Genomic DNA, 71,340 nt, shown 5'->3' on the forward strand with positions numbered 1-71,340 from the left:
ATTAGTTTCTTGCCTTTTTTGTGAGCAATCGTTTTTAAACATTCCGTTTTAAACAATTACCAGTCGTTTCCGGCTTAAGTAAATCAAAAGACAAAAATATAGCATTTTTATATAAAACAACATTTATAGAAACACGTGTAAGTAAAATAAATTCATACATACAAAAATTTACAAAGTTATAATGTACAATAATAATTACAATGACAAGTGGCCCCTAAATACACCAAGTGTTGGTGATAGTAACCTACTGTCTGTGAGGTAGAGATGTCAACTGGAATACTCGACAAAATAGGGTATCTACAAGCTACTACAGGCCTGAAATGTTTGGAAAGGAGGTGGGTGAGATTTTACAATCCCAATGAGTAAACAGGCATTATCATAAATATCTAAAGGCGAGTAACATAGAGGCAAGTTTAAACAACAAATTACAAACCATTTCATAAAGTTTTTAATTTATTCCTTAAACCATCAAATATTTGTAATTTACCAAAATAGTTGTTAAGGTTTATGACTTTTATTAAAACAAGGCTCAAGCCAAAACTAATCCTCGGGGATACCTTGACCGAGGCATCTAACCGAGTCCGCCAAGGTAGTTATGATATTTACATATGAAACACATTTTTATTTTTAAACAAGTCGTTCTTTGGCGTTAGCCGAGTTACACATTCACGTGGGGGTTCGGCGTGAAGTGAGTTCTAATACTATCTCGGGAGTTACCCTCATTGCCTCTACAATCGGAGTAATTATGTAACCGGATTTACCGTGTCCCTCTAATAGGCAGTCCACGGAAACCCGTCATTGTAGTGACTATACCCACCAATTTTAATAAAATTTCGACAGTATAACGTGACTTTTATTTATTTTTCCAACCTGCATAGTAAAAACAGCTTACATAAATTTTCAATGCAATTTATCAAATATAGCCACATATACTCATATTTCATAAGCCATTCATAGGAAAATATATATTTCAAAATAATTGGCAGCCTCCAATTACTCAATTTCATAATCAACACAATATATTTTTATTTGTCATATTTATTTCTAAAATATCAAAAATTCGGTTTTAATCTCGTTTTCATTTCATAAAATACATAAAGAGCATTTAAAAACAAACTCTAGATAATTTACAATAATAATAGGTTTACTCACCGTTTGTACAAACTAACTGCTTTTTAGATGCCCCGATCACTGTTCGTCGAGTATTACTTCCTTACCTTTACTGGAAGGCTATCCTCCAAAACACATTACAAAATTTACACAATTCACCACATTGATGCTAAATCACTATATAATTTACTTAAATCCTATACTAATGCATGGTATGAAATGCAATAGCCTAAAACGGCTTAAACGCGGTATTAACCTGTTTTTGGCACTTTACCTGTTAAATTGCTAACGCGCTCCATTTTAGCTCTAAATTGTCCCATTTTCTCCACAACATTTCTAACCATTAAATATCAGCCAATAACCTTCTAAAATCACCAAAATCAGCTCACTTTCCTCCTTGGAAAATTCAGTCAAAAAATGGGACATTTACTCGGTTAATTTTCTACTTTATTTTTCTATCACATTTAACCATTTTTCATCATTTTCTCTTCATTTCTCTTAGAATAAAAATCAATTCATCATCATTGTACATCATTGAAGATTCAGCCAAGGGTGGGTATTGTGAAAATTTCATGCTTTCTTGCCCAATTTGATTTCTACACACATTTAACTAACTAAAACTATCAATTTAACTAAAAATCAAAACCTAAAAAATTCAAAATCCTCCCCCTTGAATTTCATCCATCCCTTGATATCACTTTTTGATCTCTCTCCTCAAGCATGCTAAATGGAAACAAAGGTATAAAAAAGGTAAAAATCAAGCTAAAGTTGAAAAATCTTACCGTTAGACGCGTAAACAGACGAAAAACGTGATTTTCCCTTTGAATTTTCTAGTTTTCCTTTGTTTCTCTCTTTTCTTCCTTTCCTCTCTATTTTCTCTCTTGTTCTTTACTTATGGCCGGCCATTACTTAATATGGGGTTTAAATGGGCTGACTTTTTATTAAAATAATATTAAATCATTAAAAAGTGTCATGTGTCACTTTTCCATTGGCCCGTTTTTAAAATTTCATCCATTTGTTTCTAAATTTTCACCATACACTTGTCCCACATATCCATAGCTTAGATAAAATTCTTAGACTTATCCAAAGTCTTGGTGGAGTAATTTTTAAAATTTACACTCTTGCCCCCCGTAAAAGTGAAAAATTACATTTTTGCCCCAAAAACTGAAAAATTACCCATAGACATATTTTTCATCCCTTATACTCAAACCATTCTCAAATTTGTCAAATTTGATCTAAATTCTCTCAAAATCTCAAATTTTATCCTTGAGTGGTAAAATTACGATTTTGCCCCTACACTCCAAAAATCACCAGAATTAAACTTTTTCACTTCCTATCATTAAATTATATTCCAAATAGTTAATCTTGGTAAAAAATTTCACTCCATGATCAAATTATTATCTTAGGTGACAAAATGACGATTTTACCCCTGAACATCAAAATTTTAAATTTTCTCCAAATGAACCCTCGAACTCCGAACAATCATTTTTAATCATTCTTGAACTGTAAAATATTAAATTTCATCTTACAATTCCTATTTGAACTAGTTCGAGGTTAAATCAACTCAAGTGTACCGTTAGATATAATATCGGGTTTCGTCTATTCTTAGGACTTTCCTAGCATAATAACATGCTAATCAGTGCATGTATGTCATGACATGTGTTTATAGGGTCGGGTTTTACAACAAAGCCATGAGATCCTTCCTAAACATAAACAATAAAAGCATGAGTTAAAAGCTTGCAACAACAAATCATTCACAAATGCACAACAAAGCTAGATACCTCCCAAGGGATAACAAAATCTAAACAACATCAACAAAATCCCAGCAATCCAAAGACACCAACAGACAACTAAAAAAAAAAAAAGAAGAAAAGACAAAACAGAAATAAGAAAAAAACAAATCAAAGAGCAAAGAATCAACTGCAGGGAATAGCAATAAAGAGAATCAATTGTTGTAAACCTATAAAAAACCAACCGGACGACCCATTCCTTTCAAGACTCGCCAACAAAAGACCTTAACTTTAAGGGTGAGATTAGACCAAACCATATTCCAAAAACTCTGTTCACCTCTAGAAATACAAACATCCGATCTGCAGAAAGAATTAGTCGAGTAAAGACCACTAGAGCTCCTTTTCCATATGAATTTGTCTAGTAAATCCTTAATAAGGTAGAAATTCCCAATGACCGTCATCAAATTTTGCCTCTATTCTTTTTCCCAGTCAAATATCATTCTCCTTGAAAGAATATTCCACTACCAAGTATCACTAGTCATCAAAATCAACCAAGATACTGTTATTATTAGTAGACAAAGCAAAAGTACATCGAAGGCAACATTGAGAGGTAGATTCTCCACCCATTCATCATACCAAAAACTAATACTATCACCTTTTCCGAGAATCATACTAATGCTAGCTCTAACCTGATGCAGAATGTGACTAGTTGAAAAAGGGTGCTCACAATATTCTTCCAAATCATGGACATATTTATGATGACAAGACAAATTGGCGACAAATAGTTCAAATTCATATTATTTTTCTCAATAATAATTTTCCTCCAAGGGTTTACCTTATCTTCCCCAAAACACCATATTCATTTATTTAATAAGTTGTGTTTTTAATATGAATATCAAGAAGGCCTGAACCTTCGTTTTCCTTGTAGTTGCAAATCAAAGTCCAATCAACATAATGGATTTTCCTACCAAAGTTGGCTCCATTACATAAAAATCGTATTTGGATTTTATCGAGTTCTTCCTTGATTCTAGAAGGAATCTTAAACAGGGACATAAAATAAATCAAGAAACTATATAAAACAAAACTAATAAGAGTAACTTTACCACTAATTGAAAGGTGATTTGCTTTCCACCTAGCAAGGCACAATTCAAAATTTTCGACAATAGGTCTCCATGAGGCTCTAGACCCAAGTTTCATTCCGAGAGGCAATGGAAGATTGGTAGTAAGGAGAATGCCGGTCTTACAAGCAATCCTTTAAGCCCACCCCTCAAGAATATGGCTCTCAACACCAATACCATACAAATTACTTTTATTAAAGTTGGTTTTCAAACCTGAAATCAATCGAAAGCAATATAAAATTCTCTAAAAACAAAGCAAATTATCAAAATTTGGCTCACAAAATAACATAGTATTATCAGCGAAAAGAAGATGGGATACAACCAAACTTGTAAGAAGTGTTAGCTCTATAATAATAAGAAAAATATCCAAAAGGGGGGTGAATTGGATTTTTAAAATTCTTTTCAACAAATTTAAACTTTTTATGAAAACAACTTTGAAAACAAGTTTCACAAATTTGTTTTCACTTTAAAACATGCCAAAAGTAATTTAAGCAAAGTAATGACCAAACAAGTTGAAAATAAATTTTCAAACTCTTTAAGGCAAAATGCACTAATGTAAAATTTTCACAAGCTTCCAATCAAGTCAGGTTAAAAATAATTTTCATAAATTTGTTTTCCAATCAAGATGTATCAATAATAATTTGAAGAGTAAATTAAAGATAAACAAGTTAAGAGCAAATTTGATAAATTTTTAATGTAAATGCATAAATTCAAGAAGTGAAAAATAAAGAGAGAAGACACAATATTTTTATAAAGGTTCGGCTTTCTTGCCTATGTCCTCTCCCTTAGCTGACTAAGGAATTTCAAATCCACTATAAAAAATACTTTTTAAGGCTCAAGCATAACCTTTACAATACCTTTCAAGGATCAAGCACAACCTCTCAATACAATGCCTTTTATGGATCAAGCACAACATTTTCTCTCTTACAATTGAATAGTAAGGATACCTCTAGAAAGTGGGTTTTGCTAAGTAAGTACAATGTAGGAAGAGTGTGATGAAATAAAATGATTACAAAAGATGGGAATGAAGACACAAAGGAATTATAGCACAAAAAAGGTTAAAAGCTTGGTAGAAGAATATGAATTGCTTGCTCTAGCTTGGTTTCTCTCTTTTTTTTTCTTGTTTTTCTTCATATAATTTGATTTTTGATCAAATAATGTTTTTCTCCACTCTTCTAGCCTTGTAAATGTGTTGGAGAAGTGCTTTTTATTGTTAGAGAAGCTTTGGAGCTGTTGGAGAAGGTTTGGTGAAGAAAATAGCCGTTTTTCCTTTGATTTTTGTGTGTAACGGCTAGTTTTGGACCAAATGTATTGATACATTTTGGAATGTACTAATACATATGTATCAATACATTTTGAAATGTATCCATACATTTTGGGCAAAACCATTCTATTTTAAATGTATCGATACTTTTGACCAAAGTATCGATACTTGTAGCTTAAAATATAAAAAATTCTTCTTTTTGAACCCAATTTGTTGCCAAATACTTGGACATTTCAAAATCAAATGCAAGGGAGGTTTAAAACTAATTTAAACAAGTTTAAAGGCTATTCAAACAAGTTCAAAAATCATTAAAGCAATTTTCAAAACTCATTCAAATAATTTTGAAACTTTTCACATGGAAACATTTAAGCACTTCAAAACTTATTTTAAAAAGTTTAAAAACTATTCAAACAACTTTAAAAATTATTCAAATAAGTTCAAAGATCATTTAAGCAGTTTTGATTATTTTTCACATGGAAACACTTATGCACTTCAAAAGCAAATGTATGAGAATTCTTAACATTAATAAATTAAGTTCAAAAACATTTTCAAACAACTTCAAAAATCATTCAAACATGTTCAAGGATCACTCAAGAAAGTTCAAAGATCATTGAAGCAATTTTGATCACTTTTGTCATTTCAAAACTATAATAATTTTAAACTTGATAAAGCTAACAAAACCATTACTCCCAATTGCCAGTCCATGTCACAAGCCTAAAGAGACAGCCTTATTAATGATAGCACCTAAGGCTTCTACGACCATGTAATAAGAAGGGAGAGAGAAGATAGCCTTGACAAAGACTGTTTCGCATCTTGAATTACTGGGTGGAGTGCCATTAACAAAAATAGACACCGATGTTGAGGAGATGCAGGTTCTCATCCTCTTTTGCCATTTAAGACCAAACCTCATTTTGTCCATGACCAAGTTGAGGAAGCTAGTCAACACTATCAAAGGCCTTCTCGAAGTCAACCTTAAGAAACACACCAGCTCGTCCATTTTTCTTGACCTAATCAATAATCTTGTTCGCCACCAAAACACAGTTAAAAATTTATCTTCCTTTTGTAAAAGCAAACTGATTCTGCGTAATGACTCCACCAACAACATGTCTCAATCGCTTGATAAGAACCTTCTCAACCAATTTGCATAAGCTCCCCACATGACTTATAGGTCAAAAGTTGTTAAGCCCCTCCTAGTTAGGACGTTTTGGAATCAATGAAATAAAAATGGAATTGATCCTTATCATCAAAGCAATAAGAATAAAAAAAACTCATTCAAAAGAGCCAACACATCATTTTTTACCTTCCTCTACTGATTTTTAAAGAAACTTACATTGTAACCAGAGTTTTGTTCCTATAACAATTCTTTAGGACCTCCCAAATTTCCTATTCATCAAAAAAGTGTTTTCCATTCTTCTTTTTTGTTTTTCTAGTTTGATAGCATTTAATGAGACTTTGCTAAATTTGATATTTGATGCAATTATTAGAATAATCCAAAATATACTCCTTTCATATGGGTCCTAATTTATTGCTTTGGAACATGAGCATTTCCTTCCATTGCCGATGAGATTTATTCAAACAGTATCAAGAAATCAAAATTCTTTTATAAAAAGGAAAATCACAAACAAAACATAAAGAAATTGGGAAAAGGAAAATAAACTTAATTTGTAATAATAACCTGATCCATCAAAATAAGATGCAATTAAAATGTTGATACCTACAAAATAAAATGAGAAGAATGCACATTGATCAATAAGCCAAACATTTGAACCCTTCCCACAACAGCTAATTATAGTCTCAACGAAGAAAAGCAAAATCCAATTTACAGAATTTAACAATTAATTTTGACACAAAAATGGATAGATGAACAGATTTCAAGAAGAAGATTCATAATATATATATAAAAAAAAAACTAATTGAAAATAGTAAGACATAATATTTAAAAAAGTTCTTGAATTATTTAAAAAGATTTAAATAAATATTTTTTTAACATTTGATTCTTTAGTATTAGATTAATAATTTTTTAAATCTTACTTTGACTTTTTATATTGGGTTTAATCATTTTCTAAGTGTTATTTAAGATTTTTATATTCGAGTTAAATTTTTTATGGTAATAATAATAACAATAATATATATAAATAATATTATAATGTAAATTTATTTATAAAAGATATTGTTATAAATAATAATTTACTAATAATGCCAAAATGAATTGATGAAAAATATTATTTAAAAAAAACTCCAAAAAACTAGACAAAATGTCAAAAGTAAGTTCAAAACCAATCTATTAATTTTTAATGAAATTTAATTAAAATTATAATAAAAGATTTATCCAATTTTCCTTTTAGTAATCGTATTTATTAGTGAATTATTATTTACAATATCATCTTTTAATAAAACAAATTTAAATTATAATATTAATTTTTTTTGTAAAATCTATATTATTATTATGTGTGTGTACAAAATGTAAAAAACCCCAATAACATTTGAAAAAAAAAAGAATCAATATAAAAGATTAAAAGTAAAACTTAAAAAGCTAACAAAGTATAAAAAAAATCAAATTTAAAAAGAATATTTATCTGTTTTGATCAATAGAGACTAATTTGTTATGCAATCCAAATTTTAGGGACTAAAGATGCATTAAAATTAAATAAATATTTTCAACATTTTTGTACATGTCAGCTGACATGTTAGGTGTCATGTGCTGTCAATTAACAGTTAGGCTAACAAAAGGATTTTTCATTATGACATTAAAAATATAAGGATCGATAAGTGAGTTTTTAATCTGTAAAGATCAAAATGATATGCGACTTACACCTTAGGGTTCATGGATGTAATTTACTCTTAATTTCAACTTTCCGTATAGTATTTTTTCTTTAACATGCAATAAGGTAAAAAGAAAAAAAAAAAAAAAAGTCCATAAGCTTTTAATTGTCGCCATTAAGCCCACGATGTTGAGACTTTAACTAATACTAACCGCTGATTTATTCTAAATTAATTTGTTGGGCTGTCAACTTGGGAACACGGACAATAAATGTAATCCATTTGGAAAAGCAATGAAAAATACATATATATATAGCTAGGGAAGGAATCAATTCTTCAAGATCCCCCTCGCTTACAGACAAATATTTGAGTTTGTTGATTGTTATTCATTGGTTCATAACACAAACTCATTCTTAAAGTGTAGACAGATTGTCACAAGTCACAAGGTTATTGTGATTCATAATTGTTTTTTTAACTAGTTTTGTTGCTATGTATGTTTGGAGCTGTGGATTTAGATTTGGTTTACTATATGTATGTAAATCTATGTGTTTTGATTTAAAGAACCATGGTTAATGAAATTTGCAGATGATGAAATTTGTGCCAAGGGATATGACACAAATCTTACTTTTCCAAATCGAAACATTGTACATGCCAGATGAAAACATCACACAATGTCCACATTTCACATTTCCAAGTTGTATTCCCTAGGCAATGCAAATTGGAAAGATCATTGCAGAATGAACATGGATGGATACATAAGTGGGGTTGCAGTTAGCTAGGTAATAATTTTATAATGGGTGATGCGAATTTCATCCTCAGGTCTAGCTGGGGGATGAGTCTTATTCCTCGCTCTCAACTGCAGGTACTCCTTGTAGTGGAACCCTCTGTACTTGGGTGCTTCTCCAATGTCTTTAGTGAACTGTGGCAGTGGTTCAACCCATTTGTCTCCCTGCAAGTTATAGAAGAAGGCCAACGAGTAGCGGCTTCTCCCTTTAGGCCTCACCACTCTGTGAGTTGCGCTCTTGAATTTATTGTTGCTCAACACCTTTGCCAAAATGTTTCCAGGACCAAAAGAGTCAATCAACAATTACAAATTCATTTTTGGAATTATATGCCAGCTCTCAAGGTTGAAAATGGCAAGCCTAATCTTATACGGTAACTTGAATTGATCAAAAGCTGGAAAACTGAGAGGGAATAACATTGAAAAGGATAAGTAATGTTGTACCTGAATAACATCGCTTATGTTGACCACTAATGTGCCTTCTGTAGGGATTACAGGAATCCATTCCCCGTCCTGGCAAACTTGTAGACCACCAGCTTCGTCCTAGAACACGAAGCTGATGCAATTGGAATCTTCATGTTCTGCTAATCCATTGTTCTCAGTTTCAGTAGCTGGAAAGTAACGAAGTGCTACCATTAAATCCCAGCTTCTATCATTATTGAATTCTTTGAGGAAGTTGAGAGGGAGACCCAAGCACTGATTCACAATGCTCTCTCCTGTTTTGGTCAAGTTGGAGAAAACATCTTCCAAAACTTCCCTAGCGGAGACGAAGAAGCGAATGATTTAGCTATTTTTGTTAAATATTTCGTGAACAGGGTTGAAAGAAGGAAAATGTTTTGTTAAAAACATAACCAAGAATGAAAGAGCAAAGAGAAAAACATACTTGAATTCAGATGGGTTATCAGGGAAAACATTGAAGCTAGACCCCGGTGGAAGCATCAGTAGATACTCATTCTTGTCAGGCGAGTGTTGAGGGCGCGTGTTGTATCCTGCCGGAAGAGGTGCATCAGACGCTGAACTACTTTTGAGCTTCTCTTCAGCTGGGTACTCCAAGAAAATCCTGGAGAGCTCAAGCGCCCGTTGCAGCGACTCCATGGGCACGCCATGGTTCACAATTTGGAAGAAACCATGCTCGGAGCAAGCCTTGGAAATGACTTCCATGGCCTTCTTCTTGCCGTCCTCATCATCTTCTGTAAAGAAAGGCGAGAGATCTACAGTGGGAATGCGAGGATCAGCCATGCCAAGGTTTATTCCAACTAGCTTCAAGGTTCCCTTTTGAACCGAGGCCCTGTCATGTTTTTGTCATATTCTCCTTTACGTTCAATTTTGTTTTATTTTTATCATCAGTTTTTTTTTTTTTTTTTATTGTGTTTTGGAACTTCAATATAAAATATATTAAAATCAAAATGTTTATAAAATTAAAGAGAAAAACTTTCCAAAACCAAAAGAACAATAATGTAAGCATTCAAGTAAACTCCAATTCTTTGCCGACATGCTTGCAATAATTCACCACCGGCTTTGCCTTTTTGAAGCTGTACATTGGAGTGAGTGGACCAGATTCCTTTTTTCTTGAGCAAAATGATTGGAAGAGAGCTGATGAATGAAACAATAACAACTGACTATTTGTTGACAAGGCAGATGGGAGAAAGCATTGTTTGATTTGATAAATGGGGTCTGGAACATCCACTCTTAGGACCAATTTTACTTCCAAGTTCCCACCAATGATTCTGATACCTTACCTTCCTTTCGTTATACTCTTTCTGCTAAGCAGACGCGAGCGTGGAACCCTGAGAGAGAAGGGGAGGGGAGGATAGCATGTTTGTCCAACTCCCAGTATTTTTGCCCAACAAAATGGTAACCCCCAGCTACCCCTGATCATTCTAACAACCTTAATCGCGAACAACACTTGGATTATAGAAACAATCACTAAACAGGGCTGAATTCATAGAGATGTCAGCTCAATGCCAACAACTACAATCTATTCTGCATTTTACATACCACAATATAATTTAACTCTCTTCTAATTAACAGAGTTTTAACAAAAACTATAGATAAAAAAGACAGCATTCCAATATCATGTAGCAACTTCCATGTCACCGTCAGGGAGTAAACCAGAAAAACAAAAACACAGAAAAAGATCAAATTGGTAGAAGAGAGATAAGGCAAAAAGAAATGAGTCAGAGCTATGCTGACAATAATGCCAGTTGCTTATACAGCAGAGAAAGCTATCTTAAAGATGGTTATCCTCCCCATTACCTTACTTAGCAACCACTACGAGACAACTTTACACAAGTTCTTACCAAACCAAGGCAAGCAACTGATATAATTAAGGCCATAAGTGATTTTAGTTATCATCGTCACCATCATCATCATCCTCATCGTCTGGATCATCGTCATCATCAGAGTCATCGTCATCTTTTCCCTGTCAATGAACAAATATAAGAGAACAAGATACAGCAGAAACATATTTTGCCTGTAATTTAACAGAGTCCACCAACAAAATTCCATCTCTTAGGCAATGAGTATGGCTTAACAGTAAATGTACTATTCCACATAAGGGTGCTTGCTGCAAACTTCAAACAAAATTGATACCATCAGAAAGAAAGATGTCTAATTATGCAAGTACAAACAGATTCCATCTGACTTAAGAATGTGTGTATAAACAATGATATAAACAAATAATGCATCACCATGATGAGTGTAATGTTTGTGTCTGAAATTTTACCATCTTTAAAGAGAGTAGATACTTAACCAATTCGCATTTAACCATAATGTTGTTATGTCCAACAAGATTCAACAAATTTAAAAGCAGTTACTAATTCCAATAGAGCTATATCTAAACAGATACCTAGACGTAAGGCTCCCCTAGAATAAAGAGAAAATGCATCCGATGCTTTTTCAAATCACTGCAATTTTCATTATTACTATTTCAACCTCATTCCCCCACTTTCATAATATCATTAAATCAAGGACTTCACAGATCAACATACCAAACTATTAGTATCTTCATTCTGAAATATGAATCTTTAATTTGGTCCATGATCATTCATCTCTCGACTAAACTTTCTCTACAGGACATGCATTCCAAACAATTACCTTAAGCATCACAAATTATATTATGAGATACCCACCACCCGCAATCTCAAAGTACTTCATCCAATGTAAGATTACAACCATGCTGAACTGGGTGAAGAGTTCTAGTGCTAAACTGATGCAAGAGAATCTAAAAGGCATGCACGCATACAAGACAAAAACCACATATCCAATCCCACTGATTTACATCAGTAGGATAAGACGCTTGCCCAAATGTGTCTATGAGGCACTCTAAGTATTTTAAGACCAAACTGTAGAACAGTGTGTTAAGAAATAGAAACACAATCCAAGCTCCTCTTACAATCCTGTTTCAGAGGGATTCTCCAGGATTAATATGACAAATATTGGCATGCTAATATATTTACATGATGCCAATTGGTTACTTCTGCCACACTTAGTATCAACATTATAAGATTTTTATCAAAAGAAACCAGCACCTTCCAGCATCCACTACATAGTAAAGTAGTAAGAGCACTCGGGTTAATATACTGCTATTGTAAAGAAAAGAATCGTTATTTACAACTTCAAATAGATCGTCTTGTGTAATACAGCATCTACAAACACATCTAAGTAGCATATGCTTATTACAAGAACCAGATTTAACTATGAATAACAAAGCCACACAAGGCAAATGTAAGAAACGTATACAGCAAGTACTAACGAAAGTATCTTACACGTGTCACCATAATTGATAACCACCGCAGCAAAAGGAAATGAAAAGTTAAATCCTCATCAACATATACTTTGAAGTCAAAGGATTCATCCTTTTGAACCATTTGATAAACCCTTAAAACCCTAGTAATTACCATCCATCTATGTTCACAGTTTCGTTTTTACCATCCCTGGTAAAATAAATAAATTCACATTTGAAATGCAAGCAAAACTCCAGTAAATATACTTCTCCCAAACATCTTCCATCTCGAAATGACAATATGAAGTGAGGTCTAGCACAAAATTGGACAAAGTGCTCAACCTTTGGTGATAAGAATCACAAAGAACATTAAAATAACGACCACAAAACCTAAAGCCATGCATATTTTTTCTCCAAAGAAACACTTCTAGTAAAATGCACACAAAAAGAGAGTATTAAGTTTCTAAGAAAAACTAAAAAGATCCATGTACCTCTTCATCACCTTCTTCACCATCAAAATCCTCTTCGTCAGCCTCCTTCATCAAAGAAATTACCAATAACAATTAGCAAGGGAAGCAAAACATGATCTTAGGCAACAAGTATATAACAAAATCAGGAGAAAATTCCAGAAGAAAAATATATTACATTGTTAAAATAAGTGAGAGGATTGGGCCATAAATCCTCCTTGATAATCTCCGCTACCTGTAATGTTTAACATGTGAAAAATTAGATCAGCTTTGTTACTAAATGAGTAAATAACAGAATGAGAAAAAAAACATAAAACTCCAGATAGAATAATAAATGCACACAGAAATTACCTCATCATGAATCTCATCCATATCATCTTTCTGCTGAGCATCGGTAAACCAGGTAAAGAAGCTGCATTCATGGGTAAGAAATTTAGCAGAATATAGAGCTGATTTGCAGTGACAGAGTGAGAAATGAAGAATCAAATACAAGACACTAGCATGGATGGATGCAAACATTATGTAGTAGTTATAATGCAACTTATAACAAATTAAAAAAATATGCATACATATATACCATTTATATGCACACTATACAGTATTTGCCAAGAAATTGCAATAGATATGCTCTACTCGACCAGGGCTAAGGAATACATAATCTATGTTAAATGTTCATTTGTCTAGACCAAAAAGGACACTCAATCAAACAAGGTTTGGCTCAATAAAACAGAAGGAAAATGACTCGTACAAATATGAGATTCTTAAAAAAAGCTAGGCTAAAATACAAGAAGTGAATTTTTATGTTATTGCTGAAGTCCTGAACCTGAGTCATAATTGATTGCAGGTATGATAAACAAACCTTTCTTCGGCAAATTGTCGCTTGTTTCCTTTCTTCTCATGGTTAACTCCATTTGGCAAGCCCTTCACATTAACGGAAGTAATTAATTACTACATCCAAAGAAATATATAACAAGCAGATGATTAGACATCAAAAGAGGAGAAGCCCTCACCATGCCCTCTTTCCACTTGATTTGGGTGGCAGTAATTTTGGTTCCCTCATCAAGGAAGGTAAAGGTCTTCGTAAGCTTTGTATCTTCAAAATATGGATTGGGATTGAAGTTCTGAAAACATATAAAAGAAGTTAGTCAACAAATCATCAGGACAGAGTAAAGCATGAACTACTTTTTCTTCCACCAACATTTGAGCACAAGAAAAGAAAGTAAGAGCAATTTCAATTGCCTGAAGAATAGGTCAGAAAAGGAACATAGATGAACTTACAAATGTAATCGAGTATCCAGATTTCAGATCTTTAAAATCCTCCACTTCAAGCGAGCTAATATGCTTGAATATCTACCAAGCAATAATAATTGAAAAGAAGAAGATACAGATATAAGAAAGCAGTTAACTAAATTTATATAACAGGCAAACATCCATATACATCTTTCAAAAAAATTCAAACCAAAAATCGATTTTGCGAAGTAAAATAAGCACAGAATCAATTCCAGTTAGGGAAAGAAGGGAGTTAAACCTTCTGATCCTCTTCAGTCAAAAGTTCACCAAGAGCAGGATGACTCAAGAACTGCACGTGAAAAAATCACGTCAAATTAAAACTCTAAACATGGAGATGGCTTTAAAAAATCCCCTAAATTAATAAAAAAGAACAGAATCACTTACAGCTGTTAACCAGAAATCAGGAATCGATTTGATGATGTCATTCCGCTTATCATAGACGGGTTTGCGTATCTCATTGTACTTCTGCTCCACTTCCAAGACTTTCTCACTTGCCTCTTCATTGATCTACAACATACCGAAACAGAACAAATAAATTAAATACAGAAACACCACATGTAACGATTGACCACTTTACTGTTAAGCTCATAAGCAAACATATCCATAAATCACCTTCTCCACAATAGGACATAAAAACATAACAACCTGAAGCAAACCCACCCCCATCCCCACAAAAAAAAAAAAAAGTGTTGAAGGAAGCAAGGGGGACACTAAGACACACGGCAGAGAACAATTAAAGGACTCAAGCTTTCTAAACAAATTCAGATATATCCAACATATAAATAACAAACAAAGCCGATCAAGTACAGAATTTAACAATCACAGAAATAATATTGTTAATATTTATCTCATTGACCCACAATTGAATTCAAAACAAATTCAATAGTTAGGCACTTCAAACAACGTTCAATTAAGACTATCCCAGCAAAGCACAAGGAATTAAAAAAATTTAAAAATAATCCAAATTTTGCTAGCTTATATTCCTGAATTTTTCCCATAAACCCTAAACAAGCAAAAAAGAAAAAGCAGCATAGATATGCATGGATATATTATAAATATAAATATATATATATATAAGAAACTAAAATGTAAATTAAAAATGCACCTTTTCAAGCTCGTCTTGGATCTCTTGAAGCTTTTCGATGGAAAGGACGAGGTCTCCATCGATTTGTTCAGAGTTCTCTTCTTCTCCTTTCTCTGCTAGTTTCATCTTCTTTCCTTTGTCTGCCACCATTTTTCTTTCTTATACAAAGAAAAAAGGAAACCCTAACCCTTAAAACTTGCCTTTTCTCTCTCCTGTGCTCTCTTTCTCTCTGTTTTCTCTTCTCTCTAAAACCCTAGCATTTTCTCTCCTTTGATACCTACTAGAGAGAAAAGTGAGAGAGCGAGAGGACAAAATGCTAGGGTTTTGGGAGTTTATATCTGCTCTGCTGGGGATATTTTGGGGATATACAAATGGATCAATCCGAGCATGACAGCTGGACAATGTATGGTATTATAGTCATTTGATCGTTTTTTGTAGGGGTAGCACGGGAAAGTCAAGGACGGCTTCCATCTTTTGATGTTTGGACACAGAATCTTCTAAGTATTTCAGCCAAAGAGCTGAGGCTTGCTTCAGATATTTTTTTAGATAATTTGAGCATTAACAAGCACTTGCAAAAATACAAATATTGAATTTGCTTTATGAATTTTGTGACCAAAAATTAAGAAAAAAAAAAAAGAAAATTCTGAACTTGTTATCTTCATTTTTTCTCTTCCGTTGAAATCTCAGTAACTACAAATCTCAACAATTTTTTTCCATCGTTATTATCTGTTTCTTGAAAATTATTTTTTATTCTTCTTATTACAATTATTGTTACATCTATTTGATTTATTATTTATTATTTTGTTTTTAAAAACGAGATTTTTAATTTTTAATTACAATAACTTATTTTTTAAAATACAAAATATATAATGCACAAAATTAGAGAGGAACAAAAGTCGTATCAGAACCAATTTATCCTACTTAATTGACAAAAGTTAGTTAATTTGATTTGGCTAAATTGACTAAAACGATTAATTCGATTAAGAGGGGTTGGGTCCAGTGGAGTCAATTACCCGAATTTTGAATTTATTATTTTTTAAGGCAAGTTTTGCTTGTAATTCAACCACACAGCTTCTTCATACTCACATTTAAATTAAGGGATCAAATTGCATCAAACAAATAACAAATAGCACCTAATCTTATTACTATTTTTTTGTTGATTAGAAATTTATTTATTTATTTTTTGTATATAAATATATAATCCATACCAATATTCAACTTTCAAAGTGTAACAAAAAATCAATTTATATTTTTATAAATCTTTATTTAAATAGTAATATCATTGATATAATCATATAATACACTTATAAAAAATTAAATATAATGCAAAACTAGTCCTCATAACGTGGTACTTGAGAATGGAAGGAAAGTGCACAATGCAGTGAGCGAGACCATTGCCATTGGAAAAGTGGACATGAGTGTCCGTAAAAATGCATCGATAGGCACTATGATGGAATAGCCCAAGGGAGTACCGCTGGAGATAGAAGGTGGTCAGAGAAATGCAATCGAGGCTCACAAAACCCAAACATGCTCTAAGGATACCGATGGAGAAAATAGACAAGCTGATTGGGAGGCCAAAGAGGGGACACTTGACCCTTTGAAGCATTCAGTTGTTTCACTAGGTGGGAGAGCTATTAAAAGTAATACTCCTACAAGGCTAGTAAATCCACTAGTAAAAAGAGACGGTTTGGTTGAAAAAGTCAAAGGCATGCGTGTAGCAAAGAAGGAAGGGAAGTCACCTGATAAGTTGGGTAGTGTTCGACCACAGATCATCTCACTCAAAAAGAAAGCAAGAGCAAAGGGAGCGATAATATCAACTCCCACAACTATGCTAAGTAAGTTGGTGACAGAGGAGACTCTTGGGTCAATGTTGGGAGACATGGTTGTCCAAACAATGAACAATGGAAAGATGGGCGAGAGTAACAATGAGAGTTCTTCGAACGCTTAACTCATCATTTATATTTATAATATGATTATTATGAGCCAAAAAAATTTTATGTGGACCTGTCAGGGTGCAGGTTATAATGACTTTATTGTAGTAATGAAAGATTGGATGGCGCAATATAAATTTTCAATCCTAGTGTTAGTGGAACCTCGTGTGAGTGGCGAAATGGCTGATAGAATAATCAGTTGTCTAAGACTTGCTAGATCTCACAAGGTGGAAGCACTTGGCTTTACTAAAGGGATTTGGGTTCTTTGGCAGGACGATATTCAAGTCTCAGTGATTCGCAACCATTTTTAGTGTGTTCATTTGTCAATTAAGTACCCTATTGGATCTACTTGGCTTCTGTCAGTAGTGTATGGCAGTCCCAACAAAGTAGCTAGACGAGACTTATGAGAGGAACTATCTACTTTTGCTAGTGGAGTCGAAACACCGTGGATGCTAATAGGAGATTTTAACGCTTTTCTTTTTAGACATGAGAAGGCAGGAGGATTTCTGACAAGGAGCTGCCTGTGTACCCAATTTCAACGATTCATTGATAATTTCGAACGTTGGATTTGAGTTACAAGGGACCAAAATTCACTAGGCAAAGAGGGTTGGTGGCAGAACGGATTGATAGGGCCATTTGTAACGTCAGATGGAGGCTTTTGTTTCAGGAAGCGGTAGTTCATCATTGACCTAGGGTGCAATCTGACCATCAACCACTACTTGTAGTGCTAGATGACCACTATAATCGCCAACCATCATCTGTCTGTCACTTTCAATCTGCATGGCTAACTCACGATGACTTTGGTAGTTTTGTTCAGCAAGCATGGGACAATTCAGATAATTTAGCTACAAATACCGTAAACTTTACTACTAAGGCTCGCTAATGGAATAAGAGAGTTTTTGGGAATATTTTTCATAAAAAGAGACGATTGTTGGTGCGATTGGGAGGAGTTGAAAAGCTTTTGAGCATCGTCAATCTCCATACCTTCAAGAGTTGGAAAATAACTTGAGAATAAAATATGTGAAAATTCTTAAGCAAGAGGAGGCTTTTTGGATGTAGAAAGCAAAAACTGATTGGATCAAATTTGGGGATGCAAATACTAAGTATTTTCATGTTTGGGTGGTTCGTCGAAAAAATAAGCTAAAGATTGTGAGGTTGAAAAATGAGCATGGGAATTGGTGTGTTGATCAGTCGACACTTAGATTACAAGCTGTTACATTTTTCAGAAACTATATTCGAAAGATAATGGGACATTGCCATCCTACCCCATCAAAGGTACTTTTCCTATACTCAATGATGAGGACTATTTAAGGCTCATGCACCCAGTAGAAAGTAAAGAGGTTTATGATGCACTATTTGAAATAAAGCCTTTGAAAGCCCCCAGGTTAGATGGACTACTTGCTTTATTTTTTCAATCTTAGTGGGCAACAATTGGCCAGAGTTTAGTCAAATATGTATCACATGTCATGGAGGGTGGAGATTTCAGAGATAATATGTACAGCTCACTTATTGTTTTAATCCCCAAAGTGTCTACACCAGAAACTATTTCTCAATTTCATCCCATTAGTTTGCTTCCAGTTGCATTTAAAGTGTTAATGAAAGTTACTACTAACAAACTCAAACTAGTGATGAATTTTTTAGTGGCAGAACCATGAGCAAGCTTTATACCAGGGCGACAAATTGTAGATAATATAATTGCAGCGTAAGAGGCGATGCATTCATTCGAGAAAAAATAGGGATGTATCGGATGGATGATGGTGAAAATAGATTTGGAAAAAGCATATGATAGGCTTGGTTGGGCTTTTATCTATGACACACTAAACTTGTGAATCTAAATAAAATTGTGAATCTATTGACTCGAAGTTGGCAATGCAGTAACACAAGGATTCTATGGAAAGGGTCTCACTCGACAGCATTTCATCAATCGAGAGGTGTTAGACAGGGAGACTTATTATCTCCCTACTTGTTTGTACTGTGCATTGAGAGGTTGGCTCATGGGATTAATGCAACCGTTCTAAATGGTTCATGGAAGCTAGTGAAGTTAAGTCCTAGGTGCCCACCATTGACTCATTTATTTTTTGCTGATGATCTGGTACTTTTTGTAGAGGCTTCGGTTGAACAAATGGAAGTGATAAATGGAGTTCTTGAGGAGTTTTGTGAATACTCAGGACAAAAGGTGAATGTGGATAAGTCTTTATTTTATTGCTCAAGGAATGTGGGTCGGGCCATTATCAACAATTTAATGAGTTATTCTGGATTTCAATATTCTGATGACCTTGGCAAATATCTTGGGATCTTGTTATTGTCAGGCCGTAGAAGAACAAGTTCGTATAATTATTTGGTTGACAAAGTTCGTATGAGACTTAGTTTTTGGAAAGCATCAAGGCTTTCATTTGCAGGACATCTCACACTAGTAAAATCCATATTGATGACTATCCCGAACTATACAATGCAAGCAATTTCGATACCTCTCAACATTTATAAGAAAATCAAGCGCTTGTGTAGAAACTTCTTATGGGGAAGTGATGAACACCATCGAAAGGTTCATCTTATTAATTGGGAACAATTGTGTCGACCTAAAGATGAATGAGGCATGGAAATAAGAAGGCTAAAACTTATGAATGAGGCATTTTTCTTGAAATTATTATGGCAGCTTAAAAATAAACAGGAGGCACTTTAGGTTAGAATTATGAAAGGTAAGTATAATATTAATATTGATCGAAGGCCAGAAAGTATTCAAAGAAGTGGAGCTTCTAGCCTATGGACTGCATTAAGATGACTATGGCTAGTTTTTATGTCTGCTACTAGATGGGCAATTAGAAATGGCATGTCAGTGAATTTTTGGAAGGATAAATGGCTAGGTGACAAAATGCTGGCTAATATAACATACAGAGTGGCAAATCTGGCATTAGACAAGGTTTTGGTGAGAGACTTCTTGAATCCAAATGGTCACTAGAACCATGACAAATTGTCCAACTACCTTGCGTACAATGTGGTGCTGCAGGTGTTACAAATCATGCCTCCCACACTAGCTATCTCACAAGATGTACCATATTGGGGAGTATCTGTATCGAGTAAGTTTACTATAGCATCGGCATATGACTATTTAAGACAGTTATCGTCACCGACAGATGCCAACTCAAGTGGAATGTGGCAAGGTGCTTAGAGGTGGCAAGGGCCACAAAGGGTAAGAACATTCCTTTTCCAATGTTTGCATGGGAGGCTCTTGACCAATAGAGAAAAACTGTGTAGAAGGCTTACTACAAATTCGTTGTGCCCACAATGCAAGATGAAAGATGAAACCATGACACATGTACTACGGGACCGCATGATGGGTACGTCTTTATGGGTAAGAATCATTCCACAAGACGAGCACAATGCGTTTTTCACATTACCATTACGGGAATGGCTGGTATGTAATCTCTAAAAACATCAGTTGATACTAGGCAACCCATGGTCTATTGTATATGGTTTGGTTTGTTGGCATCTGTGGAAGTGGCTCAATTGTGTGGTGTTTGATGCTGCCACTACTCCAATTAGAAACCGCCTAAGTCTGGTTAAAAGTATGGCAACTGCTACAACAGCAGCACTAGCAAAATTTGACGTCATTCAGATTGATAGAAGAAGTTCTGATCGGATGGAGGGCTCCGCAGGTTGGCTGGGTATGCATAAATATGGATGGAGCATACAAGAAATCAATAGATGAAGCCTTTGCAGGGGGAGTAATTCGTAATTCGGAAGGGGATTGGCGAACCGGCTTTGTGGCGAAGCTAGGCAAATGTTTAGCATATAGAGCTGAATTATGGGGAGTGCTTCACGATCTTCGACTGGCTTGGGATTCTAGGTTCAAAAAAGTGATGGTACAAGTTGACAATAAGATGGTTGTTCAGGCGATATTAATGGACAAGTTACTGCCATGTGCGAATACTGATTTAATACGTGCAATTAAAGACATTTTGCAAAAAGAGTGGGAGGTCCATTTTGTGCATATCTACCGTGAAGGTAATATGGTAGCAAATTATTTGGCTAATTATGGTTTTATTTCAGTAGAATCTTATGTTCTCTTGAGCATCCTCTAATTGGAGCAAGAAAACTATTAATGTATGATATGTTGGGAGTCTGTCTTCCACGAATGATCCCAATTCAATAAAAGAACTCTTTTTCCAAAAAAAAAAAGATAAAATTATCTACATAGCCTTTTTTTTTTATCAAAATTTATTTGTTTACAAAATATGTGATCATCATCTCACTTATTTATTCAAAATTATGAAAGATTTTTTATTAATCATTTTCTTTTATTTAAGCAAATCATTTACAACAATTATAAAACACTTACATAAAATCTAAATGGGTAGTTAACTAATTAAGAATTATTTATTCAATTCTTATTATTTCTTGATCTTTTAAACTAAGTTCTCCATAATCTATATTAGAATAATTATAATCTTATGTGAATTTTAAATTAATAGACCAAATAATATTTATAATTAGACAGTTTAATAGTTTCTATAATAATCTCTTTTTAAAAAAACTCCTATTTCATTTACTACTTCTTTTCATTTTTTTTGAGAAAATTAGAAAACCGTGTAAAAATAATGCTTGTTGAATTTGCAAATATTTATAATTTTTTTCCCAAAATAAGTTTATATTAACCATAAAAGAAGATGTGATGCCAATGATATTCCAAAAGAAACTATTAAGTAAATTGAAAAGCTAAAAGCATTTAGAGGATAAAATAAATGCAATTAAGTCGGTTAAGAGCCAAAATCGATCCCTTTGGTTAAATCTTTTAAAAAAGTCGATTAAATCGATTAATGAAATTTTTTAACTGATTTAACTAACTAAACCGATTGCTTACCCCAAAATATACTAACATTTTCTTTTTCGAAATATTTATTTATCTTTTTCTTTGTTGACTTAAAGTTTAGATTCAAATTCATCTTGTCATTAATACTTTCGGTTTGCAAAAAACACAAAAAGTAAGTTAAAAATGAGTATATGGAACAAGTTTTGTTCAAAATTAGAAATATGGTTACGTAATATGTGAAAGATAGGGTTGAAAATTGCACATAAATATACGATTCAATAATAAATGGATGCAATTTTTTTAATTTAAAAAATAAATTTGGAATATTCTCTCGCTCAAATCAAAAGGTAAAATTGAAAATGAGCGACTGAGGCCCATTCGTTGCTAAAATGCAACAAGAAATTAAAGATCTCGAGCCCAAACTCACACCTCATGATGGGTTCAAGTTCAAGTAGATGGTCCTATTACTCTTACTTTACCAAATGCAACCATTTCGACCTTTTTCTGGCACATTAAGTTTCCATATTATTATTATTTTTTGATATATATATATATATATATGTATGTATATATGCACGGCTAATTACATCATGCTCATGATAAATAACTTCAAATTTATTACAGCTGAAAGTAAATTTTATGAGTCTGTAGCAACTTCAAGATATTGGGTTGTTAATATTTTTAAGAAAATTGACAACTTTTAGAGATCTAACTTCAATATAACTTTCTAATACTCATTTTTCCCCAAGTGAATCTGAAAACCTACAAAATGTTAACAAAAGGAGTCAACATTAATGGCTGAGGAGGCTACTAACCACGACTGGCTGGCTCGATCAAGTACGAAACAAAACATTTTATTTTCAATAAACCAATGATTAAAAAATCATCTTTTCATAGGTTGAAATTGTGAGTTTGATTAAATAAAAAATATATTATCAAAGTCGATAATTTAATAATTCGATTGATGTTCAATTTCGATATTTAATTTTCAATTAAGATGATTATGATCACGATTAATCTCGAAACAGAACGAATAAAATCGAAAAAAAATACCAGTTTTTATGCCAATTCTTAATCCCATTGGCTGAGGGTCCAAATCGTAGTGGTTCATCACAACAATTCTCCATAAATCATACTTTTTGCAACAATTGTGAATATATTTTACTATACATATATATATATATATATATTTATTTCTTTATTTCTCTCTCCCTGTAGTTCAGAGTTAGTCCAAACTACTTTAGCTTCCTTTCTTTTTCTCTCAAATTTTCATACTTCTTATACCGAAGCTAGGCCCCTTTATATAGTCGTAATCTCTACAATCACTTATATTCTAACTCAAAAGGGGTCGTTAACTTTTCAGTAATAACCAATAGAGTCATCTATTGGAGATATATAAAATAAAAAAATATCAGCAAAATGGTTTAAATGATGATGGGTAGAATTAAAATCCATGAAATTGAAAACCTGGGGTGTTAAATTGATGAAATATATAGCCATGTTATTTGATTGATGTGGCAAGTTGCACAATATTTAATTTATTGGCTAATAATGAACCCAAAACCAAGTTGAAATTTTTTTGGTTTAACTCTTGCACTAATAATTAGTTCCATTAGTTATGCTTCGTTTTCAGGTATGAGTAGGTGGGTCAATCTTGCTGATGGGTTCACATAAAACTTTTGAGGCCTTGAGTTTGCATCTTGTCCAAGGCACTCCGCCTTTAATATCTAATCTTGTTTTGTCTCGCCGACATACCCTTCCTCACTGTTTTGCTTTCTGGGTTTGTGCTGATGTTGGAATCAGATAACAACAGTTGCAGTGGGATTTTAAACACCACCATGCTGTGGTTCCAGCAGAGTTCTGAGGCTTAATAAACATTAATCACTGGATGTGCATTCTGCTTTCAGGTATGTAGCCTTGAACCATGAAATATACATATACGGTTGCCTAGTCTAAGTGGTCCATGACAACTATTGTATTCAAATTAATGTCATTCAATCCTATTGGTCCCTTGACAACATTCCTTAGCCAACCTGTGCCTTGATTTATCACATAACAACTATTACAAGTAATTTTGCTTAATGTTCATCTTTTAAGAGTGGATGTGATGGACAACCTCTCCTTCCCCTTCCCCCTCCCCCTCCCCTCTTTCCTTTACATTTATGGCTTAACATTCACGCTTCGTCACATCATCCATGATAGTAAAACAAAAATTTTGTGTTCTAAATTATATATTTCATAGAGAATTTAATGATATATATATATATATATATATATATAATAAAGATTTTCAATGACAAAAAAAATCAAGTTGTAAGTACGGTAACCGTATCGTAATCTAATAGAATTATATTGATTTAATTTATAATCCATACAATTGATATAATTATATTTGATTATAGTAACATTCTCTCAAACTCAAAGTCGTATGATAGATACTAATTTGAATTTGGAAACTAAATCTTGAAATCAGCTAGTGACCGAAGCGATGATTTTTCAATGACAATACGTCAAAATTTGCATCCAATCATAAAAACTCTTCATATCTTAAACCCTCATATTCTAATTGTTTCTTGTCAAAATGGATGTAATTGGTTTAAAAACTTCAAAGTTCTCCATCTTACAATTAGATTTAACAAAAATAGAGGTCAAAATCAAAATTAGAATGTCAAAATTAATATAATTAGTGATTTTATAGGAGTGCAAATATGATGGGATGACGTGTTTTAGTTAATGTGATAAGTTAACATGGTAGAATAGGTGGCAAGACAACATGACAAAACTTGTGATAGATAAATAACGTGACAAAATACGTGACAGACAGTTGACTTACAAATGACATAACGAATCACTTGACAAACAGTTTATTTGTAGATGATTTGACAGAATATATGATAGACATATGACGCAACAGAACACGTGGTAGATAGTTGACTTGCAGATAACGTGATGGGTCACTTTGTAAGCAGTTAATTGATAAATAATATGACAGAACACATGACAGTTATTTTGAATAGCATATGATGTGCTCGAACACCTGACAGGTAGATGACATGACAAAAGATGCGATAAATGACGTAATAGATGATGTAGATGATGTAACAAAACATTTGACAAGATGACGTGACAAAATGACATGATAAATAAATAACTTGACAAAACACGTAATAAACAGTTGATTAACAAATAACGTAACAAATAAATATATCAATACATAAAGTAAACCGTATGGAGATAAGGTGTTAGAGAATAAAAAGTAAATAGATGCCTCTTGATACCATAGTAATAAAAGAAAAATTTTATATTTTGAATTGTGTCCTTTACAAAGAGACTAATGAAGTATATATAGAAGAAATTTTCAAAGATTTAAGAGAGAATCTAGCTGACAATATCGTAGTCAGCATCCTAATATGATAAACTCACACTAATTTAAACTATAATATGTATAATTGTTATGATTATGTTACCTATGCAATGAGTGTTTTTCAAGGCACATTTACCTAAGGCAGGTTTTATGCATTGTAAAAGAAAAACATAACATATTCTTCTGTGAAAAACATCGTTATGGTTTTAGGAGTTGTGAAAACCACATAAGTTATTGGTGAGTAGCAATATCTCCAGCAGCAGGCGAGATAACTTTTTAATATGTAACCATCAGCAGTTGTTGCATAATATATCTTTAGTAGCAGCCCAATTATAGTTTGTTGCAAAACTAATAGCTTGCTTATGGATATGGTTGCAGTTCATCTGTCTTTCTCAGTTTGACAGGGTGATTTTCACCATTCGATCTCAAGTCAACAAGTACAGAGATTTTGCTGTTATGGCCTAATTACTTTCTTTACTTATCTGATAGGATTTTCCAAAATCTAGAATGGATTGTGTTTACTAGATTCCCAACCTAGTTTCCATGAGACGAAAGGGAGAGAAGAGAGCATGGGATCCACTCCCAACATCCACCTTTAATTTCAGATGGTTATGGAATTTATTGTAGCAACCCAACTTGCTGCAGTATGTATCTGTGCGACTGCCTGTCATCAGTTGAGCATGTCATTGTGGACAACATTCTTGGTAGTTTCCATCATTAAATTATAAAACCATTGAAACTTGATGCCACAGTTTTTGAACTTGTGGCGCCTTTTCATCCTATTGTTTGCACTTGCATCTGTGCCATCAGTACTTGGAAGCAGGGTTATCCATCTTTCAAACAATTAAGATCCTGGATGGGACTAGCTGTTTCTTTTTTATTTTCTAATAACTATAAGTAGCAAAGAAATAGAAAAATCTTGTCATTATGGCACAGACGGGTTGCATTATAAAGTATAATTCAACAATGCGACAGGGCTACATGGCAAACGTGGGAGTTGCATTCTAGAACATATGCCACTTTTTCTGAAGCATGTGTCTTCATGTTTTAGGATCTTCAGTTTTGGAATAGAGGAATAAATACCAACGCAAAGCTCTATGTTTGTAGGCTCTGAAGTGAGGCAAAGATGGCTTGTTAAAAAGCAACTTCACTTAAAAGTTGGAAAGAAGCTCCAAAACATGAATGCCCCCCCAGCTGAAAATCAAGAGAACAAGAATAAAACTTGAACTAATGAATAAAGGTAATTGATTAGACAAGGGTGGTCAGTTATATGTGGTCTATTAACCCTCTTTTGGGTCCAATTGCCTAGACAAATTCAGATTCTCCTTTTATGTTTCCGGATGTTGTGCATTTCAGTGACACAAACTATTAAGGACCATTGTGCTAAATTTACTACAGAGAAAATCAGTACTTACAAGGCAGATAGAAAAAGAACATAGCCAGGTTGAAATTTATATGCAATATTTAGGAGAAATTACATAATTAAAAGAAAATATATGTTAAACGGAAAACTTTTCAGCTAGCTTCTTCCACAATCAACCTTGGTTTACCCCATGCCCTGCCGCGTAGGCAGAGTCTTTAATGCATGTGCAGAAGAGCAATTGTGAGTTTTCTCATGGGAAATCAAGATCTTTCACCTTAATGTCAGCTTGTAAGAGTCTTCCTGACATGGGGGTGGCTGAATTTGGAAGATGGTGTAGGTGAGAAGGCTTTGACTTCTCATCAGTTCTGTATGCAGTTTCAGCAACCATAACTGCTTTGTGACTCTTGCACCCCAACATCCCACCTGTTCGGCTTTTTTGTGCCTCTTTGTCTGGTAAAACTTTGGCGTTGGCAACTCTACTGGCTGTTTTTGATCCCGGAGCTCTATTATTTTCTGCTGGTTTCTTTTCATGATAATCTGAAACAAATGAGCTGTCAGCTGCACTGGCTGTGACAACACTCCATTCAATGCTGGTCTCGCTCGGTGCATATGGGGTCATGCAGCTAGACATGCCATCAGATTCTTGCCTTGTGAACAAGGCCTGACCACCGCCGGATATGTTATCTATCTCAAAGAGATCTGAGCTAGCATCACTCTCAATATCATCGCATGCCTGGCTGCTTCTGGAAATAGATGAAATGGTTGGGGCATTTGGAATGGCATCCCAAGTTAACATGGACAGTTTCCTCTCAAGGTTCTTGGCTATGTCTCCCTTCTTCACTGCACTGGAGCCAAACACTTCCAAGGACTTCCTTGGATCATCCAATTGTGTTTTAACTGTCACATTGTGAAGCCCAGGTTTCAGAACTGGCGGTCCAAAGTACACTTCTCTGTTTGATCCCACGCTCATTTTATCAAAACTCTGGCTGTCAAACTCATCTTTCACCTGAAATTTTGCTTGAGGCAGCTTCCTTCTAGCCATATTGGTATACCTGTGATTGATTTGAATGGGTTCTTTTCTTTTCTCTTTTCCATGAACCCTTCCATGATCAAGATTTTGATTGACGTAAACAGATTTCCCATCTGAACAAGACCCGGTGCAGCTAAGATTAGAGAAAAAGCTCCTTCCATCTACCTTCTTTTGCTTGTTTTCAGATCGGTTTCTCATAAAACTTCGTAATAAAGCAGTTTGGCTGTTCCAACTTGCTTCAGAACTTACACTTGGAGTTCCAGGCCAGCGCCTTGGAGTCATCTGATGCAGATCAACTTGGTTTTCCATTTGAAGCCAACGCTTATTTGCATACTTATCATCAAGCTTTGGACTGTCATCATCCAGTTTCATGTTGAAGTATTTTTCAGCTCTAAAGACACTAATTTCACCCTCTTCAGTCTTATTTCTCTCTAAGCGTGCAGGAGCATGAATCCCGATATTTGGAGCGATGGCAGGATGGGGCTGCTGAATTGCAGGTTCTGCAAGCTTATGCACAAAGATTTCTTCTGCTGTGCTAAGGTAAGAAGAAAATGAGACCTCGCCGAGACTGGTGTTCCTCTTCTCACCATCCATTGTCAAAGACATGCAGGTACAGGAAGGTGTGTTTGAAGTTTAGAGAAGCTCTATAAGCAAGTTTATAAGATGAGGCAGTTAAATTAGAAACAAACAGAGAACTACAGACTTTTCAAAAGAAGAAGAAGAAAAAAAAAGAGAACTACAGGGCAGAGAATTGGTGCTGTGAAACTTGAGAAAAGCAGGAACCGGGGGTAGAGGGATTCGACTTGACAAAGTGACCTTTCAAGTTTCAAAAAATTAAGGTTCGGACAAGCTAGAAAAGAAAGCAGGGGGTGTTGAAATTGATTTAACAGGAATTTTTTATTCGAGGAAGGACTGGAGCTAACTTGGCTTATTGAGAAGCAGATTATGTACACATAGACCTGTAGGGCTGCAACTTTCCAAGGTTTAATGAGGTCCTACTTACCTTGGGCTTGATTGACAATTCATCACATTTTCTCGCCGCATGTACTTGTAGTTTTTCATTCCCCCACTGATTTCCTGATATGGGGAATTATCCCCCTTACTTTTTCAGCACTATGCACGTATATTCAAAACTGTTTCATCTTCCTACTCCGCTTGCTATCTATGGATGGTGTGGTGACAAGTGGCACATGGCTGCAGTTTAACGTCTATACCATCCTTTGGAGAAAAGCATCAATCTAAATAAATACAACTCCAAATTGTTGCTTCATTCGTGCCATTTTTATTTATTTTTTGGGTTTCAGAGGTCCAACAATGTGAGTGATTGTTTACCCGCAGTACATGATTGTATATTTATTAAAGGAACCCCACAACTTAAGAATTTAAAGTTGTACTTCACATGAATAATTGTCAGACAGCAAACGTTGCTTGTGTTTCTTCATCTGAAACGTTTTGCTTCACTGCTGGCTGGCTGAAAATGGTGATGCTATTGTGGTGAACAACAAACAGATGATAGATTGATCTGATGCATGAAACAATAATATGCAGCAGAATTAAGCAATCAGGTATCCTATATATAATCATCCAGAGAAGTAGTTAAGAAGAATCCAGATTTTATGGGAGGTGAATTACAAGTCATGAATGCTCGCAATAATTGGTAGCTAAATGTCCTCATCATCATCATTCCGTCAAGGGAACAGCTTTTACTTCTTTAGAAATTGGTAATCACATTTCATAAAAGGGAATAAAATTTTCTTTTCTGCTAAAAATATCCAAAAAGGAGGAAAAACAGAAGAAAGGAAGAAAGAAAAACCAGGCGCCCTTTAAGGGGCAAGACAACTTCCTTAATGAAGTGACTCAACATAAAACTCTATAGATAGATAATAATAGAGTTAAAAGAAAAAAAAAAAAAAAAGGAGGATCTTGCTTGTCTAGATAATGACACTGATATTTGTAACAACAACTCTTCTCATTTGCAACATTGCAGTGCTAACTGATAAATGAGTTTTAGCCATCCGATCCTGCTACAGGATTTGGAATCAGTTGTTTACCCCTGCAAGAAATGGGTCCAATCATTGTACTATAGCCCAGCCTGCTTTCTCATTTCCTCACAATTCATGGCTGCTTCTTGTGTCTCACAAACTTTCCCTTCAGGCCTTCCATGTCTAAATGGAAATGTGGGAAGACTTTGACTAAAAACTTAAAAAGTGGCACTGACCAGACACTAAAGGTTCACCACTCCAAAAAGGTCCAGAGCAGAGCACATTCTGACAACTTGCCCCTTTAATGATAATAGCAAAGTGTTACAAGGAATTGACCAAAAGCAGTCAAGATATATGAAAAATATATGAAGGGAAAAAATTGGAATGAGGAAAACCTCAAAATTGGTTTACAGTCCACATTCAGATAAGCCTGAATTGAGTACATAGAGAAAAGATATACTATTTGACCAGAGAAAACATAAGTAAAAAAAAGAAAATGAGAATCATGCTATGAAGTTTTCTGAAAGAGGGTGGCCCAATCTAAAACTCTTTTTCTATTATGAGAAGAAAATAGGCTAATCAATGGTCAGATACTGATGCTGGATCACAACCCGCCTGTCACTTGCTGAGATGCATGGCCATCAGTTTCTTGGGTTAACTAGAAACAATTGTATTTCAAATAAGATCAATCTAGAGCTTCCTCAATTTACTAATCCGCTCACTCCATGGATGTCGTATTACTTTCGCCAGCAACCCAATACCTTTTGACTGCAAATAGTATCTTTTCTGAGACAAGAGGACCATCCTCATGATCCACCATTCGTGTATTCCATCTCATTCCTCCCACAATTTTCTTTACCTTCATTAGCTCATCCACTTGATCACGGATAATGACTGTCCCTTCAGGCCGTAAAATTCTATCCATCTCCAGAAGAATGTCCTCAACATTACATCTGCAACAGTAACATGCACGTATAAGATCCCAAAGAAGTTAGAAGGTTCTTTGCTGCCATAAAAATGGTGCGCATGTGCATAGCTGAATTCAATCTACAGCAAAATATGGACTGAAGATGCTTTCGAGGCAAAGCCATTTGAAAATCCAGTGGAGTTAAGATGCTCCATTAAATGCATATCCCAACTGCTGAGTTCTTCAATTGGTACTAATAAAAATACATTATCGTCTATCAGAACAAAGTGAGGTCTAGTGTTAGCGAAGACTTACTTATTCTTATACAAGCTGAAAATACTCTTCGCATGAATGAGGTCATATGTCCTAGGATATGTGGAGAAAGCTTCACACCTAGCATAAAAGACAGCGTTAATTATACAATAATGAAAACCTTACAGAAGAATAGATGTCAAAGCTGTAGTAACTTGATTTGAACTTCAATAAATCCTTTTTCAATTCCCAAATCTTCCATAAAGAATCCAAAACATCAACCTAAAAGGATGTAAATGTAGTTTGCAAGGTGAATCATATCAAAAGTTGAATCCCTTAAAAAATAGTAAAGAAAGTCACTTTAATAAAAAAAAAAGGTTCACAAAGTCGAGGTTAATTTGCATCAGAAAAAAAATGAGGACATGAACTTTCATGGGCAGTTGGGCACATAAAAACAGAAATATTGATAAACATTAACTCTGGCATGCAGACCAAGTTTGCGTGGTTTAGGTTGCATAATCTGAGAATTACATACAAGGTTGGAGGCACCCTCCAAAACAACTGACATTCATTTCAATCATGATCTTTTTCAAAGATAATATTTTAAGAACCAAGAGCCAGGTTGTCAGTGATTCATTTCATAAAGAACTTCAATGACTTTTCAATGCCATGCACTTGAAATTCTAGGCATTCCTGTCAAGACAATGACAAGCACAAGCTACCATGGATGGTAACAGCCTGCAGGATCCTGGCCGAGAAAGATTAGTGAAATTAAAATCTGAACCTGTTCCTCTATCTTCCTGCTTATTACAAAGATAAACAAGAGGTACAAAGTTTGAAAGGCCACTAGAGTTTTAAATGGGATAAAACTGACAAGGACCATTTCTTCTTTTGCCCCTGTATTTTTCAACCTTTTCTACTTCTTCCTTCTGTTTAATGCACAGGCCAGACAAAATGAACATGGAAAAGAAATAGAAAGAAAAAGGAAATAAATTTTTCCTACTTCTGCAATCTGTCAACAATTTAAATCACAGGCCTGCCATCCAAGTATTGCAGTTAAATTCACTATTCTCCAGCACCAGATAAATGCACTATGAATTCAAAGCACCATTAACAGAAAGAGAAACCATGATCAATAGATTAGATTTCTTGCTTTATCTGTAGTATTTCCAATACACTACTGCTTAGAATGAATGTACTTCGGGAAATAGCTCAGTCCATAAAAGGATAGGAAAGTGACTGGTTGGGCTCAGATTCAAATGTTGCCCAAGGGAAAAAGGAAGGAATAATTTGTTTTGAGTAGTAGCATTATTGAATTTTCAGCTTCTGTAAGAGGAAAGAAGAAAATAATCATAGTTTAGGTGAAGGCAAAAGGGACTGAGAGAATATTTGGAAGCCAGACATAAAACAGTGATTCCTAATGTGACTGCAGGAAGGATAGGTAAGAAAAAAGCTACTTGTAAGTTAATAGTGGCTGAAACAATGAGCAGGAAGCAATTAGAAAATGATCCGAAAAATTGAAACAACAACCAGTACCAGTCTCAAGTAGGATCTGAGTTGACAATGCCAGAAAGGCAAGGGGAAAACCAAAAATATAAGAATAATTGGACTAGCAAGGGAATAAATGCTTATATTTCATCGAAAGCTAGCATTATAGAGCAGAATGGTAAAACATATTCCTTTTGTCAATTCTAAAGAGTTTAGATGAGATCTTTTCGAGTTGATAGTAAGGTTTGCCATGGTGAGTTTAATGATTATTCACATCAAACCCAGTCTAAGAAATAATAATAGCAAAGCAATTGAAAAATGAAAGAGAAATTAATGTCACAGGAGTTACCAGTCATGATATATGCCAATCAATCCACGTTCATAAATAATACCCAGTGTATCTTTCTCAGCTATTGTTGGCATAACATTCATAACCCACAATTTTGGAGATTCAAGGGCAGCAGCAAAACTTCCTAGACCAGCATTCATGTCCATGATGTTGCGATACCTCCCTGAGTCAATGATACTGTTAATCCTCTTATAAGCATTAACATGTTTCTTCCATAACCGCACATCCTCCTGATATGTCTCAACAGATACTCCAGGGATGGATCCGCTAGATATTCTGAAAGGGACAGCATTAAGTCTCTCAGGAAATTGCTTCCATTCTCCACCAGCAACTTCATCTGGCCCACTTGTCTCAGGATAAGGAGTTGCACATGCTTCTGTTTTCTTGTACCTATGTTCCAGGAAAACAATAAAAAGATTCTTCTAAACATGCAATATAATGCCATATTCAAATATTATTTAAGTTGATATGTTTCATTTGCTTCCTTTCCAAAATCACAAAGTAAACAAACGTTATGGCCAGGGATAGGCAAGTGATGACTAGAAACTAAATGAAAGGGATAATAGGGACAAATAACATTGCTGCCTCATATTATTTGAAGAATAGCATGAAGCAATTCAGAGAGTAACAAGCAGAGGAAACTTAGGCCCACAGATTTTTGTGCTCAAGTCATAGCAAGCTTTGACTTGCTGCAGTAAGAGCAGGTGCACCTAACTTTTCCAGAAAGTATGATTTATATTCAGCCAATAAGCATAAAATAAATTTGGCGAGTTAATGGAATGAAAGCTATACCAGACATCATCTGGATTTCTCATTTCACATGCAGTAAGTTTGGCATCTTGCTGGCGACATAAATCATAATTTGTTCTTTTCCTCCAGACAGCAATCTCACCCATCTCATGCTTCTTTTCCCAGCAAAGGAGCTTTGCAATCTCTTCAATCTTCCTTTGTTCCTCCTCCAATTCCTCTTTAGGGCGCTGCCATGATTGGTAATTATTCCTCCAGTTGATGGGAGGACCAGAAAGCACCCAGTAACCACCAGGTCTAAGAACTCGATCAACTTCCATCATGTAAATTCCATCTGCAGAAAGACATCCAATCACAATGCTATAGATGATATTATTAACCTAATAGATATAAATAATGATTGTTAAATAAAAAGAGAAAAAAAGAAACCATTAAACGCGAACTGCATTGGTATAGGAAAAAAGCACAAAAATAAAAACTATATCACTAGTAACAAATCTGGTAGTCAAAATTGTTACAACTAGATGTAAGCATATGACTTCTTTTAAACCAGCATTAACTTTTTTTTAAAAAAAAAATTTAAACCAGCATTAACTTAAAAGTTGGTATATACTTGACTCAACTAATGGACAAAAGAAGCCAACTTTAGAAAGTCTAAGCTGATCCAGCTGGACCATACTTTATACAGTTATTAACATATTTAATGGCCAAGAGAAAAATTATTATGTGTTGCACCTAGCCAGCCACAGACCTCTTAAGGAACACCTTAAAAGTCAGAAGTCAAAAACATTTTATCAATTTTTATCCTCACCATTTGCACCCCATGGAATCAAACAACGAGAACAGTGAGCCATGTCAAAGGCCCTTGAAGGATATGGCATCATTATAGTTCCCAGAACTCCAATAACAGCCGGCACACCTCTTTCCAAAGCAAATTGAACTTGCGCTTCATGAGAGTCTCTTGGTGCAAAGGACATTGTTATAACGTTCTTTTTGAATAGATATGCACCCAGACTTGCAACCTGAACACCATACCAGGGAAATAAATTTACTACTACAAAATAAGATAGAAGCAATCTATCCAAATATTCCATAGAGAAGAACAAAAAAGAAGTAAACTGAAAATGCATAAGAACTCAGTGGTCAGAGGAAGAGCTGCTCACAAACATAGATGATCAACCTAGAAAACTAGACAAATAGGTAAAAAGACAAAAGGTTCGGAGTGGTTTCATACACCAAAGACAGTCAAGATTATAAATTACTGTTGCTGGTTAGCTGCAGTTTGATGATAGTAGACATTGTAAAACGATAAAAGTTTCAGTGATTTAATTTTTTCAGCATACTCCTTGATTCACATATTTGAATAGCTGACACAATATTTTGAGTTAAAAGGTGTTGAGAACTGAAAAGTGAGAAGAAAATCTACTTAGTTCAAAACTGCAAAAAAAATTCTGCCCAAACCATTATAACAATTTCTATTGCTCAAATAACACTATTGAACATGGCTTTCTAGCCTTTTTAATATACATCCTATTATTACTTCATAATTTATGTAGAATTTGAGTATTATAAAGGAAAAGTTAGAAATCGAATGGTTTTAAAATCCAATATTTGCAGTCATCAAACAAGTTAAGTGAATTTCATTCTTAAATTTCAGTACACTGTACAATATTTATTATCTGATTTCAAAGCTTATAGTAGTCATGATTAACAATTCAACACATAATTTCTTTAATGCTAATTTTTCTGTTACAACAAGTAGCATGTTAGTTGAAAAATAGAAGAGAACATTAAAAAAAATGAAACCTGATGTAAAATTTAACTTACCCCACATCCAGTATCTAATGCAGTTCTGACCATCCCATTGTCTAATGGGATCACAGATGCAAGTTCGTTAATATATGTATCTGCTCCTTGAGGAAACTGTGTTCCTCCACCTGGGAACCTAAAGACATTTCCCTCATATTGAATCCAGTTCTGTACAGCCTTCTCAACTGTCAAGCTCTTATAAGGAGCATTTGCATAGGGCACATAGTCTCTACTCTTTGGCCATGGAAATGGGGTTGCATATCCTTTAGGTGCTGGAACAAGGCAATGCAGTTTCTCCTCTTCAGGAGGGCAATGCCGTTCCCTATAGTTCATATTTTCTCGCGGAAACATCATTGCTCTCATTTGATCTTGACAAGGTGTGTAATCAACATACTTATCATCACAAGGCTGGAAATCTTTGGCTGCTGAGTCTGAACCATCAATTGTCGCAGTATCACCACCATGATGAGTCTCATAATTAAGATTGGAAAGGATGCTGCAATCAGTTTGTCTGGTGATTTCTGAGGCTATCCTGTCACCCTTGCCAAAACCACTTCGCTGCCACGCACCCAATATAAAGAAGAAACAGCATAAACCAACCACTATAAAAATAGACACCGAGCTCCTGGTTTTCAGTTCCCCGGTGTTCCCTTTAGTTGCCATGACTGCTACCTACAATGGAAGAAAAAAAAAAGGAAGAAAAACCTCAATAAATGCTAGATAAAACTACATCTAAACATAAAAAGAATACAATTAAATCCCAGGTTACGCGTCATGACAGTTGAAATACAATTAGAGTCTTATTGTTACAGATATAAGTAAGATGGAAAGAAACAAAACAATCAGCCATGGAAAGATATGGATTTGATCAAACAAGATAACATACTCAAAAATCCTTGATTATCTAATCTAAAGGTTGAAAAATTTAACCATATAAAGAAGTAGTTATCAGTCCACAAGCAAAAGTGATCATTCATATTAGATATATACCTCCAAAAAGATCAAAGTGATCAAGTGGGTTTGGAGAGATTGAATGAAAAGTCAAAGCTTTGATGGCATTCAAAAACACAGGTTGAAGCTTTTGAATGGATCAAAGTTCACAATTATGACTAGTTCAACAATGAACTAACTTTTTTAACTAAAACAAAGACCCATAACGAAAATGATTGAATGGACATGTTGTTAGAAAGCGAAAATGTAAAGAGAGAAGAATATTAAGGAGCCAAAGTTCTTACAGATCACAGAACAGAAGAAGAGAATGAAAATGGGACTTAGAGGAATCCAATTGTGATTAAATCATGATCGTAGGTTCTGTCTTTCTTTTTATAGCATACGGGTTTGTTGCAGTGTGGGAGGAGATTCCTAGGAAGACAAAAAAGGGGTTGCCTGAATTTGTTGTTGGTTATGTTAGTTCGTTGAGAATCTCGCTCTCTGTTTTTCGGAGGAAACTACGAACTTGTTCTGTTCAATTAGAATACCCCACATTTTTTGGTTTGAAATTAAGAAATTCGTAATTAATGTGGTTTTAAAAAATTATGAAATTCGTAATTAATTCTGGACACAATACTATTTTGTAATTTGGGGACCAAAAATATCGAATGTGGAGAGTGGGATTTGAACCCACGCCCTTTCGGACCAGAACCTTAATCTGGCGCCTTAGACCAACTCGGCCATCTCCACCACCTTGTAATGATCTGATTTTGTTTCTATATTTATAAGTCTACAGATAGCTTTTACGTTGTTAAATCATTATCATAATTACTTTTGGCTTCTGAATGTGAATAGAAAGTCCTGAGACCAATGATGGGAGAAGCAGAGGGAATAACCGGAAGAAGAAGATAAGCGATTTTTTTAGCTAGTAATTGCTCAAAGGCAGAATCATTGGATTATAGGATTGTTAATCTCAAGCGACTTGAGAAAGTTTGTTGCTTCAACAGCCGAAAGGCTTATCTAAATGTAATGCATGTTTCAAGTACGTCACGTAGTAACAGGACAACTACCTATCCGTTCTTTGTTCTATCTCATGCACTGCCCTAGTTGTTTGCCTCAATCTTTTAACATATCTCACACTGCTTTGTTTTAGATGCATTGGGCATACGCTATTTACCTGACTTACCACTTTGATTGTAGTCATCTAGTTGGCAAGTTGGAGTATCTCTCTCCAGTAAGCTTTGCATCAGTTAAGATTACGGCTAGGATTTTAACAGTGCACTTAGCTGATCGGCTCTAACTCTTCTCAACTCTTGTGCTTCATTTAATTTCCTTTCCCAAAAGCCCAGGGCTATTTCATTGATTTACTATTTGAAAAACAAAATGTGGTTTCCATTCATCAACGACAGATATATAGAGGATTGAAATAAACATTGCAGTAAAGCGAGATATTGATCTAAATGGTAATCTAGAGAATATTCACCATCATCTGCTGCCTGCAGACCACCCTTTAGTTGTCTACTAGAGCGTCCTTGCTAAGCTTCCATGTCAAGCTGCTTCTATCTGTTTTTCCGTCATAAAATACTTCAGTTCATTGCTGTCATGCTGCACCCTTCCAGTAATCTCCAAGCACAAGCCATTGGCTGGGCTCTTACTTGGCTGTTTACTCTTAGAAGGTTTCTTGCTGGGGGCTGGATTTAGAAAGACTGGTTGCACTCTAAGGTTTGGATTAGGTTTAATCCTGTTCATTTCTCTTTCATCTGGTGGCCGAAGAAGTATCCTGTTCTCTGATTCTAGTTCTGAAACTTCATCTTCATTCAATAGGACCTGAAAATATAAGTACCGAAAATGGTAAATATCTATATGTGGCCAACAACAATTAATGGGCAAAAGAAAAAACCAAAGCAGTTAAAAGCTACTGAGGAAGAATTTTTCAGAAGTCAGATAACGTGAACGTTACAAGCATTAAAGACAAAAGTGACTACAAGAAAAAAGGGAGATTGTGGATGGGTTCGGGAAGAATCAATGCAATTGAAATGGCTAAGCAAAAAGGAAAGCTTTGAAATTTGTCAGTAAAATGCCTCTGTTCTTTTGCAACTTGCATGGTCAAATGCACCTTATAAGGATTCAAAAAGAAAAAGAAAGGAAAAAACTTTACAGGTAAAATAGACCATTGGAGTAGCCAATACCTTGCGCCCGACCAAATCAAAAGTCACAACCACTTTACTCCGTTTCAAGCGCTCAGCTTCTTCAATCTCCTCTTGTTTCTTCTTCAGAAGTTCCTTCTCCTGGGAGACAAAAAAGCAGTCCAAGCAAATTCACACAGCAATTACCCTCAATTTCAAAGAATTTGAGTTTGAAAACAAGTTAGGCACCTCTTTTGACAGCCAGCTGTTACTGTCAATCTCATAGTAGTCACTTTGGTCATCAATAACTGTTGTTCGCGCGGCAGAGTTTCTGTCATATTCAACAAGCCTTTTTGCATAAGCTTCAGCTGCTGCTTCAGCATCTGATAAGGGAGTGAAGCTTCCCTCTAAACCGGCATATGTACTCCCTTCTCTAAGCACTAGAGCACCACAGAAATTGCAAGGCCCCTCTCCCTCCTGCTCACATACTATCTTACCACAGGAAAGACAGTTACTAATCAGTCGGTGCCGACGAGCTTGGCACAAGCATGGTTTCCCCTGCTGAAAGACAATTGACCCTTTGGCTGCCTCAGCAAGTGAAACAACTTTACCAGCTTTCTTCTTTTTAGAATTACCTTGGTTTCCTTTATGATTATTTCTTGAATCGATAGCAGCATTCAGGGCTCTGTTTTCCTGAGTACCAGAAATAGCATTCTTTTTAGGTTCAGCCTGATGACTGGACCCTGTGGCCTCTTTTGGAGTTTTAAATTGTTTCTTAGTTCCACTGACAGAGCTTTCACCTGAAGGTGGTTTAACATAGGCTTGTAATTTTGAAGTTGGTATGGCTGAACTGCCACTGCAGGGATCTGTGTGACCTCTCCGCCGCAAGTACTCCTCAGTCACACTTTTTCCTGCTTCCTGGCCAATAAAATTCTGAAAAAAAAAACAAATGGAATTTAACACATGGAATACTTGCTATGGCTGCTGAGAAAAAGAACTGTCAATGAAGGTATAGAATTAAGACAGTAGAGCTTAACATAAGAACTATTGATAAAATGGTAACCTTTTGAATTAAAACTACAATGCTCCATAGAAAACCTTATGCTTAAACATAGCTAAAACCCCCTAAAGGAAAAAAGCGAAGAGAAAGAAAAGCACTAACTATTAAAATTTTAAAATGAGAGCATTCGCACTAGCATCACATTGATATGGTATGATCAAAAGAAAAAACCTGGAAGCTACAATATTAAAATTGTTTGAAAAGGGCACTTATCTCAAAGTCACACACCAATCTTTCTCAATTAAATAAAGAAACTTGACATGCTAATCCTTCGTTAGAATTTGACTTTAATGATTCTATAATGTAATGTAAGGATAATCAATCAAAATTTGTCATAATTCATCAATGGTTAATCCAAAAGGTTAATCATGACCACGTACTTCGGTGGATCATTCAAATTATCTAACAACATCTCTATTAACAAAAAGATTGAATCCCAGATCAACAGAAACCTCAACCACTATCCATTCTTCTAATTAAAAGCTAAAGACAAATTAAAATGATAAATGAACAAAGGAACCAATAAACCCAGAACTTGTAATTTGACCAGAAGAAAACGATTAAGGAAAACAGGAGAGAGAGAGGAAAGAATTACATCAAGATATTCTTTGGCATCAAGGGGCTGAGCCATCTCGCAATAAGAGACTAAACCAGATATGATTTCCCCATCCAAATCCAAACCCAAACCCGTCTCCATCTTGTCACACAATTCCACCAATGCTTTCTCCAGCCAATCCCCTGGTGTCTCCATTCTTTGTTCCCCTCTCTCTCTCTGCAGAGAAGAAGACAACTAGGGTTTTCAAAAGGAAAAAAATACTACTAGTAAAGGATAAAGCTGGAAACGTATATGATTTTGATCAGCTGTTGGATTGAGAAGACAAGCAGGGCTCAAACAAGACCAAATTTTATTCAGGTTGGCGTGCAATAATCATTCCTGTTTAATTCGTGTTCAGTGAGTACTATCAGTTATATATAATTAAAAATCAACGCTACACGATACACATGATCTTGAGTACATATACAAATGGATACATTTAGGGAAAAAAATTTTTCCGGCCCTTAAAAATAAAATATTTTTAAAAATAACTTTTCAAATAAATTTAATTATTTTTAACTATCAGAAAAAATTTTGAAACAAAATATCCTTAATAAGACATTTTCGATGACGTGCACTCTCAAACAGATAAAAAATTAAAAAATAAATATGTGAAGAATTTCCGAACATTTACTTTTGTGCAAAATATCCAATTTTTTCCCCAGAAGCTTCTGCAAAACAAAATAATAGTTTTTCAAATATTTCGGACATAACATTTAGATAATACGAAAGGTGATATTAAATCGAACGAGGAACAGGTCGTGATGCATTGAAAGCTTCGAGAATGATGTGAAAGTAGAAATCCCTGATACGGTGGTGAATCGAAAAGAGAAAGATGTGAATCTGAAGCAAGAAATGGTCGTGCTACAGCAGACCATATGGTTTGTGTGATGACAGGGTTTTAGAGTTTGTGAAACTGAATAATGAATATGTGACACGACATGCTGGGAATATGTGACACGGCATGGTGATAATATGTGAGACGGGTGTGACACGGCAAGGTTTAGAGTGTGTGACACATCAAGGTGCTAATGTGTGAGATGGCACGGGGAGAATGTGACATGGGTGTGACATGGCAAGGTTCAGAGTGTGTGACACTCCATGGTCAGACGTGTGACAAGAGAAGGTTATAATGTGTAACACGGGTGTGACACGGTAGGGTTTAGAGTGTGTGACACGCCATGGTCAGACGTGTGACATGAGAGAGTTATAATGTGTGAAACAGCACAGTGATAATGTTTGACACGGGTGTGACACAGCAAGGTTTAGAGTATGTGACACACCATGGAGGGAATCTATGACACTGCAGGATGATAAAGTGTGAGACGACACAGTGAGAATATGTGACACGGGTGTAACACGACAGCGTTTAGAGTGTGTGACACGCCATGGTCAGAACGTGTGACACGACAGGGTCATAATGTGTGAAACGGCACAGTGATAATGTTTGACACAAGTGTGACACAACAAGGTTTAGAGTGTATGACACACCATGGAGGGAATTTGTGACACGACAAGGTGATAATGTGTGAGACGGCACGGTGAGAATATGTGAGACCGGTGTGACACGGCATGGTTTAAAGTGTGTAACACGCCATTGAGGGAATCTGTGACACGGTAGGGTGATAATGTGTGAGACGGCACAGTGAGAGTATGTGAGACGGGTGTGACAAGGCAACGTTTAGAGTGTGTGACACGCCATGGTCAGAACGTGTGAAACGGCAGGGTCATAATGTGTGAAACTACACAGTGATAATGTTTGACACAACAGGGTTTAGAATGTGTGACACGCTATGGAGGGAATCCGTGACACGGTAGGGTGATAATGTGTGAGGTGGCACGGTGAGAATATGTGAGACAGGTGTGACACGACAACGTTTAGAGTGTGGGACATGCCATGGTCAGAACGTGTGACACGGCATGGCTTGAACATGTGGCATGCCATGGGTTTAATATGTGACACACCATGGTGTGAAAGAAGGCGGGCAAATGACAAGGAAAGCGTTTGGACTTCCACTGAACGAATGAAATGAATATAATATAAAAGGCCATTTCGTTTTAATTAAATATTTTTCTAAAATCACAAACGTCTGTGTGAAGGAAGTAAGAGAGTTTCATTCATTCCTCATTCCGAAAGGTAGTAGAGAGTTCGACTTTGTTCTTTGCAAGCTTAACTACATCACAGCAACAATGTTGGTTATTAGTGAAGAGGTCAGTCACTTTAAAATTAATCTTTTTTCTGTTCGTTGATTTTTTGCGAGGTTGGTTTGCTTAAACTGTTGATTTTTTGTTGGTTTGCTGGGTTGTTTGGTGTTTTTTTTTGCAATTGTTATGCTTTGCTTAAACTGTTTTCTTCTTGGTTTTATGGTCGTACCAAAGTGTTGAAGGGGGTCTGCGTCTGTATATGGCGTGTTGTGGGTTAACTAGTTTTTTGGGTTTTTAGCATGTCACGGCTGTTCTTGGCGTGTTGTGAGTTAACTAGTTTTTTGGGTTTTTAGCGTGTCACGGTTGTTCTTGGCGTGTCATGGGTTAATTGGATTTATGGGTTTTTGGTGTGTCACGGCTGTTCCTAGCGTGTTGTGGGTTAACTGGTCACATGGGTTTTTGGCGTGTCACGACAGTGATGCATGGCGTGTCACGACACTGATGCATGGCTTGTCACAACACTAATGCATGGCGTGTCACGACATTTGACTTGATATGCATGGCGTGTTACAACATTTTACTTGATGTGCATGGTGTGTAACAACATTTATTTCTTTCTTCAGTATACCTTGTTTCCACATTATAGGTTAACTAACTCGTGCATGTGTGCCATGTTTTACAAGTGCAGTCCAATCAATATGAGGCTTTTGATGGTTTGTTTGTTGTCCTGAGGGAGAAGTGGGCATTCAATGTCCTTATCAACACCCACTGTAAATGGTCGTAGCTGCATTACATCAACAAGACTCTTCAAGAGAAAGGGGAGTACAATGCAGTGAAGCGTACATGTTTCGGAATGCTGCTAGATGTATATCCACAAGGCTACTTTAGCGCTGGTCTCTTGCATAACATCATCATTCGTCGAATCAATGAGAGAGAGGCTATGGTTTGCCATTAGCAAGACCAATGGGCGGATATCAAAGCAGGAGTTCTGCATTCTCATCGGACTGAAGTTTGGTCCAATGCCCGATATGTTCATACGACCATGCGAGGTTGTTGCGGATGGAATTCATAACAGATACTGGAACGGGCAACAGAGCATTAAGCTACAGGAGTTGCTTCATACTTTTCGCGAAGGTAACTTTTAGCGACCAGGCGACGCGACCAAGATGGCACTTGTCTTGATCGCGAATAACATTTTATTTAGTCAAGACTACCATAGATGGGTGACGCCTTGGCTATTATCATTGGTGGAAGATATCGATGCTTGGAATGCCTTACCATAGGGTCACTATGTTTGGAGGCTAACCGAGGACTACCTTTTGAAGGGGTTCGAAGTGCTTGACTCAAACTCACAGAAGGCTACTCTTTTTAGGTACAACATTTACGGCTTCGCGTGGGTGATACAAGTATTGTCACTAAACATTTATCTGTTTCGTTTTGACATAAAAATTTATGGTTGCACTCGTTTATCATATACAGTCCGATAATGTTACATTTGACTTGCAGTTCTGGGCAATGGAGGCAATTCCAACCTTTCGAAATATAGTTGCCCCTTCTGCTCTGAAGGACGTCTACCCACATATATGCAGATGGCAATGCAATCAGAAGCCAAAAGACTTTTACAAAACAGTTGAGAAGTTGGAGTCATCTGAGCTGGTGAGTGAACAACTACTAATTTTTGCTGAGCATTTGTATAATAATTTTATTTGGTCTAATTTAATCACAATCCCTATTTTGCAGTTGTGGGCAGTCGAGACCTTGGAGCCCACCCCGGATGAGGCCAGCCAGGAGTATTATGTGGACATTGATGTTCAGTTATCTAAGGGCCACCAGTACGTGCCAATAGGGCACTTAGAGGATCGGCCAGACTGGGACTTAGGTGCTCGAAAAAATAGGAGAAAATTAAAAGAGAATAGAGCCACTAGTGGCATCAAGCAGATGCGCACCGCTGCTGCTTTAGTGGATGAGCTGTCGGCCCTTGAGTTGATGGAGGAAAGGGACGAGCATGGCAATGGCAGTGAACAGCTGGTAAAGACGATTATAACGGTTTGTGTTCAACAATTCCATATGTGATTATCGATTAACATATCTGTGTTTGCAGTTGGACCACGCGACGATAGCTCCTCAACCACCGACAGGTCCTCATTAGATGCAAACTGCTAACGAGCAGTCGATAAGATCTATTGTAACATTTTGTGTTCAACATTTTTGCATATGTTTATCGAGTAACACAGTAATTTTTGTGATTGCAGTTGAGGGAGGCGACTGCAGCTCCTCAACCATTAACCGGTCCTACTAAACTGCACAATGGTAACGAGTCGCCGGTATGGATTTTAAAGTTGTAACGGTTAATGTTCAAGAATTCCTTATATGATTATTGAATAACACAATAATATATGTTATTGCAGTTGACCCATTCGACAAAAGTCAATGACGGAGTAGTCATGAAGCGTCAGTTGCGACGGATCATGCACCGGCATAAAAAAGACTTGTCGAAGCTGAAGGCTTCGATTCAGTCATTGACACTGGTCGTGCAGACATTTAAGGATCGTGCCGTTGCTTGTATTCTAAAGGGCCTGAAATCACAAGTACAATATTCTATCTTCGCTTATTTATTTATCGTTTATGTTTAGTAGGTGTAGTTGTATTTTTTGTTATTGGTTTATGGTTTGTGGTATTTTATGAGCTAACAGATTTTCCCATTTGTCTCGTTCTGTAGGGCGATCCTTCATCTCACAATGCTAGTGAGGACGACGTTGATGTTAATGATGGGCAACATGATGAAGCTACTGTTCACTTTCACGATGATGTCGTTGGCCGTGACAGAGATGATGCTGTGGCAGGGGATGTGACCCTTCAATCAGATGATGTTGAAGGAGTCCATGTTCCTCAGGCTGATTCAGTTATTTGATGCATCTGCGTGAGGGGAGGGGGACCTTCACTCGCTCGTGGCTGAAAGAGTTCATGTTCCTGAGGCTGATTCGGTTATTGATGCATCGTGGGAGAGGATGGGGACTTTTAGTCTGTCGTGGTTAAAGGACAGCATCTTCTTGAGTCCTATGCAGAAGTTGAAGCAGCAGAATGAGGGGATGGGAACTTTGCATCAGTTCAGGCTGAAGAGGACCATCTTCGTCAGAGCACTCCTAAAGCTAGTGGGATACGGTTGTTGTCAGCAGAGTCTAATGTCCATCATCGTGCAACACTAGTTTTAGACCCAACTGATCAAGCACGGGTCAAACTGGCGAGCAAATACATTTCAAGCCCTGTACGTCGACCCCTTAGTGAGCCGTCGAGAAATAAAAGACGCACTAGTGCAAGCATACGAAGTTTTCAAGAAAGACGAGTGTGCCAGGTAAGCCCATAAATAATATTGGAAATATTTTTTTTAATGAAACATTAATCCACAAGGCTTTTAAAATTCATTCTGTTACATATGCAAGCATGACGTTGGGATCTTAGGGGATCAAGGTGTTGAATTTTTGACAACATTAGAGGGTCCCAAAGAAGAAATGAGTAGTGAACATATAGACGCATACCTCAAAGTACTCTGTAAGCGGATGACAAGGCCAAAGTCGAAGCTGTACACTACCCGTGCATGCGTGGTTGACACGATATTCTTCGTAAGTTTATCCGAAAAATTTTCAATTTTGAAAATACTTAGTTTTTGATTGCATTAAGTGTAATCTAATGTATACATGCTTCACAGGACACCATCCATATGCTACATACCTCATTTCCAACTGAAGATACTCGGTCCACGATGGAAATTTCGGATGAGTTACAGGGCTACATGGAGGGTGAGAGGCCTACATACGGCAAAAAATGGGAAGATGTCGATTTGATCCTCACACCTTGCAATGTGGGCGAGCATTGTGTGGTAGCAAAGATCGACTTGGTGAGGTGGACGATCAAGGTGGTGGACTCCGCAAGAACTTCGGATATTAAGGATAACGGAATGCGTGTAACTCAAATGACACCCTTTACGACTATTACGCCAATCATCTATCACCAAACTGATTATTTCGACAAAACACGTCGAAGACACGAGATTTGATGTCGATGCCATTGGATATCCATTTGCCAAAAGCTAAAGTGCATCAGCAAAACGATAGTGTCAGCTGCGGTATGTTCATAATAGGGTACATTTATGATATTTTACAATTAGAAAATATCAGAGTTAAGCATAATATGATTGCAAATATGCGTCGCTAATACGCACTAAAATATTTTTTCAATAGTTGTGAGAGTGAACCCTGAACATATCGGCCCTTGTATGTACATCATTTTTTTATATACAATTAATTTTATTAATTTTAATATTCGTACATTTTATACACTACTTTCCCATTACTTCTTTATCAATTAAACATAAAATCAAGTTAAAAAGTGAAAAGGTAAAAATAGAGAGATAAACTTCATATTGAAAAAATCCAAAAATTCCCAAAGCTAAAATTTCCTTAATTTTATTAATTTTGTGCCGTGTCACCCACAAGGTTGCAACAATTTGGCCTGTCACACCAAGTCTGCATGCACTTAGCGTGTCACCACAATTGGCCTTTGTCGTGTCACCCTCCAAGACTAGAAGAAGTCAACGTGTCACGTCATAAGTCTGAATTAACTCAGCCTGTCATGCCAAGTCTGCATGCACTCAGTGTGTCACCACAATTGGTCCCTGTCGTATCACCCCACAAGACTGCAACAAGTCAACGTGTCACGCCATAAGTCTACATGCACTCAACGTGTCACCACAAGCATCTGCTCCCACTCAGCGTGTCACCATAAGATGTCATTCACATCTACCAATTATAGCCTAATCTCAACCCCCACACCAGATGATCAAAACTGCCACGCGGCATTTCTTTTATTAGCTTAACATAATTTAGATAAATTAATTTAATTTTATATCTCTTAGGAGATTTGACTGTAAGAACATAAAAGTTTAAATCAAATGAAATATAAAGGAATTAAATTAAATCATTAATTGTTTAATACAAATGGTAATAAAATGTGAGAAATGGGGTAATAGTATAGGGACTTTGCATGTCTATTTAGTGTTCAAAACTACGAACAAAATGAAATGAATACTCAAATAATATATCTACAAAATTAAAAAAAAATAATACAAACTCTTTTCTCCCTCTTAAATTCCATTAGTGGTTAGGTGTAAATCCTCTTGGTGTTTATGGGTGGCATCGCCTTTTAGCTACAATATATCCTTTAAACCAAAATGGTGTTGATAAGTCTGAAAACATTCTTATTTCTGATGCACAAGATCTAATTGAAGTGGCAAGTGCAGAGCATACTCATGACTGAACTCTCTGCATATCTATTCTTATTTCATTCATGAGAATATTGGAGAAGAAGGAAGAAAGTTTAAAAAGACATCGTTACGAACATATTATTCTTTATTTAGTTGAAAGGGGTCTCTTTACCCCAATATTACATAGACTTCCCCTTTTCACGGAGGAAGGGTAAGGAACAGACAAACTTTAAACGGTACAAGCATTATTATACATTTTGGATTGTTTGAGATAATGATGCTAATTGGATGTTACTTCAATTAGTATTTGGATGCACTCAGCGTGTCACCACAAATTGGCCCCTGTCATGTCACCCCACAATACTGCAAGAAGTCAGCGTGTCACGCCATAAGTCTGCATTAACTCAGCATGTCACGTCATAAGTCTGCTTGCACTCAGCGTGTCACCACAATTGGCCCCTGCTGTTCACCCCACAAGACTGCAAGAAGTCAGTGTGTCACGCCATAAGTCTGCATTAACTCAGCGTGTCACGCCATAAGTTTGCTTGCACTCAACGTGTCACCACAATTGGCCCCTGTCGTGTTACCTCGTAAGACTGCAAGAAATCAGCGTGTCACGCCATAAGTTTGCATTAACTCAACGTATCACGCCATAAGTCTGCTTGCATTTAACGTGTCACCAGAATTGGCCCCTACCGTGTCACCCCACAAGACTGCAACAAGTCAGCGTGTCACGCCATAAGTCTGCATTAACTCAGAGTGTCATGCCAAGTCTGCATGCACTTAGCGTAACATCCACTCATGAAGTTATTTAGCATAATATAACTTAAACGAAGAAAATAACTCAAGAAAATATGTGCTCAATGAAAATAAAAATTCTTATAAATTTTATTAAATTTTTTTTAAAAAAAGACCCTCTCGAAAATACAAGGAGATGATACAAAAAAATGAACCGTAGTTCATTTTTTATTAAGTTCATCTACTATTTCATATATCTCAGTGAGAATCTTGTTGTTGCTCAGGATGTCAGCCTCCAGTTCAAAAGTCCTGGCCATCAGCTTGTTGATGAGGGCGTACATCTCTTACTGGAATATCTTCAGCTTCTCCCTCAGAGGCATCTCTTCTTCTTCGGAGGCTACCTCTTCCCCATTATCGACTCTTGGATCTCTTGATGCCATTTTATAATAATTTGAGATTGATTTAGATAATTGAATTTGATTCAAATGGTTAATGGCTCCCTTTATTTATAGGCATGAATGCTGACTCTTCATTTTCTACACCCATATAAGTGCAATGAAGGGAGGCTGAATTGGTTATTAAGTACTTGCTCAGCCTATTTTTTCATCTTATCTATCTCTTAAAAGCAAAAGCCAGGTCAAATATCATTTTTCAAGAAATTCTTAATAAAAAGTAGCTTAAAGGCTTTCTCTCTTTCTCACTAATCAAAAAAGATTTTAATGTTACCTTTTTTGTCTTTTTGGTGTTGAAATTCGTTATCGTTTCCTCTTTTCTCTTCTTTTTTTTTTATTTAAGCATCATGGTAGACCAACCAAAATCTAATACTATTGCTATTATACAAGTATGAAATTATATATAAACTTCAAGAATTACATTAGAGCTTATTAGGTTATTGAAGACCACAAATCCTATTGAATTTATAAATAAAAATTTACTATATTTTATTAATATATTTTTTAAATTAAAAATATAAATTCATGACATATAAATTATATAAATATAAATAAAAGTGCTTAGTCAATGAGATTCTCGAAACTCTACTTATTTTCATTTTCAAAATAGACATATATTTGGCAAGGTTCGAAAAAGAAAATTGAACTTTGAGAATTTTTAATATTGAGTATGGATAAGCATCTGAGAGCCGGAATCATTCAAATAACAATTAAAATATCAAGTTATATTATTTTTCTTATAACAGGTGTTACTTTTTTAAAACTTTCCCTTCATTAACTTTCTAAATAAAGTAAAATTTACACATGAGGTGGGTGAAGTGACTAACGGGCAAGAAGAAAAACAGAGGCAGAGAGTATTGGCAAAATTTAATTACTCCTAAAATAGAAAGGAATTTCATTGTAAGAACATAAACGATTAAATCAAATGAAATAGAAAGGAATTAAATCAAATCATTAATTGTTTAACACAAGTGGTAATAAAATGTGACAAATGGGGTAACAATATAAGGACTTCGCAAGTCTATTCAGTGTTCAAAACTACGGACAAAATGAAATGAATACTTAAATAATATATCTACAAAATTAATAAAAAACATAAAGACTCATCTACAAGAGAAAACTAACAAACACTAAAAAATATGAATGAATGTAAGATACTGCAAGAGGAAATTGTGAGAAAGGTATTGCACATGGGTTACACATTTAGTTAGGCGGACAAGCTGTCTTTATCCACAACACACCCTACATTTTCATACATTGTCCTTCGTATTGGATAGTTGTTGCGTGTGTGATCGGTTTGTCTACAACTAGAACATGCTTTGGGTCGACGCACTCGTGGAGGCATCAATTGACTTAGAGATGGTGTCGGATTTGTGGATGGAACTGCAAATGGGGATGGGCAATGTTGTCTATTATGCCCGTACCTTTTGCATTGTGAACATTTTCGTGCTAGACTACCTTCACCAATTGATGGAATCCTTCTCCTCCTAGGTCTTCCCACTTGGCCTCGCCAAGGTGGTGGCAAGACAACAATTTGTTTCACATGAGGAGGGATGTCCCACTCACTAAGATGCCCTACCAACCTAATGGATCCCGAATAACCCTCCACAAAAACGGTTGTCTTGTAGTAGTTAGCGCAGAATTCAATGGCTTCACGTTTGCATTTACTGAAAATACAATAAACTCAATCTTCAAGCACAATGTAAATGCAATGTCAATTACGGTTCAAATAAGAAATAAAGATATTCTAACCTTATTACTTCAATGGCATGGCAGCATGGCAGTAAATCTGTTTGGAACTCACAACATGAACACGTCTTCCTGGATAGGTGTACAAGTTCGTCCATCTTCCCGACTTTAACTTCGAGCTCTACTAGATTGATAGGTTTAACTACAAAGCGATGTACATCATTGAACCGTTTGCTCAACTACTTGGCAACCCAAGGGCTGAGGGGCGTGGTCACCTTGACGGCCTCCTCGTACCGGTCATGGAACCAACGCTGGAACATATCTCTGATGAACTCGATCAAAACAGTGATTGGCATTTGTCTTGCATGCTTCAAGCATGAGTTAACACATTCCGGTGTGTTCGATGTCATCATTTGGTATCGCCTTGCCGGTGAACATGCACGTGCCCATCTATCAGACCCTATTCTCATAAGGTCAACATGGGCTCTCGTGTGAATATGCTTGAGCTGGTTCATATGTATGTTGAAATCGAAAACCTTATAGCAATCTCGAGCAAGGGTGAAAATCATACAACGTCGTCACGCTTGAACTTGTTTTTAAAGTTTTTTTTCAAATGGTAACCACATAAACCATGGTGTGCTTCTGGGTATGCATTTTGGATTGCTTTCTTAATGTTGAGATGCTGATCAGAAATGAACATAGTGTTTTCAGGACAACCAACCGCATCATGCAGCTTGCTAAGAAACCACGTCCACGCATTTTCGTCCTTAACATGGCTGATGCCAAACGCAGCTGGATATACGCACTCGTTCGCACATCGCATACAGCGACAAACAGAACACCCTTGAACCTGCTTTTCAGATGTGTCACATCAATTACAACCGTAGGACGCATTACATCCCTAAACCCTCGAATACAAGCCCCGTATGACCAGAAATAATATTTGAATCTTTCTGCCTCATCAGTAGCCACTGCAGTCACTGTGCCAGGATTTTCTTGTTCTAACATATAAAAATACAAAGGTAGTAGTTGAAATGACTCCTCCGATGGATCGAAAATAAGCCTATTCGCATACTTTTTCGCTTGCCAAGTCTTACCATACAAACATTCCAATCCCCATTGAACCATCATCTCACAAATTATGTCCTTAGTTCTCAATGCTACTCTATTAGCCTGAAGCTTGTGTGACATAAGTTCACCAATTATCTTCGCACTCGTAATTGGAAATCGCCTTTGCAAACCATCAACAGTACAAGTGTGTACTTTGTGGAATGTCCGAACTTGCCAATATTCTCCTTTGTCAGGTAACTTCTTTGCACTGCACATTGAACTTGCATGCCTTGTCCTTGCAACCAACTTCATAATGACCTTTACATGACCTTTTTACTCTTATCGCGGACTTCTCTTTTATAACCAACATGTTCAAAGCTCGTTTCAACTCGGCCTTCGATGAAAACATTCTTCCTTTGCATAAACGATCATCGGCACATGTCGACTCCTCAGTGGTAATTGTTTGGAAAGAGAACCTTTATGCACATGTAATTACCCATGTACGAGATATCCCTACATTTCCCCTTTCCTAATCACTATCATTGAGAAATGTATCAAGGGAATGAATCTCGTTCTCACCAGCAATGGGGTTATTGTATATGAGGTCATCACACTAAACATCTCATACATCAACACCTCCAACAGATTCCTTTTCGCCTTCAACATTATTACAAATTGGAATGTCACTGTCGTAAAGGCAGTCATCTTTGAACTGTCATCTTGCCATTGTTCAAGCCCATCATCTGAAGTGTCATCAAATCTATCTTCACTGGCAGCGAACAAATCCTCATTTCCCTAATCAAATGCAGTATTATCCTCTAGCGTCGCAGTGTCACCCTCTAACCTCACATTGTTGTCCTTAAGTGTCGTATTCTATTTGACAATGGCATTACACACTCTACAGTTTCACTCGATCATTGCATTTGTTCGACAGAAGCAAGTAATTGGTTTGATGCACATCCTGATCGAAATTGTGCAGCCAACTGTTCTGTGAATGTCGTCAGTCTACCAGGCTGTACAAACTCTTCTACATACCTCAATTGCCATTGTTGTGGGTTACGGACCGAATGCTGTGGTATATGTGAAGCATTGTAAATCTCATTTTGATTGAAATGATTACCATGTTGTCCAACTTCTTTATGTGACATAATATTTGTTTGGCGTCCTTTAATGCTGACATACACAACCGGAACATTCCTCTGTTCTAGCAGAATTAATGCAACATCCTCATCGTCCTTGATAATTGGCCGTGATAGCTCTCCGAGTGTACTGATCAATGCAGGTAACTCAATCTCTTCAATTTCTGAGTTTACCCCAACAACATCTTCAACCAACTTCATTAAGCTCGCAAACGACAAATCACTCCTAACCCCCCGCATGCGTGACTCACCACCCTTGGAAATGCCATCCACCCACTGACCACCGTGTCTTATCACAAGTCACACAATTGGAACCCCACTGAAATTTTGAAAAAAAAATTTGTCAATCATTTTACACAATACATGCCGTGATAAAAAATTTTTCAGTCATGTTGTTACACGCCATGCATATAACGTAAAATGTGGTAACCCGCCATGCATATAACATAACATAAAATGTTGTAACACGCCATGCATGTAGCGTCAAATGTGGTAACACGACATGCATATAACGTAAAATGTCGTAACATGCCATGCATTTAACGAAAAATGTGGTAACACGCCATGCATAGAACATAAAATGTGGTAACACACCATGCATATCAAGTCAAATGTCATGACACGCCATGCATCAGTGTCGTTACACTCCAAAAACCCATGTGACCAATTAACCAATGCATCAGTGTCGTGACACGGCCAAAACCAATGTCGTAACACGCCATGCATATATCATTAAATGTTGTAACACGCCATGCATATAACCAATGTCGTGACACGTTAAAATAATGCGAACACATGTTATACATGCATGACGTGTAACAACTCTAGGCAATGTTTCTAATCCATCTTCTAATTTATACCAAATATTTCAGAAATTTAAGTGTGTTGCAGTAATAAACCCAATAACAAGTATCTTGATGTCATCTCTATTATAGGGTCTATTAATCTACGACAATATGGCCAGATGCCGAGAGATAGACCACAGCCCGATGACCATGGTGCTCAACAGAGAGTTGACAGAGCTCATACAGTTTAGAGATCTGAAAGAGTTGAGGACGATGGTGCTCAACAGAGACTTGCCAAAGTTGAGACAGTTCAGAGAGTTAAGAGAGAAAAATGACCAAGCTCAAACAGTTGAGCATTTATTTTTTTCTATTTTTTCTCTGGTGAGAGGGAGATAGCTCAAACAGTTGAGCATTCATTTCAAACGATGTTTTTAAGGGCATTTTGTTCTACTCATGCTTCTTTTTAGCTAGAAATAGATAACTTTATATGGGTGGTTATTTCTGAAATTACCTTATCACGAGGTCCTTTTCTCACAGTTTCCTCATACATTTATTATGTTACACACTTGGTTAATATGTTTATTAAAGAGATCAAATTTAATACGATACGATTTAATACAATAAACCAAATTAAACATGATCAATACAATAAACCTCTTTTATTAAAGAAATAGCTTATTTGTATTTGAATATTTGATTTATTAGTTTATGCATGATCTCTTTATTAAAATAACAAAGATCAGATCTCCTTTTCTCTAATTTTTTTTAAAAAATTAACTTATTTAAAGAAAATTAATTTTTATTAATTATTTAATTTAAGTGTAAATATAATATTAAAATAAAATTTTACTAGTCTCTGTTACTCAAATTTAAAACTAATAATTGCAATGCAACTATGATAACCATCAAGCATGCTAAAGTGTCCATTAATAATAAAACAACTATAACAAAATAATATTGTCTATGAATCAAAACTCCAGTACTCAATTGGCTTTCCTTTTATTTTCTTTCTGTCCCATTTCATCCATCTTTAGCAATCATCATATTCCTTTAAAATATGAAAATTTGATTTAAGGTAATATGTAAATGATTGAATTCCATAAACGAATAAGAATATTTATCATTTAACTTCACTACTTCAACAAAACATAATACCAAAATAATCACATATTACCAATAATCATTAAAATGCTAGAAGGCTCAAATCAAGTTTGAAAAGCCGTCTAAATTTTAATCGAAATTCTAAATAAGTCCATTAGTTTACAAAATAGATACTCCACCTTAAAAAAAATCTTTCGCTGGACACATAGGTCTAGCCGTTAATCAACCATTAGTGTTTCTATTAGTTTGATGACATGGTAATATTGAAATGATAATATTATCCTTTATTAATTTTAAAAATGATTATTATATATTTTTATTAATTTTTTTATTAGTTAAAAAAGAAAAAGAGTATTGATTAGTGCTCTTTTTTATTTTTTATAAAAACTATAATAATAATTTTTAAAATTAACAAAAAAGGGACATTTTACTCCTTTTATCATCTCTATTGACGGTGTTTACACTTTTGGGTTGAAGTGTCCATTTCGAAAATTAATAAACCCGTTTGGAATTTCGATTAAAACTTAGAGGTGTAAGAGTATTTTACCCTTGAAAATATGGCATGTCTATAGAACACAAAGTAAAACATAACATAATATATTAAAACTCACATGCTAGTTTAATTTTACTTATATTTCAATCTATAAGATTGATTATCCATTTTACAAGTGAGGAATATAACCATGTGTCAGTCTCTGTATTTTATTCATATTCATTTTTCTTGATAAAATTTTGATTGGAAACAATTTAAGAATAATGTTGTAATGTAATAAGATTCTCATAATTATGACTTTTCATAACACCTTATACAAAGCACACAACATTCCAAGGACTTTATTTCATCTAATCAACATTTATAGACCTTTTGAAAATAAAAGAATGTTTTTCATAAATAGTAAATGCTTAAATACAAGATGTATCTTTGTACAATCAATACATTGGTTTACAGGGCATACATTTACACTACACAAAAAAAAAAAAAAGGAGATCGCATGGATAGAACCCCATATGCCTTGGCAATTAGATCCATCATGCACACGATGCTTTTGCACTAGACTAGATGCATCATAGGTTCTAAGTTTTGCAAGCATATGTCAAGTTAATCTTGGTAAACATCACTAGATAGCAATGAAGAATATCTTTAAGTACTTGAGAAGGTTTAAGGATTTCATTTTGGTTCATAGAGGAGTCAAACTTAATGTAATGGGTTTCGATGATGTAGGCTTTCAATCTGACAAGGATGATAACAAGTCGTAGGGAGGATATTGTTCACTCTAAATGGTGGTGCATTTAGTTGTAAGAGCTCCAAACAAGAGCCAACCATAGGCTTTACAATCGAGGTCGAATACATGTTTGCATATGAGAAAATGAAAAAAATAGTTTGGATCGAAATTCATCACAAAACCAAGTGCGATTCTTAGCATTTGTTGAATTAATACCCCTATATTGTGAAACAAAAAAACCAATGTGTCATCAATAATCTAAACACGTATTGAGGCATTACCACTTAGTTAAAAGGATTATCAAATGAGGTGACATAAAGATTGAGCAAGTGCCTATAAAGGATAACTCAGTAGATCCTTTTACTAACGCTCTGTTTTAATATAAACATGATTGCTACATGAAAGTCATGGGTATTAGATACCTAGGCTATTAGTTTTATTACAAGTGAGAGATTGATAATGTAAACGTATACCACACAAGTCAATTAAATTGGTTGTAAAGATACAATAATGTTGATTTATGCATTTAGCCTAATAAAGGTTTACTTTATCTATGAGTTTATGGAATAATTGATGTTAACTTAATAAGATAAAGTCCTTAGAATGAAAGTCCTTTGCAAAAAGAATTATAGCGAGTTATAATTATGAAATCCTTAATACACCAAAACATTATTCTTAAATAGTTCCTAATACATACTTTACCAAGATAAGACATTGATAGAAGTTAAGAGATTAACACATTATTTTTTTACTTATGAAGTAAGCAATTGGTTTCACAGATTGAAGTATAACTATATCTAAAACTAATATGTAGATGCTTATTAGAAGAACAAATTCATTGAACAAGACCCACTATGTGTTTATTTCATGCCTTGGTCTGGTGATATCACATAGCAATCTTTCAGTTGCTATGGTTTGCAGTTTTGATTTTAATTAGTTAGACCACATGTATAAGGTGAGGTATGAAACTTTTGCTTCAATCTTTAATTTAAGTTACATGTATGAAGAATTAGGGAATAGTTAAATATTTACTCATTTAGGAGTAAATATAACACTTAGATTAAGAATCAAGTTCACCATTAAATACTCATCACAAGAAGTTCATCATTATATAAAGATCCTTAAAAGTGAAGACCAGAAGAACTTTGCCACTACTTAACAAAATAGAGGGCATATCCTAAAACCACAGTCTTGGCTAAGATGTTTAGTTTTTCTTGGTTGTCTCTCACCTAGACATGATTCTTTAACAATTTAAAATTTATGATCTTATAATCTTATTGAGCTTATATGTTATGAGTTTATCCATCGAAAAATTGTTAAGTCATTGATTCTTCTTGTGTTTAAACATATTATTCGAATGCAAGTTCTATAAAATTCAACCCTTCTCACCATAGAGACAATGGCAAAAAGTTGCATGAAAAAATTATTCTAAGTGTCTAAAAGGGAAAATGAGAGATTTTCATGAATTATATACAAGAGAATTTCATTTCGTAATTCACTCAAATGTCTATGGAATATATTCTCATGTGTTAATTGTGTAAATGATCCTTAAATTTGAGATCATTAGGCTATCTTATGTGTGGTTTACTACACTTTGATACTATCTTAGGTAGTCCGTACCAAGGATGAACGATGAGGTTGATATTAGATATAACATGAAGTACATGAAAATAAATAAATGATCAATAAATGATACATCACCCTAAGTAATTTTAAGGGAGATATCTCATTGTTTATTGGCATTTCTTAACTCAAGGAAATCTTTTGTCAAAGTATAATGAAGACTCGAAAAAAAGTAGTTTTTTAAATTTCATTAAAAAGTTAAGTACCCACCAAGAATAAAAAAGGAGTATATAAGTTAATATCCCTACATACACCAAAGAACATGCTTCATCCAATAAAGAAAAAATATATAATGAAATTGATTTGCATTTACTACTTTTCTGGTTGGAATATAATGCACGATTAAATTGCAAAAATGTAAAGCAAATCATGTTTAGTCTATCAACCTTAATTTTGCTCGACATTGGTTGGAAAGAAATAAATTGGTAACGACCTCTTAAGGTGAGCAATTTTCAATTTTAATTGAATTAACAGAAAATTTTTGGTTAAAAATGATTCGATTAATTCAATTAATGAGATAGGTTAATTCGATTAATTTATAGTTGGTTAAGGTTTTAAAAATTTTTCTGGTTAATTGAATTAATTGTATTAAAAATGTCAAATTAAAAAGTACACAATTACTTGGCTAAGGTCAAGTGTTCCATCAACAAAGTTAAGGACAACTTGTTTGTTTAAATGAAAAAACCTGCATAATTCTTCAATTTTCAATAAGGGCGGAGCCTTGTGTAATTATGGGGGGCTTCAAAATTTTTAAAATTTTGTATATATTATATATTTTTTCTCTTAATGGCCATCTCAAAAAATTTTAACATTTATTTCTCTTGTTTTGACCTTTCAATAAAAGTTGGCTAGCTTTATCCTTGATTTTCATATGAGGACATTAAATTTTTCTTCTTGCTTGAGTTTACTATCATCTAAGGCATAAACAAGGGTTATTGTGTTGAGTTACCATTTTCCTTTTTAAGCAAAACATCAGAACTTCATAGAAAATTCTCAACCTAGAACAGACTCTCTTAAAATTCTATATCTAGAAATGGGAGCAACATAGGGTTGTTCCAAACTTGGCAATTGCTAGCCCATTTGCTTAAAAAGGTTGGTCCCCATGTGGTTTATTGTTAAAGAGCTTCAACAAATTTCTTGATTTTTGCTCTATTTTAAGAATTTTCTAAGGAATATTGGGTAGTCATCAATGTTTTGGCATATTGGGATAACATGGTTTGGTAGCAATTCAATAATTTAGGTTTGGCTCTTTCCTTGCATGTTACTAAATACTTTTTATATTTACGAACATCATCATTTATTCGAAATTATATTAATTTTACTTTTCATTATCATGATATAAATAAAATGAAGATTATAATGAAATTGATATGCATTTATTCAAAAAAGAACAACATTGAAAATATTATTTCTCTAGAATTTTCATTAATAAAATAAATTATAAACCTTTTCAGGGAGAAGGAGTAGGAGAAACATTCTCTCCATCCAGAGTACACTTATTCCATACTTGAGCAGTTTTTGATAAGATCACTGATGTATCATTATTTTTAAATAGAGAATTTTGAAGAGTTTTTTCACTAATGCATTATGACAAAGTTGACCGAGTCCTATAAGTTCATGACAACAATTATCAGAAACGATTCCGGTCTTGAAAATACTAGCGAAAACCTCAATAACACAATGCATTGTCATCTTAGTTTCACAATTGTTTGCTTTGATCGAATCAACATCACGAGCCATGACCGTTCCACTTGTCATAATCATCAAAACACCGAACGCAATATAAACGTTAAAACTTGCCATTACACCCAAGGAATACTAACTTCGCTTATTTTTGTTGTTGGCAGAATACTTTGTACTGCTGCAAGAATTGATTTGCTAGGAAAATGTTCATTTATAAGATAAATGGAAGGAAGACGTTATAAATATCTTAAAGACATTTCAGCTTCAATAGTATTTATAAGTATTCCACATGATCAAATCTTAATGGGCATAAACTCTTAATTACATATGTTTCTTAAGAATTCTAATGAACACATTAAATTAAGAAAAAACAAATGAAGATTATTACATATGGAGAATGAGCAAAAGACAAAGAAAGAATGACCTAATTAAAATTGGATTATGGATCTAATCTACACATGTAACTGTAATGTTGCATCAAGTTTGCAGTTGGATCCTCCATGGCGATAGACTTAAATCAGCATTATGTATTTTAATTTGAATTTCAGTTCATATTTCAATATTTACTTTTGTTATGAATTGTGGATTTGAATTGTGAGTTGAGATGAAAAAATAGATTATTTTAACTATTTTTATTAATTTTATCGATGGAAAAATTGATTGAATTCTGTAGGTAATTATCTCATCACGAATGGAATTCCATAAGTAAATTTACTAGTTTTTGATAGATTTGATGCTATAATTATTAACGCATTAGCCTACTTGTTTACCCATTTTTTCACCTTTCTCAATTGAATTTTCCATTGAAAATTTCAAAGATTTATCGACGAAATTTTTGAATTTTTCGACCATTGACAATACCTATTGTATTTTTAGAGACCGAGTTCTTCATTGGAATTTTGTTGGAAAAAGTAAATTTGTTTTGTAATGTTAAAATTGGGTTAATTATAAAAAATAATCTTAATATAATTTAATTTCAACATTTGCAAAATGATCTCAGAGTAAATGTGACGTTTACAAATATTATTTTATATCAAGATTTGAATAAAAGTGATAAAATATGCACAAAAAATTTGACTTTTTTTGAAAGAAAATTCTATTAAAATTTGACTTTAATTTTTTTTGTATTGTAAAAAATTGTTTAATTATAATAAATGGTATTCATTTAATCTAATTTCATTTTTTACAAAAAAAATACCCTACATAAAATGGAGTGTCTATAAATATTATTTTATATCAAGATTTGAATGAAAGTGTTAAGATATGTATTTATATTTATGAAATACTTTTTGTATTTACGAACATCATCATTTACCCAAAGCTATATTCACATGAAATTTTACTTTTCGTTATCATGGTATAAACTAACAACTTGAAGATTATAATGAAATTGATTTGCATTTATCCAAAAAAGAACAACACTAAAAACAATCCACTTTTTCACCTAATGGTGAGTATTGGTTGGTTTCGATTGGTTTCAATTTAGGAGAGACCAAAATTGACCAAACCAATGCTCTAAGATGACCGACTGATCATCATGGAAAATCGATAAGATTGAAACCAATCATGGTTTGATCGATTTTGATCAGCTATAGATTTTTTTAAGGTTTGGGTTTAAATGGCCCAAGACAAAAAATAACTAATTGGCCCATACTTTCATTTATATGAGGATTTGAGCTTAATTGGATCAATTTGACAATTTCATTTTGTTTCAATAGGTAGTCTAGTCCATATAATTTATTGTTTAATAAAAAAAGTAAACAATTAAGCATCACATAATTTATTTTTTAGTAAAAAAATCAAACACTATATAATTTATTTTTTAGTAGAAAAATAAACATTGTGCCTTAAACAAAAAAAGAAAGAGAGAAAGATTCAAACATTGGGTACAAACATAGAGTAAAGTGCAAACAAGAACCTTGTAAATAAATGGTTAAGTAAGATTGAGGTAGTCGATGAGGTGGGTAAAGGCAACTGATGGGTAGGGTAGATGCAACACGATAACGGTAAAGTAGCAGAAGGCAAGTGAATATGAGGGGAGGGTTTTTAATTTTAAAGGCTTTGTTTAGGATTTGAAAGTAAGAAATGGTGCCGATCGGGGGAAGGAATGGAAATGGGGAAGGGATAGATATTTAATGAAACCTATGATAGGAATTCCCCCTACCCATATACAAAAGGTAATTAAAAAAAATACATCGATTTTTCAATCAGTTTAGAGGGGAAAAGTCCCTTTTGGCAATCGAACCGATCAGTTGAAGAAATCAACTGCCACAACTGGTGTCACAATCAACATTGAATAACTGACCCATTTGGAGCGAAAATCGTCGATTTCGATCGATTGTCTAACACTTTGCTATAACTTTCATAATGTAACTCGTTTTTGCTTTTGGTATGCATCTAATTTTTTAGGTGCATGTCCATCGTCTATTTAATCCATAACTTCTTTTATTTTTTGGTTATTGTGAATATATAATTCACATTTACAAAAACTAATTACAACAATTTTATGGTCTTTTCTTGAGCTTGATCTCTTCATTTTCCTTCTTTGTTCTTTTTAGTTTTAGATAAATGTAAAATTTTTTTCTAACTTTTCTTGTCGTAAAATTAAACTTTAGTGGTTGAAAAAGAAGGGCTACTGATGGTGATTAATATGGTGCTACCATTTGCTGTTGGTTTAAATGATGGGTAAACCTTGTTTGTCATGGTCGGATAGGAGGAAAATTACGAGGGAAAAAATTAAAAAATATTAAAATCAAATATAAATTAATTTAATAATTAAAAAAATAAGAATAAAATACTCTTACCTCTTAGGTTTTGATCAAAATTACATGAAAATTCATTAATTTTAAAAATGAATACTTCGTCTCAAAAAAATATCTTCCGCTCGACATATAAGTTTATTCATTAGTTAACCGTTAGTGTTTCTATTAGTTTGATGACGTGATAATATTAAAAAAATTAAATTTACTCTTTATTAATTTTAAAAATTACTATTATATAATTTTATTAATTTTTTTATTAATTTAAAAAAAAAAGAGAGAGCCCCGATCAAGTTGGTGTTCCTTTGGAGAACTTGATCGGGGCTCCGGTGCTTCCAAGGAGCATCAATCTGGTGCTCTCCATAGGTGGTCAGTCGGTGCAAGGAATGCCATCGGTCGGCTCAAAAGAAAAAAAGCAATAGAAAAAAAAATATTTTAGATATTTCATATTTAACATTAACATCGTTTAAATATTTGAGATAAAGTGTTTATTTTAAAAGTTAATAAAATTTTGTGTAATTTTGATTAAAACTTAATAAGTGAGGGTATTTTGCTTAAAATATAACATGTGATATTTTGTGAGAGTTGACATAAAAAATGAAATAAGAAACAACGGACGATAAATTTTGATTGGGTGTTCTGAAGGAAAAAAAAAAGAATTTATATAATTTTGATCAGCCTTTAGATTGAGAAAATGAGGTGTTTACAGCTGACATGGCAAAATCTGAGTCGTTGCCTGGGTAGAAATATGAAACTCTAGCTGCTCTCTGTTTGCTAGCATGTCTCCCTATTCCAGAACCCTAGGGAAAACACCAAAAAAATTCAAATTGGAGATCAGTCTCTGGGTACTTTTTGTTGGGATTGCGTTGCAATGCAGTAACTTTTTCTGGGTATTTTCAGGTATTTATTTTCTAATAGTTGTACCGTCTTTTTGATAGTCTTCGCACTTATGAAATGGTTATGGCGTTGGCTCTTTTATTTGGTTGCTGAGAAAAGGGAAGAAAAGATGAGAATTTGTGAATTCATTTTACTTGTTTCCAATATTATCCTAGTGTTAGCCTTAATGAATTTGTTTTTTTTTATTTGCCAAATATTGAAGTTTAGAGCTTTTCACATTTGAAAGGGGTTTGCTTTTCAATTATTGGTTTTTCAAATTGCAGACAAATGATCTTACTTTTTTGGTTTTTTTTTTTTTGGGTATTAGGACAACTTGAAGCTCAAAGTGAGAAGAAGAGCAGAAGACCTTCAAATGTCAATTGATGTAATGTGTTTACGTGGTGTTAGATTTTTGGTTTTGGAATGAGTCCTGCATTACTTCCTAAACATGTAGCTGCAGTTGTAAAATACCAAAAAGATCCGCTCAAAGCGCTTGAAATTTTCAATGCGGTAAAGAAAGAAGTTGGGTTCAAGCACACTTTGTTAACCTATAAGTGCATGATTGAGAAGCTTGGGTGTCATGGGGAATTTGAGGCTATGGAGAATGTGCTCGTAGAGATGAGAATGAATGTAGATAGCAGTCTGCTTGAAGGAATTTTCATTGGGTGCATGAGAAATTATGGACGGAAACAGAAAGTTCAAGAAGCTATTGATGTGTTTGAGAGGATGGATTTTTATAATTGCGAGCCGACGGTTCTATCATATAATGCCATAATGAATATTTTGATTGAATATGGGTATTTTAATGAAGCCCACAAGGTGTATATGAGAATGAGAGATAAAGGGATTGTTCCTGATGTGTACACTTTCACAATTAGGATAAAGTCATTTTGTAAGACAAGGAGGCCTCATGCTGCTCTGAGGCTTCTTAGAAGCATGCCTTTACAGGGATGTGAGATAAATGCAGTTGCTTATTGTACGATAGTAGGAGGGTTTTTTGAAGAGAACCATCAGGTGGAGGCATATGAGTTGTTTGATGAGATGCTTAGGCTGGGAATTTCTCCAAATATCACTGCATTTAATAAACTTATACATATTCTTTGCAAGAAGGGGGATGTTCAAGAAAGTGAAAAGCTGCTGAACAAGGTTATGAAGAGGGGTGTATTTCCAAATTTATTTACATTTAATATCTTTATCCAAGGGCTTTGCAGAAAAGGTGCACTTGCTGAGGCTGTTAGTCTATTGGGTAGTGTGACCAGGGAAGGTCTAATGCCAGATGTTGTTACGTACAATACCTTGATATGTGGCTTGTGCAAGAATGGCAAGGTTGCAGAAGCTGAAAGATTTTTGCATAAAATGGTGAATGAAGGTTTGGAGCCAGATGGTTTTACGTACAACGCTGTAGTTGATGGATGTTGCAAATTGGGGATGATACAATATGCAGATAAGATTCTCACTGATGCAATTTTTAAGGGTTTTGTTCCTGATGAGTTCACCTATTGTTCCTTGATTAACGGGTTATGCCAGAATGGTAGGATGGACCGAGCTGTGGCTGTATTTAATGAGGCTTTGGGAAAGGGATTAAAGCCTAATATTATTATGTATAACGTTCTCATCAAAGGGTTGTCTTTGCAGGGACTCATTTTGCAGGCTTTGCAGCTGATGAATGAGATGTCAGAAAATGGTTGTAGTCCCAACATATGGACTTACAATATTGTCATAAATGGATTATGCAAGATTGGCTGTGTCTTTGATGCTAATAATTTGCTGAATGATGCGATTGCCAAAGGCTACATTCCTGACATTTTTACATTCAATACTTTGATTGATGGTTATTGCAAGCAGTTGAAAATGGAAAATGCAATTGAGATTCTAAATCAAATGTGGAACTATGGTGTCACTCCTGATGTGATCACATATAACTGTGTGTTGAATGGTCTCTGCAAAACTTCTAAGTCAGAAGATGTGATAGAAACATTTAAAGCTATGACAGAGAAGGGGTGCATTCCCAATGTAATCACATATAATATACTTATAGAGAGCCTCTGTAAAGCTTGGAAATGTAATGAAGCATTGAACTTACTTGAGGAAATTGAAAAAAAGGGTCTGGCTCCAGACATTGTTAGTTTTGGTACACTGATCCATGGCTTTTGCAGTAATGGAGACTTGGATGGTGCATATAAGCTGTTTAGAAGAATGGGACAAAGATACAAGGTTTCTTTTACAACAGCGACATACAATATCATGATTAATGCTTTTTCTGAGAAGCTAAAGATTAATACGGCAGAAAAGCTTTTCCATGAAATGGGTGAAAATGGGATTGCCCCTGACAGTTACACTTATCGTGTCATGATTGATGGCTTCTGCAAAACAGGAAAAATTGATTCTGGTTATGATTTCCTTCTGGAAAAGGTTGAGAAAGGGTTCATTCCATCTTTAACAACATTTGGACAGGTTATAAATTGTCTTTGTGTAGAGGATAGAGTTCATAATGCAGTTGGTCTCATCCACCTAATGGTAGGAAAGGGTATAGTTCCTGAGGTTGTGAACACAATTTTTGAGTCAGATAAAAAGATTGGTGCTGCTCCTAAGATTGTTGTAGAAGATTTATTGAAAAAGGGCCACATAACTTATTATTCTTATGAGCTTCTTTATGATGGAGTTAGAGATAAGAAGCTACTAAAGAAGCTTCAAAGTAGGTAATCTCATGATTCATTATGTTGATAAATCAGTTTTGTGATTAGATAGTGGAAACGCTTGTGGCAACCAAAAAGAAGTCGCAGGAGCATTTAGTACTCTGCTTCAATTCCATCAATTCTTACTTCAAGTGTGCACATCTTTCTCAGTCAATGTGATAAATGTTTTCTTGGCTGTTCAGGTTGAGCAAAAAGGATAGAACTAGTTATTGACAACCACTTTTCTTAAGATATCAAGAGTAGCCATTCTGCATGTTATCATTGTGCTTCGATTCTAGTTCAAACTTTCTAAACATCCATGATATGGTGGTGCTGGTGCATTTGTTGTCGAACACTGAAAATGTTTAGCTCATCATGCTTCTAACATAAGCAGGTGGCTAACATAGCCTGTCAGTGTTTGTGATGATCATTAAGGTGACTGCATGCAATTAGCATTTTCCTCCCAAAACATCACTAGGTTACCTTATGTTAGTTTAAATTTAAAAGTTAATAATATAGGTAAGCCTCATCGATGAATTAGCTGTAGGCTTGCAGTACATTGCTGTGTTGTTGTAAATGCTGGTTTAAGTCCTTACATTTGCCTAGTATTTGGATCATGCTGACAAGCTGCTATACTTGGCTCTTCATTTGCATGAGTTTACACTATTGAAATCACGTCATCTTTCTTGTCATAGGTTCACTCCAATGTTATTCATGACTTGTATTATATTGTTACAAATTGTTCAATGTCTTGTGTCTGGGTTAATAGTGGATATTTTATACCGCAAACAAGACACTTGATTGTATGTCAATGAAATTAAAGGTGGAAACACCTGTTCTTTCCAGTGTTTACTGTTTGTACATGATCTTCTCTGATGATTAGTTTCCTAGTGAATTGGACTTGAAGAAGCTGCGAGTCCACGATTCAGAACCAGGGCTCCCGAGATTTCAAGTCCAAATAAGTCCTTCAAAGCTTGCAGATGAAGATGTACTAAACTGTGGAGAATAAAGGCCTTTTTTTTTTTGGTTTCTTTGTCTTTTGGTCACAAGAATGTCTGTAAAGTGCACTACAATAATAAAGAGACGATGTGGATCAAAGAAAAATTTAAAAGTGCATCCTTTGTAATATTGACTTGGCACAATGTTTTGCTTGTACCAGAAGGAGTGACGAATAAAAAGGCCGAACAGTTGATTGCCATAGATGTCAACTGAGTGAGTGTACCTCATGTCAGCTGCTTACAATGGCAAGATTCATAAAAAGAGTTCTTTGAAGTCAAGATATCCAGATTCTTGTGAGCATTTTTCTTTCGACAAAAAATGTACAACAATGCTTGAGAACCTGCTCGATAATTCGACATTTCCGTGTATTTTTTAGTACTTCTCAATCAAAGCTCAAGGAGCTTGGTCATGGCAATTGTCAATCTCTTCTTGGTTGAGTACAATAGTTTTGATAAAAAACGATGTTGTATGTTGTATGTTTTGCATTAGAATGTCATGAAATTCATTACTAGTTGTAGTATCACTACATAATTTAACATTGCACCTTTATAGCGTAGAATCAGAAGAGTCTGATATTGATTAAATCGTATTATTAGAACGTTTGAAGGTTAGAAATCGATTAAAATATTTTAATTTACGTTAAGTGTTATAAATTATTTGTTCAAGACTTACTTTGTTTTCAATATCAATCCTCGTATTTGGTAATGGAAGAGATGAAATGAGAGTTAAGAAAACATATACTTAATACTATAGAGTGAATGATAAAGACCCGTTGAATTTTTATTTTTTTAGAATTGACTTGTAAAGTCAATCAAATGAATTTTAAGGATGGGCACTGACGATTGTAGATTTTTGATCGCTTGTTTGCAAATGAAGTGTGGATAAAAAGCTGTAAATATTAACATTTTACATTTTAAAACAAATTTAAAATAAATATTTATTTTTGTCAAGAATGGGATTCGAACCCATGCCCTTTCGGACCAGTACCTGAAACTGGCGCCTTAGACCAACTCGGCCATCTTGACATTTTTGACTACACGGTTGGTTTTTCTTTAGTTGTACTCACTAAAGCTTTAAATTTGACGTGTTGGCGCTTATTCAAAAGCCTGGTCTCAGAAGAAGAAAAGGATCATCCGCAAATTCACCCTCTGAAATGCGTTCTGTTTTCAACATAAAAATCCACACCCAACTCTATTATTCTTCTTATAAATTTATATCAAGTCTAGCTGCAATTGAAAACCCATCCATTTACAGAGTAGAAAATGATGACAAAAATCCCACTTTTTTTAATACTTCTAACTTTTTCATTGATTACAAAAGATTGAGGCAGTACACTATCAAAAGTACCAAACTTTTACATACCCATCTGCTAAAAACATCAAAACTTCAATCCAATATCTTTGTTGCAAATTCTTTGCTTGATGGGTACTGCAGATGTGGTTCTATGGAGGAAGCAATCAAGTTGTTTGATCAAATGTCTGAACCAAACATAATTTCATGGAATACTATGATTTCTGGTTATAATTACAACTATCTGTTAGAGGGTTCTTGGGTATGGTTTCTTAAAATGCGGTTTTCGGGTTTTGAACCTGATGAGATTACTTATAGGAGTGTGCTTTCAGCTTGTGTTGCTATGAGAAGTACTAGCTTTGGCAAGCAGCTTTACTCAGTTACAATGAAAAATGGGTTCTTTTCAAATGGATATGTACGTACTGGAATGATTGATTTGTTTTCAAAATGTTGTGTCTTTGAGGATGCTCTGAGGGTGTTTTATGATGTTTCATGTTGTGAGAATGTGGTTTGTTGGAATGCTATTATATCTGGAGCTGTTAGGAGTGAAAAAAATTGGGTTGCTTTGGATCTTTTTGTTCAAATGAGAAAACAGTTTTTGATGCCAAACAGTTTTACTTTCTCAAGTGTTTTGTCTGCTTGTGCTGCACTCAAAGAGCTTGAGATTGGAAAAGAGGTTCAGGGGTGGATCATTAAATGTGGTGTGGTAGATGTCTTTGTGGGAACTGCCTTGACTGACTTGTATGTCAAGTGTGGAGACATGGAAGAAGCTGTGAATATGTTTTCATGGATGCCTACACGAGATGTGGTTTCTTGGACTGCTATCATTTCTGGATTTGTGCAGAAGGATGATTTGCTCAATGCCCTTGAATTTTTTAAAGAAATGAGATATATGAAAGTGGAAATAAACAACTATACTGCTACCAGTGTAATTTCTGCTTGTGCTAAACCAGACATGATTGAAGAGGCAAAACAAATCCATTCGTGGATTATTAAGAGTGGATTTTATATGGATTCGGTGATACAAGCTGCTTTGGTAAACATGTACTCAAAAATAGGTATAATTGGTTTGGCTGAAATCGTCTTTAAGGAGATGGAAAGTATAAGGAGCCAAAATACATGGGCTGTGTTGATTTCTTCTTTTGCTCGAAAGCAAAGTTTTCAACGGGTAATTGAATTGTTACGGACAATGTTAAAAGAGGGTCTGAGACCAGATAGGTTTTGTACTTCTAGTGTCTTTAGTGTGATAGAATGCATAAACCTAGGGAGGCAGATGCACTGTTACACTCTTAAAACTGGGTTGATCTTTTATCTTTCTGTTGAGAGTTCTCTTTTTACAATGTACTCAAAATGTGGTAGTTTAGAGGACTCTTTAAAAGTATTTCAGAATATTCCTGTCCGTGACAATGTTTCATGTGCTTCAATGATTGCTGGTTTTACAGAACATGGCTATGCAGAACAAGCTGTTCAACTCTTTAGAGACATGTTATCTGAAGAAACCAAACCTGATCAAATGACTCTAACGGCAACTCTTTCTGCTTGTTCTTCTCTTCATTGTTTGCATAAAGGCAAGGAAATTCATGGTTATGCAATTCGTGCAGGGTTTGGGAATGAAACACTTATATGTGGTGCAGTTATAACTTTATACACTAAATGTAGCGCACTAGGATTAGCAAGAAGGGTATTTGACATGCTTGTCCAAAAAGATCTTGTATCATACTCTTCTTTGATTACTGGGTATGCACAAACTGGTTTAATTGAAGAGGCAATGTTGCTTTTTTGTGCAATGATGAAGTCTAATTTGGCAGTAAACTCTTACACACTTTCATCCATTCTTGGTGCTAGTGCACTTTCAAACAAATCAGGTGTTGGGACCCAACTGCATGCTCTTGTTATAAAATTGGGTTTAGATTCAGAAGTTTCTGTTGGAAGTTCACTTGTTACAATGTATTCTAAATGTGGGAGCATTAGAGATTCCGAAAAAGCATTTGATGAGATTGATAAACCAGATTTGATAGGTTGGACAGCTATGATCTCAAGCTATGCTGAGCATGGAAAAGGTGTAGAGGCCTTAAGAGCCTATGAGCTCATGAGGAAAGAAGAAATCAACCCTGACCCAGTAACTTTTGTTGGGATATTATCTGCCTGTAGTCATAATGGGCTGATCGAGGAAGGCTACTACTACCTCAACTCAATGGCTAAAGAATATGGAATTCAGCCTGGTTACCACCACTATGCCTGTATGGTTGATATTCTTGGTCGGTTGGGGAAATTGAGAGAGGCTGAAAAGTTTATAAACAATATGCCTATTGAACCTAATGCTTTCATTTGGGGAACACTACTTTCTGCATGTAAAGTACATGGAGATGTTGAACTTGGAAGGCTAGCAGCAAAAAAGATTATAGAGTTAGAGCCATGCCATTCGGGACCTTATGTCTCTTTATCAAATATCTGTGCAGACATAGGTCAGTGGGAAGGAGTCCTGGAGATTAGAAGCCTGATGAATGGAACTGGGGTGAGGAAGGAACCTGGTTGGAGTTCTGTGTGAAATTCAATTATTCCTTGATTTGTGAGTCTGATTTGATCTTTGGCTTCAGTTACCCTGTGCGACAGTGGTTGTTTTCTTATAAGTCAGGCAGCTTTGAGCCTAATCAGCAGCCCAATATATTGTAGTTCCTCGTCATTGATATATGCAGTGGAGAATAATTGAGGTTTACGCAAGGAAAGACATTTGTAAATTGATGAATGCTAACACTCGACTTGTGTTGAGATGTAGTTTGGCTCAAACAAATTTGTTGCGTTTCTTCATTCTCCCAAAGGTGAAGCTACTCGCTACATTTACATGGAGAAGTCAGTTGGCTTGACCATATTTGATTACTTTCTATGTTATTCACATGTGGTAATCCTAATATTGGATTTGCATGAAGAGGTTAGTTGGCTTGACCAAAATCTTTTGACTTTCTCCAAAAGAATATTTTGGTACGGATGGGGCTTTATTCTTTCTTAGCTGTTTTGTGTTATTTGAACTGAAGTTCCATAGCTTCCCAGAAATTGACTTATTCTCAAGAAAAAAAAGCCATGCTTTTTTGGAATATAGACCTTAACAATCACATTCACATCCGATGTAGGATGGGGTATCATAGTTCATCAGAGAGAAAGACTTCCATGGTAGTATCACATTTAAAAAAAGGGTTAAATGTTTAACTGGCAACTTTTTTTGTTTATTGTTGGAATGATTTTTCTAAAGCAATATTCCCAGAAGCTAAATTGACAGTTTCATCTGAAATTAGTGAGATAGGAAATGGCTCTGATGGCTTTGCAAGTATATAGTTGTCATACCCTCAATTACCACACGACTACTATAACAGTAGCACTCCACAAGTGGATAAGTTGTTTACTGTTCCAATCTGTATTTAGAAACTCTCTTTGGTTTTCATTTTGCGTAAATAATTTCCTCACCAAATGAACATGATGTCAGTATATAGAAAGTCACAACCATGTCAAAGGAGAAAATCATGGTCATTAATATTTGTATATGTTACCGTTGCATAATTCCTGTAATTTTTCTCTCTGATTTCTCTGTTACATCCTCTTCTGGCCTATCATTGACCAGCATTTTTGTTTATACTCAGGATCAATTGGAAAAAAAAAATTACTGCTTTCTTCTCCAAAACTGGTCATGGCATCAAAGATATTTTGATTACTAGTAGTCATCTTGCATATGCTCAACTCTATTAATCTTTGGGGACTGGGGGTGTGAAAGAATCAATGCTATTAAATGAAAG

General features: G+C 35.0%; 6 protein-coding genes, 2 non-coding genes and 1 pseudogene across 14 annotated transcripts in view; 2 read left to right on the top strand and 7 right to left on the bottom strand.

Moving 5' to 3' along the window:
- Window positions 1-8,568: 8,568 nt before the first annotated feature.
- LOC18604660 (fe(II)/2-oxoglutarate-dependent dioxygenase 4-like) lies at window positions 8,569-10,525 on the bottom strand (annotated as a pseudogene). The gene is made up of 3 exons (XR_016025279.1): window positions 9,647-10,525; window positions 9,208-9,520; window positions 8,569-9,027 (listed from the first exon to the last, which is right to left on the bottom strand). The product of XR_016025279.1 is annotated as a fe(II)/2-oxoglutarate-dependent dioxygenase 4-like (transcript).
- A 149-nt stretch (window positions 10,526-10,674) lies between these two features.
- NRP1 (NAP1-related protein 1) lies at window positions 10,675-15,644 on the bottom strand. The gene is made up of 10 exons (XM_018118017.2): window positions 15,350-15,644; window positions 14,629-14,751; window positions 14,483-14,533; window positions 14,233-14,304; window positions 13,965-14,075; window positions 13,814-13,875; window positions 13,306-13,366; window positions 13,133-13,189; window positions 12,979-13,023; window positions 10,675-11,185 (listed from the first exon to the last, which is right to left on the bottom strand). The coding sequence occupies exons 1-10, from the start codon at window positions 15,476-15,478 to the stop codon at window positions 11,108-11,110; spliced, it is 789 nt and encodes a 262-aa protein (XP_017973506.1). The 5' UTR covers window positions 15,479-15,644; the 3' UTR covers window positions 10,675-11,107.
- Window positions 15,645-26,853: 11,209 nt separating this feature from the next.
- LOC18604663 (protein PHYTOCHROME KINASE SUBSTRATE 1) lies at window positions 26,854-28,913 on the bottom strand. The gene has a single exon (XM_007037255.3). It carries the CDS (start codon window positions 28,427-28,429, stop codon window positions 27,044-27,046), a length of 1,386 nt encoding a protein of 461 aa, XP_007037317.3. The 5' UTR covers window positions 28,430-28,913; the 3' UTR covers window positions 26,854-27,043.
- A 1,097-nt stretch (window positions 28,914-30,010) lies between these two features.
- LOC18604664 (putative methyltransferase PMT2) lies at window positions 30,011-36,834 on the bottom strand. Of its 3 annotated transcripts, none has more exons than XM_007037256.3 (7): window positions 36,593-36,834; window positions 35,376-36,029; window positions 34,360-34,570; window positions 33,594-33,882; window positions 32,802-33,191; window positions 31,028-31,105; window positions 30,011-30,758 (listed from the first exon to the last, which is right to left on the bottom strand). In XM_007037256.3, the coding sequence occupies exons 2-7, from the start codon at window positions 36,018-36,020 to the stop codon at window positions 30,524-30,526; spliced, it is 1,848 nt and encodes a 615-aa protein (XP_007037318.3). In that variant the 5' UTR covers window positions 36,021-36,029; window positions 36,593-36,834; the 3' UTR covers window positions 30,011-30,523. The 3 variants fall into 3 exon arrangements, with proteins under 3 accessions (XP_007037318.3, XP_017973422.2, XP_017973421.2); XM_018117933.2 differs by lacking the exon at window positions 36,593-36,834 and adding an exon at window positions 36,348-36,469; XM_018117932.2 differs by lacking the exon at window positions 36,593-36,834 and adding an exon at window positions 36,244-36,313.
- A 122-nt stretch (window positions 36,835-36,956) lies between these two features.
- TRNAL-AAG (transfer RNA leucine (anticodon AAG)) lies at window positions 36,957-37,037 on the bottom strand. Its single transcript has one exon. It is a non-coding gene; the product is annotated as a tRNA-Leu (tRNA).
- A 573-nt stretch (window positions 37,038-37,610) lies between these two features.
- On the bottom strand, window positions 37,611-40,434 carry LOC18604665 (transcription regulator/ zinc ion binding protein). The gene is made up of 4 exons (XM_007037257.3): window positions 40,069-40,434; window positions 38,663-39,346; window positions 38,477-38,575; window positions 37,611-38,114 (listed from the first exon to the last, which is right to left on the bottom strand). Exons 1-4 carry the CDS (start codon window positions 40,222-40,224, stop codon window positions 37,836-37,838), a joined length of 1,218 nt encoding a protein of 405 aa, XP_007037319.2. The 5' UTR covers window positions 40,225-40,434; the 3' UTR covers window positions 37,611-37,835.
- A 21,998-nt stretch (window positions 40,435-62,432) lies between these two features.
- On the top strand, window positions 62,433-66,526 carry LOC18604667 (Pentatricopeptide repeat (PPR) superfamily protein). 4 transcript variants are annotated; one of them, XM_088805004.1, is made up of 3 exons: window positions 62,433-62,615; window positions 62,920-65,290; window positions 66,150-66,526. In XM_088805004.1, the coding sequence occupies exons 2-3, from the start codon at window positions 63,015-63,017 to the stop codon at window positions 66,169-66,171; spliced, it is 2,298 nt and encodes a 765-aa protein (XP_088661130.1). In that variant the 5' UTR covers window positions 62,433-62,615; window positions 62,920-63,014; the 3' UTR covers window positions 66,172-66,526. The 4 variants fall into 4 exon arrangements, with proteins under 4 accessions (XP_088661130.1, XP_088661128.1, XP_088661129.1 ...); XM_088805002.1 differs by having other exon boundaries at window positions 66,158-66,526; XM_088805003.1 differs by having other exon boundaries at window positions 66,174-66,526.
- A 683-nt stretch (window positions 66,527-67,209) lies between these two features.
- TRNAL-CAG (transfer RNA leucine (anticodon CAG)) lies at window positions 67,210-67,290 on the bottom strand. Its single transcript has one exon. It is a non-coding gene; the product is annotated as a tRNA-Leu (tRNA).
- A 102-nt stretch (window positions 67,291-67,392) lies between these two features.
- The window catches only part of OTP87 (pentatricopeptide (PPR) repeat-containing protein), a 4,611-nt gene continuing 663 nt past the window's right edge, over window positions 67,393-71,340 (top strand). Inside the window, exon 1 of the mRNA XM_018116889.2 lies at window positions 67,393-70,484. Within this exon, the coding sequence (XP_017972378.2) occupies window positions 67,419-70,103 (2,685 nt within the window). The 5' untranslated portion in view covers window positions 67,393-67,418 and the 3' untranslated portion in view covers window positions 70,104-70,484. The remainder of the gene's footprint in view (window positions 70,485-71,340) is intronic.

The sequence above is a fragment of the Theobroma cacao genome, chromosome 3, assembly GCF_053813885.1.
Source record: "Theobroma cacao isolate CCN51 chromosome 3, ASM5381388v1, whole genome shotgun sequence".
Taxonomy (NCBI): domain Eukaryota; kingdom Viridiplantae; phylum Streptophyta; class Magnoliopsida; order Malvales; family Malvaceae; genus Theobroma; species Theobroma cacao.

Excerpts from the sequence above, each read along its gene's own strand:
- LOC18604667 (XM_088805002.1), top strand. The coding sequence starts at position 63,015 with ATGAGTCCTGCATTACTTCCTAAACATGTAGCTGCAGTTGTAAAATAC. Across the intron at positions 65,291-66,157 it reads CTAAAGAAGCTTCAAAGTAG|TGAATTGGACTTGAAGAAGC; the intron begins GTAATCTCATGA and ends TTAGTTTCCTAG.
- LOC18604664 (XM_007037256.3), bottom strand. The coding sequence starts at position 36,020 with ATGGCAACTAAAGGGAACACCGGGGAACTGAAAACCAGGAGCTCGGTG. Across the intron at positions 34,571-35,375 it reads CATTAGATACTGGATGTGGG|GTTGCAAGTCTGGGTGCATA; the intron begins GTAAGTTAAATT and ends TATGGTGTTCAG. Across the intron at positions 33,883-34,359 it reads GATTCCATGGGGTGCAAATG|ATGGAATTTACATGATGGAA; the intron begins GTGAGGATAAAA and ends GTCTTTCTGCAG.
- NRP1 (XM_018118017.2), bottom strand. The coding sequence starts at position 15,478 with ATGGTGGCAGACAAAGGAAAGAAGATGAAACTAGCAGAGAAAGGAGAA. Across the intron at positions 14,752-15,349 it reads TCCAAGACGAGCTTGAAAAG|ATCAATGAAGAGGCAAGTGA; the intron begins GTGCATTTTTAA and ends GGTATGTTGTAG. Across the intron at positions 14,076-14,232 it reads CTGGATACTCGATTACATTT|AACTTCAATCCCAATCCATA; the intron begins GTAAGTTCATCT and ends ATATGTTTTCAG.
- LOC18604663 (XM_007037255.3), bottom strand. The coding sequence starts at position 28,429 with ATGTCTTTGACAATGGATGGTGAGAAGAGGAACACCAGTCTCGGCGAG.
- LOC18604665 (XM_007037257.3), bottom strand. The coding sequence starts at position 40,224 with ATGGAGACACCAGGGGATTGGCTGGAGAAAGCATTGGTGGAATTGTGT. Across the intron at positions 39,347-40,068 it reads ATGCCAAAGAATATCTTGAT|AATTTTATTGGCCAGGAAGC; the intron begins GTAATTCTTTCC and ends TTTTTTTTTCAG. Across the intron at positions 38,115-38,476 it reads TTGATTTGGTCGGGCGCAAG|GTCCTATTGAATGAAGATGA; the intron begins GTATTGGCTACT and ends TTATATTTTCAG.